This window comes from Nuphar pumila, chromosome 5, assembly GCF_984573655.1.
Source record: "Nuphar pumila chromosome 5, dmNupPumi1.hap1.1, whole genome shotgun sequence".
Lineage (NCBI taxonomy): Eukaryota > Viridiplantae > Streptophyta > Magnoliopsida > Nymphaeales > Nymphaeaceae > Nuphar > Nuphar pumila.
Genome location: NC_143253.1, coordinates 58,741,475 through 58,813,563, shown reverse-complemented (window position 1 = coordinate 58,813,563; position 72,089 = coordinate 58,741,475). Strand labels below are relative to the sequence as shown.

Below are 72,089 nucleotides of genomic sequence, written 5' to 3'. Positions count from 1 at the left end.
GTATGCACATACAGCATTCCCTAAAAGCTGACTCTAGATGCACAAATTTTGAAATAGCTGTAGGACCTTAATCCTAACTCTAAGGTTCAGATCAACTGTATCCAATCCATTTATGCCTATATACTCAAGCCAAGGCTCGATGTACGTGGCATAAAATCAAATTCTTCGGTTCTAGGTTCAAGTTTTCCAACATTCTTGAGCAAATGCCGATATACGTTGGACTATGGCCCTTGGTACATGGCAGGGGGGTTTTCACCCAAATAAGTGGCCCAGTTGTGAGGCTCTGTCCCGAACTATGTTTTTGGAAGAGAGCCCAGCAACGTGAAGACCGGGACAATATAGGTGGGGTGATTTTTGAAAAACATGAGCGCATGCAATCAAACAGAAGGCTCTAAGTCCTAAAGAGATAGAATTTTGAAATAATTGAAGAAGCAAACAATGTTTTCATACAATTCCTAAATTGAGGAGTGTTGTATTAGACCTAAGTCTATGTGAGCATGAATAATTCTCCTCAATATGGTCCTACCAAACCATACTTAGTCTATATGCATTCCATGTCAGTTGGGTTCAAGTCTAGGCTCCTAGGTTCACATGATATCATAAAGCAACGCTGACATTCCATGGAAATCGATTTTGACATTTTGAACTAAGTAGAGCATTAAATTGATCAGGCGAAGACAGGTCCCATCACGGTCGCCAAACCTGTTATCATCGCAAAATTTTTAACTTTTTGCGAGTCAAACTGACCTTTGAAAAGTTTTTGAAAATAACTCGCCTCCGTTTTAAAATGCGAGAAAATTCTGTAGAATGGGACTCGCCTGTCGGTACGAGGTTCAATCGTTCCTGGCGCCTTTACCAGGGGTAATCGAACCAAGGATCAATCTACTTCTCTGCTCTATTCAACTTGTCTAAATCATATTCTAATTTCTAAATGCATATAGAATCAGGCATGTGCTATGAATTTCTGAAAATGCATATTTGAAAACATGATGTTTGCTTTGAATAACTGAAACACTTAGAATAGATATCACATGGAAAATCGTGAATTGGGATTTGAAATGTACTTCTGAGAAAAGTAAAAATCGGTTTCTGAAGAAATCTTGAGATTTTGTGAAAATTGATTCTGAGAAATGTGAAATAACTTACAAAAACTTGATTTCTTTGAATTCAAACTTTGAAATTGAAAATATAACTTAGAAAATCGAATTTGGAACTTGGAAAATACTTGAAATATCATTGGCAAATCCATATTTTGAGAAAATCGATTTTTTTGAATAAGACTTAGAAAAATTTGAAGAAATTGATTTCTCTGATTTGGAATTTGAATTGGAATTGGAATTGGGAAATTCATGAAATGAATGAATATGATTTTGAGGAATTGAGAAAATCTCTTTGTATTTTTGAGAAATGCAGTGCATTTTGAAGTTAGCCTAAAAGTGTAGGCTGAATGTGGCTAATGTGAAGATCATAAATCTAGGTATCATTGGTATTCTGACTGTGGCCATAAATACAAATTCCACCAATTTTATAAACTTCATAAAAGCTAGTGTATGTGCCATTCGTGTAGACCATAGTGAGTTTGAATATGCATGAATCATCATCCATCACACATTAACATTATTTAAAAAAAATAAACTATATGCAATGCTGCCTAAGCTAAGCAGGAAATGTAAATTCTTATTCCAAAGTTTAATTTAGTTTACATCACTATTGAAAATTAAATACATGAAAAATAAAGTCTTCAATGTACCTGCAAAACTAGAAAGCTTGGTTAGTGAATATATGTTGGCTTTTCTAGATTTATCCAGCAATATCAGGAAATTGCTGGATTCTGCTAGATATAAGCCTTTTTGCCATAATTCCCTTAAATCAAAATGATGAAATATGAAATAAAATTGAATAAATAAGGAAGATAAGATATGAAAATTTGAAATTGGGGTCAAAATGACCAAAATACCCCTAATAACAAGACTATGGCTTTGAAATTAGGGTTTTCAGACAGATATTTGATAGAATGCAAGTTTTGAAGTTCAAATGAAAATAAATCAAACTAAATATTCTATGACATGATTAAAAATATGAAAATTAGGGTTAGGGATTTTGAAATTGAGGTCAAATGACCAAATTGCCCCCGATAGCAAGACTATGGCCTTGAAATCAGGGTTTTTAGAAAATATTTTGGTAAAAACTTAGGTTTTATGCACTAAATGAAATCAAATGAGCATCAAATTAAAGCTAAAGCATCCTACTATGATTATGAATATGATTAAACCCTAAAAATATATGCTTATGCACAAAAATCCAAGAATATCACAAATTTTATAATTTTTGCAGTGTTTTGGAATTCTTCGGGTGCCCTGTTTTGCAATTTGCTTAATTCAGCCATCAATCAGATTCCAAAATTCATCAAATTTGGTACCTGCACTTATTATAACCCTAATAGTGGATTGGAATTATAAAAATAATTTTTTGGCAGTAATTTAATCCGAAAATTGCATTAAACCATAAAAATATGCTATTTTTGACCTATCTCACCAACCAGTTTCAGTCCAAGACCCGAACCAGGGGTCAAACTTCCATGAAAATTTATGAAATTTTACAAAGAACAAATAGACAAGAAAACAGAACTTTTCCTTTTTACAGATATGAAAAAAATTTTAAAACCAGGGAGATTCCTATCCGACAATCCGGACTTGAATATATTGATTTTAACTTTGGTCTTAACTGATACTTTCAATTGAAAATTCCGGGATAAATAGCAGTGCTCATTCAAAATATCTGAGATTTTAACAGTGAACATTTTACAGAAAAATAACAATACTCACTTTTTACAGATCATGAATCGGATCTGTAGTTTGGGATTTATAAACAACACAAGTCTGATTAAGGTTTTGGTAAACCCTAATGAGTTTTAAATTAAAAATCAGAGTCTCTGACAAAAGAAAAATACTAAACAGTAATAAAAAAATCTGAAACTTTCACAGTAGCTAGATCTAATCAATATGAATCCATGGCATTTTACAGATCTAGAATTGGATATAAGATTAGAAAAATATCATCACATCAAGTTACCCTCTTGATTTTAACAACGATTTTAAAGTTTTAAAAACCCGATTTGATGTCTGATTTTTCTGACAGGGTTCCCGAAGTCTAAAAGCTCTGATTTTCTTACAGTATATCAATAACATATGCATGCATCACATATAAAAAAATCAGAAATTAACAGCACATATTTCAATCCGAAACAGTATGCTCTTTTCTGTTCTAAACTAAAAAAACACACAGAAATCTAAGAAACTTGAGAAAATATAAATTAACTAATGAAAACAATAAAATAAACCATAAAAAAGTAAATAAAAATTATTTTTATGCTATAGAGCGTAAAACAAACATGAATAAACCATGAAAATAAAATAAAAGCAGGGAATCAATTGCTGGAATTCAATATTACCTTTAAAACATAGATTTAACCCATTAAAAGGGTAAATCATGTATTTTATTGGTTAATAATGCAAAAGATAATGCTAAAATCGATTCTAATGGATTAGAATCCCTGTAAACACCATGAAACAGAGTTAGATCACTTTCTTGAACCTCTCTTGAGGTTCTTGGACTTGAATCCATGGTTTAATCCATGAAGGGGATGGCACCAATGGCTAAAATTGATTTAAAACATGAAAAAGTATTGAATAAAACTAAAAAATATTAAAAATATTACCTTGGTGCTTAAAGCTGCAATGGAGGAAGGTGGAGATGCTGGAGAGGAGAGAGAACCCACGAAAATTTAAGAGAGAAAAGACCCCCTTTAGGTCCCCTATTTATAGTAATTTTTTAGGTTTTTAAAAATCATAATTTTGAAAATTTTGGACTCTCCCAAGGGGGGCGATTTTTGTAGAGGATTACCTATATACCCCTAGCCTAAATTATCCTAAATAATGCCTAATTAACCCCTAGCTAATCCTACAAAATCCCCAAATGTGATGCCACTTGGCATTTTCCACATTTGAGTTTTAAAACACCTTTTAAAAACCTTTAAAAACACTAGTTTTAAAAACTAACTTTCAAAATGAGTTTTCAAAATAAATTTTAACTCTTCTAAACCCCTAACACTAATCAAGACACTGACTAACCCTGACTTACTCGAATATGGTGCCACCCCGAGTGGGCCCTACTTGAGTTTTTCAAAAAGCGATTTTAAAACTTGAAATTGAAGGAGTTTTCAAAAGATTTTCAAAAGTAAACTTAAAATTAGAATTTTTGAAATGGCATAGGGTTCTAACCGAGTCAGAACTCCTCTGGATATGGTGCCAACTGAGTGGGCCCACATCGAGTTTTGAAGAATTTTGAAATAAACACTGAAAATGGCTTTGAAAAGGGGTTAAAATCAGTATTTGAAATTCAAGATCTTTGAAAATAGGGTATCAAGCAAACTGGAACTCCGAGTTAGAGTCCTGAACTCTTAGGACTTTGAGATTTTGGATTTTAAAATCCAAATGAAGGAATTTTTTGAAAAGATTTCATCTAAAATGGTGAAACAAGTCAGAAAATACTGTTAGGGTTAGACTCCTAACTCGATCAGGACTCTGAAATAGAGTCCTGGAATAACTGGACTCTACCAAATGACCTAATTTTTGAAAACAAACGGAGAAGATTTAAAATGGAAATTAAACAGACTTCAAAACAGACTCCTGACTGGACTAGGACTCCGGGACAGAGTCCTGATGGGACTAAAACTCTAGATTTTTTTGGTATTTTCTGAAAAACCAATGAAAGAACTTTTCAAAATAGTGAAAACAATAACGAATATTGAAATAAAAGAGAGTTCTGATTCAACTGAGACTCTAAGGACAGAGTCCTGATTGAACTAGAACTTTTAATTTTTGGGTTTTCTGAGAAAACAAATGAGAGAATTTTGAAAAATAAGTGAAAACATGATGAAATTGAATTTTGGTTCAGAGTCCTGATCTGATTAAGACTCTAAGAAAGAGTCCTGATTCGATCAGAACTCTAAGAATTTTGGTTTTCTGATGAGCAAATGATGAAATTTAGGCAAAGCTTTTGAAAACCAGTGAAAATGAAGTGAGAGCATCAATTTTGGATAGAGTCCTTCTTCGATCAGGACTCTGGGATAGAGTCCTGATTTGATCAGGACTCTGAGATAAAATCTCAGAATTTTGAAATTCTTTGATAAAAGTGTAATGATTTTGGTATATTGAAAGATTTCTAAAAGATTCTCTCAAAATTGAAATCAGGATCAGAGTCCTGATCCAACTAGGACTCTCTGAACAGAGTCCTGTTTTGACTAAAACTCTGAGTTTCTGACTCATTTTGAAAGATTTGATTGAAAATAGATAAAATAGTTGTAAAAGATTAGAGTCCCAATCCAATTGAAACTCCGAAGAAGAGTCCTGATCCGACTGGACTCTTGAAGAAGAGTCCTGATCCAACTAGGACTATGAAATTTTGGCCAAAACAACAGATTTTGAAAGGTTTTCTTCAAAAACAGGTAAAAAGGTAGTGAAAAATAGAGTTTTGATCCGACTAAGACTCTGGAAAAAGAGTCCTGATCCAATTAGGACTCTAAGATTTTTGAGATTTTTGATAAGTGAAGGAATCCAGAAGCGACACCACCTAAATGGGCCTTATCTGAGAATTAAAATCAATTGAAATTGTATTTGAAATGAATCCAGATCATTTTTTGAGAAAATACTTCAAAATATATGGTCCTGGGGGTTGACAAATGACAGAATGCTGATTAAAAACCCAGGTTTTAAAATTATTTTTTGAAAGAAAAGTTTTAAAAACTCAAAGCTGGATTAAATATTTTGAAAACAGGAGTGTTGGATCTCGAAAATGAGATGGGATGACATGCAGTGCTATGCAATGCGATGAAATGATATGCAAAATGTATGCAGTGATATGCAATGATATATGAAATATAAACACTAGATGAGGGTGAAAATTTGGGGTGTTTACACATATTTAATAAAAAGACAAGATTTGATAAAAAGTTTATACGGTGTGTACTTGAGAGTGTAGATGAGGTCACTTTTATGTCTAATTGGGAGGAAATGATTCAAATGTACGACCTTAAAGACTGTGTGTGGTTACAAAATTTATATACAAATAAAGAGAAGTGGGCATTGACTTATGGAAGACAATACTTTTGTGCAGGCATGATAATCACACAAAGAGATGAATCTATGTATGGCACACTGAAGAAAACTTGTATTCATATTTAACAATGTTTCACTTCATGGAATAATATGAATTATTTATAGACGGTCCTAGACAGAATGAGCTTGAACAAGATATGAAATGCTTCAACACACGCCCTGTAACTTTGGGCATAAAAATATTGATGCGACCTACAAATTTGTATACACTATCTGTATTTGAATGGATTAAGAAGCAGGTTATACAGATCATGAATTGCAACATAGAAGGATGTATGCAAACCGAGAATATGCATAAATACCATATTGTATGAGAGGGCGAAGAGCATCTAAAAAGGTAAGAAACACATGTTACGTACAATGTTAACAACAAAATAGTTGAATGTACGTGCAAAATGTATGAATTCAAAGGTATTTTATATCATCATACATTAAAGACACTTAATCAAGAGAAGATACAAGAAATATCTGAGTCATATTTAATGCGAAGATGAACAAGACAAACAAATATTAAACTACTGAATACAGATAATGTCAGTCCATCTGGTGTTGATGAGAAGTGCTACATAGCCTCCCGTTACCAACAACTATGTAGGTCACTTATGCATGTTGCAGATTTGGCATCAAAAAGTGAAGAAGCCTATGTATGCATGAGAAAAGTGTCAAGGGACTTTCTTGAAAACGTACAGTTAATTCACCATCTATCTGTTGCATCTCATGAAGACCAGTCTAAGAAAATGAGAGTGAACAACAAAGGTGAAAATCATGCTTCTCCTAACCTGCATGAGAAGTGTCGAAGTGTAAACATCATATTCAACAAGCCAGAAGTCAACGTTGTAGATTATGATAGAAAAATTCACCTAGCGAAGGGTATAAAAAAGAAACCCGCCTCTGATCGTAGTCACCGGAGGACAAAGGGTGCACTAGAATTGGTTGACAAGAAAAGGCCTAAGAAACAACTACCCCCTAAGCAAAAGCAATCAAGCCCTTCATATGAATAAGTATGTAATACATTATATTGCTTCCCATGTAAATTGCATTACGTGTAACTTATCAATATCTAACTTGTGTAATTTTCAACATGTAGCAATACCCTACAAACGTGTATTACAAAGTTGAAACCTTCAATCTTGCTGACCAGTTTGAGTGGAGCGATGACATCAGTTTTACAAGTCTTTTGGTATGTAATCAATGTTAGAAGGATGTCTACATTTCTTATTAAACTTAAGGTAGTGTCTTATATTATAATGTTTCATGACAAACTTAGTTCAATTCAAAAGTAAGCAATGGAACACAAGAATTGAGTATGAATTCTTTAGCTATATAATTGTATTTGATTGTACTAACATGATGGAACATAACATTGTATTAACATGATGCAACATAATAAACCTGCGTAATTTGTGAATTATGTAATTTGATGTAACTTAATAAATCTCCGTGATGCTTGACTTATGTAATTGAAATCGCATTGTAAAAATTGCACTATAAAAATCATTGTAAATAGTGATCGTTTCAAGATCGATCATTGTAATATGTATCCTTCACATGTATAAATCATTGTTTCATCTAGCCTACAGAGCTAAAATTTTGATACCATTGGTAAATCACTGTTGTTTAGTGCTTATACCATTAGTAAAAAATGTTGTCTCATGTAGCCTTCACATGTACAAATCATTGTAGATAAATAATACTTTTTTTTCTTTCAATGCGATTTTTATTTATAAATGCTAAACATGTGATGAAGATTTGTGCAAGGGGTGCTAACTAATATAGCATTTACCGACTTCCCCAATTTGGTAAATAGCTAGTATTATATCGATATCGTTGACACGTTTGTGATTGTAAACCACCTCAATGAGTTACATTTACTACCTGTGTATGATCGTTGTTAAATCATTGTAGTTTAATTTTTATACCATTAGTAAATCCCCTTTGTAGTTTCCTAGCATGATTTACTAATGGTATAAGAATAACATCTATGTTATATAAATCGTTATACCATGTAGTGTCCTATGGCAATTTATTTGTTATATAAATCGTTATACCATGTAGTGTCCTATCATGATTTATACAATGACGTCTATGTCATCCACAACTGAATAAAAATTGCAATGTACATGAGTATAAATCACGGTAAAAGTTAGTCTTTTAAACATAACTTACATGAGTGCAATTAGAAGTATAATGTATAGAATTTGTATTTGAAATGAGATAGATGTACATATTTTGTATTTGATTAAACAGAAATGTACTCAGCAATATGTATACACAGTCTATTATAAAATTTGTATATAATATAAATTCTATTTCAAATCTCTGTACATCATATTACGCCTGACAGGCTCACGTCACTCGTTGTTCTGTAAATAAACTGTATTATAAGTAAAAATCGTTGTCTCATCTAGCCTTCACATATACAAATAATTATACATATACTGTATTTGAATCCTTGCGCAAAAAAGTTGTTCTGTGAATAAATTGTATTAAAAGTACAAATCATTGTCTCATCTAGCCTTCACATATATAAATCGTTATAAATATAGAACAATTTTTTTCTTCCAACATGTTATATAAATTGTTATACCATATAGTGTCTTATAGCGATTTACACAATGACGTTTACGTCAGAGACAACAATTTATCTTTGGTACAAATAACAGTCTAACTTATTGACGTTTATAGTAAAAGCGATTTATCATGTAGCCCATCGACGCGATTTACAATCACATCAATTTATATAGTGTCCTATGTAAAAGGAAGAAAAACACAGATCTTTCCATTCTGGAAGTATATATCAACATTCCTCTTGATATCAGCATTTATCAGTATTCCTCTTAAAATCGAGGCAATTACTGAATTTTTATTTCAACTGAGAGAGAGTTACATAATTTGTATACATAGTCTTACAAAATTTGTATACATAGTATTACAAGATTTGTATACATAGTTTATAAAATCTGTTATAAATCTTTGTACATCATATTACTCTTGGGGGGCTCGCGTGGTTCATTGCCTTCTAGGTATTCTTGTCGTCTGATTTTTTTTTCTTTTGTAATTAGAAACTTCATTAATTTTTTGCATAGTTCTGTATGGAATCCAGGCATATCATCCTGCAACAAAAAGGTAATGTGAGACCAATATAGAAATTAAGTCCCCAATAATATAGGATAATAAAACATGTTTAAGTGTAAAACATACAACGTTGAAATCAGGTTCTTGTCCATTGTATAATGCTTCAATATACTTTATTATAAATATACCACTCGTTAAATGAGCATCGAGTGTGCAGTGAAACCTCCACTCGTTAATGTCGACACCCAAGACGTCTTTGAGGAATCCCACCTGTGGTTAATGCATAAGTAAGTAAATTCTGGGCTACCATACAAGATACGATACACTTATAGATAGAAACTTACCAAATGTATAATGTCATGTTCTATACCAGTATAAAAGTCCAATGAGTTATAGCACCATAGTTGTTGTTTTCGTAAATTCATCACGTATAAGACTCAATATTTAGATGATCGCCATAATATAGGAAGAAATATCTGTAAATTGATGATAAAATATCTTACAAATCGATATAGAAATTCCTATTGATAGCTTAAAAATCGATATTAAGAATCAACATACAAATCAATATTAAGAATAAAAACAATATCTTAAATTGATATAATATCTTACAAATCGATAGTAGAAATCATGTTAGGACTGTTATGCCTCACAAACCTTGGACAACATGTTTCTTTACTTACCTTTTCACTTGTCCAAAAGTCTTTGCAATGATCATCATTATCCCAACATTGTAATCCATCTTGAAATCTAGTGGCGTATGGCAGTCGACGAATGAAAATATGTTGAATGAAACAGTGATAATAGTAAGGTTAAAACATGAAGCAACAAGAGTAAATCAAAAAAGAAAATAAACATATAAGAGAACCGATATACCATGAAATAAGGGTTGATGACACGCGTTTAGTATTGGTTGTTGCGTTGTTTTGAATATACATGACAAAATCGTATATAGTCTGTTTACAACAAATATGCACATGTTAATATATATAACCATGACATACGTAAATGTATAACTGATAGTGTTTCATTCTGCAAATTCATCTCGCAGCCAGTTGATGTTCTCTTGGAGCACTTTGTTGAGTATTCAAACACCTTTTTTTGTGGATATTCTACTCACATTAGCAGAATATTCAATAAATGATCTATCGCGTTATATTGCAATTCCTTTCTAGAGTACACAAAACAAATCGAATATATGACATAAAAGAGACAAATTTTGAAGATACTCATCATGAGGTTTATAAAATATATGCTTGATTCACCGTCATTGGCCGTGTAGCTATCGTTGTCTCCTTCACCATCGATACTCCCTTTGTGATGAAGCAGGTTATATGTTTGGCCCCCAAACACATCGTTTATAAAAGAAATGTTGGTTTGTCTGTTTCTTACTCACGAAGCAAAGTGAAGCAACACCCTCCTGAACTTGTGCAATATATCATTCATTTATGAAGAAAATGTCATTTCATATCCTACCTTCTCCTTCCTTTGCCTTTTTTTTCATCCTCGTCCTCCTTCTCCTTCTTTTGTCTTTCCTTCTCTTCCTCGTCCTCTTTCTTTTGCCTTTGACTTTTCTTCTCTTCCTCATCCTTCTTCTCTTTCCTTCTCTTCATCATCCTGATTCTTCTTCCTTCATCATCATTTGCCTTTCTTTCTCTTCCTCATTCTCCTTCTTCTTCTTTAATTGCCTTTTCTTCTCTTCCTCCTTCTCCTTATTCTGCCTTTGCCTTTCTCCCTCCTCCTCCTTTTTCTTCATTTGCCTTTTCTTTCTTTGCTTTTCATTCTCCTCCTTCTTTCTTTTCTTTTCCTTCTCTTCGTCATCCTTCTTCTTCATCATCTTTAGTTCTTACTCATCCGTCTTCCTTTGCTCTTCATCTTCAATATCTGATGGATCAGGCTTCGCTTTATAAAATTCAATACTTTGTTCCTATCTTTATCATTCTCAATCTTTATTATATTTTGGTATGTTTCATTATACTCATATATATCAGACTGGTAGATCACTTCTCCAGTAGTGAATACACATATCTACTGCATCAAACGTATAAATTATTGTTGCTTCAAACGTACAAATCGCTACTGATTTAAATGTATAAATCATTCATGCTTCAAACATACAAATCGTTGTAGAAATCACACCCTTCATAAGTACATATCATTGTAACGTTTGAGCTTCATAAGTAAACATCATTGTACGATTTAGCAAACTTAAGTACAAATCATGGTAACTTCATAAATCATAAATACACATCGCTACTGCTTGAAACATATAAATCGTCGTTGCATCAAATGTACAAATCACTACTGCATTAAATGTATAAATCATTATTGCATTCAAACATACAAATCATTATAGAAATTTAGTTTTCATAAGTACATATCATTATAATATTTGGCCTTCATATGAACAAATCGTGCTAACTGTTTTTTGATACCCAAAAGGTGGATAGGTATAAATCGATTTGTTTCAATATGAATGCTATATCTTATAGTTGGTTGTACTATTTAGCATGAATAGTACAACCCATTATAAGATTTAGCATTCATATTTATAAATTGATTTGTGTACATAATGAAACCTTACACGACACTCACTGAAATGACAAGAGTTTTGGTAATCTGACACTGAAGGAAAAACACCTAGAAGGTAGATGCAGTCGATGATGGAAATAATGCTCCCACTACGCAGACGACAACAAAGGGTACTCCGGCGATAGTAGACGACGACAAAGGTTGCTATAGTAGTAGCTGACGATGGCAAAGGGTGCTCCAGCGACAACAGACGATGACAACAAGTGATTCGACGATAGCAGACGACGACAAAGGGTGCGCCATCAAAGGGAACTCTTGTTACAACAGATGGTTCGTCGTCAAAGGGTGATCCGACAACAACATAAGAGTTTACTACTTAGGGCAAAAATAAAACATTTGGATTTTGAAGAGTTAAGATCATCCTCCTTTTTCTGGATGAAAGACATTTTTGTCCTTTTCTTGAATCGTCGTTTCATGGCAGGAATGGTGTGAAAGGGTACTTAAGTCTTTGCAACCACACCAAACTCCGATGCTAAGTGATGCCGACACACACGGGGATATGAGCCCCACATGCTTATATACATGGCACTCATTCGGACCCCCGAACACGCACCGGCGTGTTCGAGGGGGGGGGGGGGACATATAACCCTCTTCGCTAACTCGTGTCACCCGAAACTTGGTGACATTCACAAGTCACCACACCAGATGAGCGTAGCGCTTGTGGGCTGGAAAATAGCAATTTTATGAGAGAGACTTTGCTACCATAGGAAGCAAAATAAAGATTTTACAAGAGAGAGAGAGAGAGTCTGTGGTAGTTAACGAAATGCTTCCTTTTTTTGTTTTTGTTGTACTTATAAATAGCTTCTTATGCATATGGAAGATAAGGAGGAAATCTTGGCTACTAGGATGACAAAATAAGCATCTTTCATGTACATTGAACTAAGCAAAGTCCATCATATATGGAGAACATGGTAGCAACTATTTGGCTTCATCCTCATATGCACGTTAGGCCCTTGCACATTTCAGGTGAAGTCACCATGGGAAGACCACATGCTCTGTTCGTCCCATTTCCTGCACAAGGCCATGTCAAGCCGCTCATGGAGTTCTCTCATCGCCTTGCCGATGATGGCTTCATGGTTACGTTTGTCAACATCGAGTCTATTCATGCTCGCTTAATGGAGGCGTTGCCAGAAAACTTTTCCAGTGAGTACAGTGGGCGGATCCGTTTGGTGACCATACCAGATGGATTTGATCCTGATGACAATCAGAGAGACTTTGTGGAATTCATTCATTCGGTCCACAACATCATGCCGGGGTTTTTACAGGAGCTCATATTGAAGATCAATGAGAAGGAAGATGAGAAGATCACATGCATGATTGCTGATGGTATGATTGCAACTCTGCTGAGTGTTGCAGAGAAGCTAAACATCAAGAGGAGAGTGTTCTGGCCAGCTTCGGTCTGGTTTTTAGCCATCACCATGAAGATCCCCATGTTTGTCGGTTCTGGAGTCATAGATGAGAACGGTAAACATCAACCCAAAGAATTGTTCATGACCAATCATAGTGTATTAAACTTATTATAATCAGGCGTCGTTGATCTCGATTTGGGTGCGTGCTACTTTGCATAAACTCAGTCTGCTCATCTAAAAGAGGTGACTCGTAAATGTGTTGTCACTAAGTTGACTGGACGTCACGAATTCGAAACCCCCCTTGCCCCAAGGCTGGAGCTAGGTGTAGGCAAGGGCACCTGAGTTAATTTTTACACCAACGAACTTGGTGAGTGATGCGATTTTCCCCTTGTAATTATCAAAAAGATAAGAAAAAAAGTTTCAATCCCTTGGTGAGTTATCATAAGTGCCAGCTGGACCAACCAGTTATTGCTGATAGATGGAACCTTGCACTACTATTTCTCTAAATTTCGGCTCAAATTGGATGGTAAATGCAGGTAATCCTGATCTTTTGTGAGCTCTTAAGTTTGTAGTAAACTGGCAGTGACAAGCCATATAGGTCCTTGAATATCAAGCATAACATAGTTAACTCTGAAGTTCTTGCCTGCTTTATTTGAGATGTTTTAAAAATTTTCATATCTCACATTTTAGGAAGTAAAATATTGTCTTTTTTTTTAGAGAGAGAAAAGAAATGATTTCATTCATCGGATGAGAAAATAAAAAATAAGTGGTCACTAGATGAGTGATGAGAAGACACCCAGGGAACAAAAATAAGAAGGCAGACAAGAAAACATAGAAACCATGAAGCCAAAGCCAACCAAATCACGATAGGACACATACATCCGAGAGCAGATCTGTAAACACCCCAAATTTTCACTCACCTCCCCGACATTTTCACCAAGCATCATCATCCAGCCTTTGAAATCGTCAGAGGGCAAAATGGTCATTTTCTGAGCCCGGACCTAGCAAAAGTCCAAATTTCATCTGGAACTCTCAAAATTTCTCTATTTTTAGCTCAGATGTTCAAAATTGTATTCCTGACAGGAGACAGGCATCTCCAAGTCTTGGTTCAGGATTACATTTCATAAGACATGGCATTGCATATCATTGCATGAGCATTTCATATCACTGCACTGCACAGCATGTCATTTCGAGGTCCAGAACTCTTGATTTCAAAATTTTCAATCAAGATTAGAATTTCAACTCCTTTCAAAATTGATTTCAAAACCCTGGGTCTTCAAAATTATCAATTTTTCCTATTTTACCCCCAGGACTCTGAATTTCAAAATATTTCCTCAGGAAAACGATCTGGATAATTTTCAATATAGATTTCTGCCACCTTATCTCAGATTTTTCCCATTTTGTCAACAAATTTCAACTATCATTTTTTTACAAAATCGCCCTACAGGGGCCAACTCTTTTCCAAAAATTCCTGTTTTACCAATTAGTCCAGATTTTATGAAAATTCCAAAAAGAGGTTTTGTTGTCTTGTCTTTATTTCAATAAAGAAGCAATGTGGGACCCACATTCAGGTGGTGTTATACAGGCTTTTCTTTTGAAAATTTTGAATTTTGAAAAACCAAAAAATATAGGAGCCATGTCCCCTGGATTGGCGCCACTTGTCTTTTCTCTCTCCTCCCATTTATCTGCCAAGTGTCAATGTGGGGCTACCTTAAGAAGCTGCCACATGTCATCTCATTTATCTGCCAGGTGTCAGTATCCACCATATCCACCCTGCGCCATGTGTCATTCCAAAGATCACTCTGAGATGCCAAGTGTCATAGGTTGTCGTGTCTAGAAAACGTGGAGCTTGTCTCCTCTGAGGTGGCGCCACTTGAGGTTTGTCTCCTGCAAAGTACACATGGCATCCTCTACTCTTTTCAGAAAAAGCAGGTGACATGTGTCATTTCCTGCTCTCTTCAGAAAAATTGGAATTCAAATATTCAAATCTCTCCAGAGGTGGCGCAAATCCTGAACTTCACCTTTTCCATTTTGTCTGAGATGGCGTCACATGGCTTGGACCTCCTTCTCTTCCCTCTGCCACGTGTCAAACTCTGCTTCATTTAGAAAAAGAAAGATGACACATGTCATGTCTAGCTTCCTTCAGAAAAAGTAGAGGACACGTGTCACTCTTGGCTTTCTTCAGAAAAGCAACCATTCAAAAATTTTCAGACAAGAGCTAGGTGGTGAAAATCCTGAAGTTCTACCTTTTTCTACTTTGTCTATGAGGACGCCACATGTTCCTTGCTTTTCCATCCTGCCATATGGCATTGTAGAAGCCACTCCGAGGAAATGCCACATGTCCATCCTCCATTCCTCCAGAGCCAACCTCTATTTGAAATTCAAATCTCCTTTTGAGGTGGCGCCATTTGAGAAGGCCTCTCCAGACAGCTGACACTTGTCTGCCACATGTCCAAACCTCCCTGCATCAGAAAAAGTAGAAAACCCCCCCTCTGAGGTGGCGTATTTTGCTTCTTCCATTCCTGTTCTCCTGCCACATGGCAGTGTGGAGCAACTTGGAGGTCGCGCCACATGTCAGCCTCTCCCTTCCTGCAGAAAAGTAGAATTTGAATTCCTCTGAGGTGGCACAGCCTGCTTCTTCCACTCCTGTCCTTCTGACATGTGTCAAGAGCTTCCATAGGTGGCGCCACATGGCATGCTTCTACTGTTTCCAGCTTTACACCTCAAACCTCCTTTTGAGGTGGCGCCAATCCAGAGCCCCACTTGGCTTCATTTCTTTTATTTATTTTATATTTTTAATAAAAATAGCCCCTGAGGTGGCGCCATTTGAGAAGCTTCAGAAAAGCCAAATTTTGAATTTCAAACTCCCAGATAGCACCCTCTGAGGTGGCGTAATCTGGGAGCCTCCTGTAGAGAAAATCAAGCAAACCCAATTTTGAAAATTTTCAAATCTTGCTGAGGTGTCTCACCCACAAAATTTCCCATTTTATTTTCTCAAAAAATCAAAATAGCACCCCTGAGATGGCGCCACATGGAGGGCTCAGATTGAGCCTGTTTGAAATTCAAAATTTTCAGAAAATTCTATAAAAACAAGGCTCCACGCCCAGCCTAGGGAGCTTCTTTTGGACTTTGAAATTCAACCTAGACTTTCCTCAGAACCCGATTTTTGAACCTTGGAATTCACGCCCCCTTTGGGCTCAGTGGAGAAGGTGCAGTGGGTCAATCTTGGTGAATCATCCGAAGCCCAGAGCGAAGGACAAACAAAGCCCTTGGTAGTCGTTCCTTTCAAGAGTTTCAAAGCTGCATAACGAATCAAAGTGCACCTCTTTTCCTCTTGATTTCATATCATGATTTGATTCGGGTGTCGTTTGAAGAAAAAGCTCATCCGAAGGATGGATTGAGCTATTCTCATAAAACGACAAATATAAAAATACATAATTATGCTTCCTTGATAATTTTTAGCATTCATGCATTTAGCTAGATTTAATTTGCATTTTATTTCGTTAATTTGGCATGTTTCATGAATTAATTAGGATTAATTTAGTATTTATTTCAATTCTGCTAAGTTTCAGTGGTTCTCTGTTTTTGTCAGCCAGTCTACACGTCATTTTATGCGTGTAATTTTTGTTAAAAAATCCAAAACAATCATGGAATGCGCCTTTAGGTGTCCCTAGAAATGTGCCAAAAATTCGGAGAGATTTGAATTCGTTTACTGTGGTAAACGTTCAAAAAGGTGAGTCGGGTTTTATTACCCGGGATGCATTTTAAAATGTCTTCTCCTACTTTTAAAATTGAGATCTCCCTCATGGGAGATTTGATTTTCGATCCAAAAGATGTTCTGAACTTGCGAGGATGTCTAGTTTTTAACCTGATTTTCTTAGATTTTTCTGATGTCTTTTATGTCTGACAAAAATCCGAGAGTGTGGGACACGTGTCAGAGCCTGATTTGGGTCTCTAAGACTTTCGATCGACTTAGGTCGATGGGTTTTCTTTGGGTTTTACTCCAAATCCAAATCTGTAAAATATGAATGTTATTTCCGAGATGTCCTATGTTTGCACCTGAAAGCCTGTGATTTTTAGAATAGTTGTGATATCTGTTTCGGAATTTTTTTGTCATTCACCTATTTGGTCACATTTGTCTGTTCTGTCGATTTAGGAATGAAAAGTTATATTTTTATCCATGTTTCTGTTGATCCAATGCCAAAGTCATAAACATAAAATTTGTTTCTGTAGGTGTCCTGAGTAGTTCTGTTAAATATCAGAAATTTCCATAGCCGGTTTCTATTTGTTTAGCATTTTATATTAGATTAGGTTGATTTTACCTTTGTCAGAACCAAATCCCTGCTACCGAACTCACCATGGCTCAAATCTCGAGGCTGTAAAAACCAAAAATGTTCCATTTCGGGTCCTTTAGCAGTCTACAAAATATCATAAGTTTTTATGGTGTAAATTTTGCATTATCATATTAAGCATTGCATTTAGTTCGGGTCCGTAGGCGAAATCCACCATTTTTAGGACTTTCTTTAAATTTTAGCATTTAAATCATATCATTTCATGATTTTTAGCATTCTAGGCTGTTTATCAGAGTAGGTAGATGCTTCATTCCGAATTTGGTGTAATTTGAAATTCACATGAGGTTCGGTTTAGCCATGTCATCAAAACAAGGCCCCGCGGGACCCGGATCCAAGCGAAAAACAAGCGAAATTCCTTATTTTGGATAAATTGCAAAATGTCAAATTCCAAGTTTACAGTCCTAAGGTGTTTAGCAGCATGTCATCATGCCTCATACTGCACTTCATCATCATTTGATTCAATTTGAATTTCAAAATCTCAATTTTACCAAGTTTTCCTTCGAAAAACCCTGATTTTAAAGGTGTAACTTTATAATTAGGGGTATTTTGGTCATTTTGACCACCATTTCGAATTTCAAACTATTTTCCACCGAATTTCCTGCATTTACATCATTTCAAATATCAAGGAAGTATGAGAATAGGGTTTATATCCAATTAAATCCAATAATTTCATAATATTATTGGAAAATCTTGGAAAAACCCACATATTTGAGCTAACCTTATTTCAAGTTTGGCAGGGACATTCAAAAGAAGGAGCTAGAGTCTGAAATTGCTTTTATTTCATTTATTTAGTGATGTAATAATGTAAATTTTGGAATAAGAGATTTACTTTTCTGCTTAGACTAGGATGCATATCATATAGTTTGAATTTATGCAATATCCTGCTTATATGATTCATGCATTTTATTTCAAAAGCACTATGGATGTACACGAATGGCACGTGCACCAACTCTTAGGGAGTTGATGAACTCGATGGAATCCATATTTACGGCCCTAGTCGGAATATGGACGAGACCCAGATCCATCATCTTTCGACTAGTCACATTGAGCCTACACTCTTAGGCTATCTTAAAATGCACATCATATTTCCAATTTTGCAAAGTATTGTGCATTAAATCAATTAAACTCTGAACATATTCATGGCCACAGTCAGAATATGTGAAGGATTTATTTGACTTAATACACATTTTCCAACAAATTTCTTAGAAAATCTTTCAAAGTGCATTCATACATTCATATCATTTGCATCATGAAATCATTGATTTTCTCATGATTTTCTTAAGAAAATTTCATTCTCAAGAAATCGATTTCTCAAGAAACTCTGAGAATTTTCCAAAATCGATTTTCCCAAGTCAAGTCTTTTCACATTTTTCCACGAAAAGGGGTTATCTCCTCAAGATTTTCAAAAGAAGTCTCTCACTTTTTCTCAAAGATCACAATCAATTTCCAAGTGTTTCAAGGCTAAGATTCTCAGGATTTCGGTTTCCCAAATTTCAATTTTTCTTCCCCAAAAGTTTTCTTATGAATCTTCAATCATTTTCCAAAGAAAACTTTCAAAACTTGAAGTGTTTCCTGACAAGCATTTTCCCTTCAAATGTTTCCCCTTTTCTCAATAATTCTTTCCATTTTCTCAGGATTTTCATCCATTCATGATTTTCCCACAACTTTATGAACTTTCTCGTGATTTCAAAACCCCTTTCTTCTGAGTTTCCTGAGAAATTGACTTTCCCTGAGAAATATCTTTCAACTCCAAATATTTTCCAAGCATACATCATGTTTTTCCAACTTACATTTTCCAAAATCTCATAGCACATGCCTGAATTGTCCGTGCATTTAGGATAGAACATAATTTCGATGATTTAACTAAGTCAAGCACAATTTTGGTCCTTGGTTCGATTACCCCTGTTAAAGGCGGCAGGAATGGTCGAACCTCGTACCGACAGGTCGAGCCCCATCTCATGGATTTTCCCGCAATTTTCAAAACGGAGGTGAGTATTTCAAAACATTTTCCAAAATCCGGTCAAGTTTGAATCGCGAAAGCATTTTCCTTTTTCTCTTCAGCAAGAAAGGGGAAGACGGGAAAAATTTTGCGACGATAACAGGTTTTGGCGACCGTGATGGGATCTGTCCTTGTCTGATCAAAATTGTGCTTGACTTAGTTTAATTATCAAAATTATGTTCACAAAATGTCAGCTCTTCTACTTTTTATATCATGCGAACCTAGGAGCCTAGATTCTGACCTAGCTGACATTGACTGCGTATAGACTAGGCATGGTTTGGTAGGACCAGATTGAGGAGATATTTTCATGTTCACATAGACTTAGGTCTAAATACAACTCTCCTCAATTTAGGTTCTGAATGCAAACAATGTATGCTTCTTCAAGATTTTCAAAAGTCTATCTCTCTAGGACTTAGAGCCCTCTATTTCTTGCATGTGATCATTTTTTCAAAACCTCCATCACCTATCATTACCCGGTCTTCATGTTGCTGGGCTCTCTTCCAGAACCCTAGTTCGGGACAGAGCCTCACAACTGAGCCAACTATTTGGGTTAACACCCCCCTACCACGTACCGTGGGCCACAGTCCGAAGTATATCGGTAGGCGCTCAAGGATGTTGGAAAACCTTACCTTAAAACCGGAGTTGAAATTATATGCCACGTACCTCGGATTTCGATTCGGATATATCTGCATAACTAGATTGGACAAAGATGATCTGAACCTAGAGTTAGGATTAGGGTCCTACAGCTGTTTTCAAAATGATGCATCTAGAGTCAGCCTTTTAGGGAGTGCTGAATGTGCATAAATGTTTGTGTAGGATGTGATTGTATGTGTATTATTTCCTCAATTCTTTATATTAACCAATGTTTTCCAACTTATTAGGCCTTTTTCAAAATATCCTTATTTTTCACGAGGTCTTTTTCTCAAACCCTGGATAATTTACTCAAATATCCCATTTCTTTCAAAACTCCAGTAGATTTTCCATTCTCCCTTTCTACTGTATCTCGGATTCCCAGGTTTATTCTGATCCTGCCTGCAAACTTTCAAATTTTCAAATTTTGCTCATATCTCCAAGAACCTTGTTTTTTGATATATCTCCCAAATTTTATCCAAAAGTTTTGTTTATCCTTCCAAGATTGCCAGCCTGATCCCATCATTTGTTTTTCTCTCAAGATTGTTGCTTTCAAAATTCTTTTTTTTTCATCATGCTAAACATCCCATGTGGTTCTGCAGAAGGCATTGGCATAGTTGTGTGATCCTGACAAGATCAAAGACCGCGCTACTTCAGCACATTAGTTACAGACAGTGAGTGAGAAATGGATTCCATAAAGTCTGTCAAAGAGGGAGCTCAGACCATCAAGGAGGAGATTGATCCCGCGATATATTGGTTATTCCAAAGAATGATGATTGAGATATTGTCCGAGCAAGCTGAAGCCAATTTCGGAAAAGTTCCGGTTAAAGAAGAGGCATCCGTGACCATCCCTATGAGAATCATTGGAGACCACAACAGTGCAACCAGTGCTAAACCCAGCAACAACAAAAACAAAGGCAGTCGAAGCAACAAGTTAGAAGAGTCTAAAGATCTAAAAGGAAAGTATTCTAGAATCCAGAATAGACCTTTTCAATCCAGCCCTCAGCAAAAGAAAAAAAATCAAGGAAAACCAAAGCGTGGAAACTGGAGCGGCGATCGAGATTTCACTCCTATAGAGGATCCACTCGACAAAGTCCTTGAATACATGTTGGTTAAGGGATTAGTCAGGCTCCCAAACCACAGATCCTCCTACCATCATGGGAAGATTCTTGAACCAGTTTTGCAAATTCCATTGGGCAGTAGGGCATGACACTGATCGATGTTTTGTCTTAAAAAACATTGTGCAAGACTATATTGATAAGAACCTCTTTGTTGAAAGCAGAGAAGAAGAACATCCAGTAGCCCTAACCAAGCAAGTTCAATCCAATTCCCAGAGAGAAGTCAAAGAAGTCAGCATTCAACAGAAATCCAGCAATCCGAAGAAGATAAAGCATGATGGTTGGAGTTATGATTGCGAGTTTACTCCTTTAGGTTAGCCAATCGAAGAAATTCTTGGATATCTGCTCACGAAGAATATGATCAAACTTCCAAGGATTGTGGATCCTCTCGTCACCATGGGGAAATGGAAAGATTGTTTCTGCAAGTTCCATTGGGCAATGGGGCACGATACTGAACGCTGCTTCATTCTCAAAAATATTGTACAAGACTACATCGATAAAGAGCTTTTGGTGCTGGAAGAAAGAGAGGGACGAGTTGCAGTCCTGACCAAGCCTTTCCCAGATCACTCGGAAGAATGACAATGTCAATGCCTTCTCATTTTGTCATATTTATTTTTGTCAGGACGATATAAGTCCTAGTTGTTTTCCTTTTTCAAGCTGTCATCCCTTTTAAGGCATCAATAAAATCATCAACTTTTCTCATTTAATTATGACATTCTTCTTTTGGTTGTTCTGTTTTTTTTAATATTATTCTCTCTTCCCCATTACACTGGGGCATCTTTTTGAAAATTTGTTTTCAAACATTCTGTATGCAGGCAGGATCAAATAAAATCTCTCACCATTCATTTGCACTTCATTTGCATTTCAGGTGCATGTGCATTGCATTTGCATTTGCATTAACTATGCACCCAATTCCAATTCCCATTTAGGGTAAGGGATAAATTCTGAGACTATGAAGGATTTCTCATCCTAATCATCAATCTCTGACTCCAGTTTACAATCTCTGTTGATTTCTCCTTAAAATTCTGCAGATAGAATCCTCTTTTCAAAAATCCAGTTCCTGCACTAATAATTTGCAAAATTTGGATCCCCTAACCGGGTTCTCCTCTGAAGATCTGAATTCTGATCCAACTTTCAAGTTGGTCCATATATTTTCTTTGAAAAACCGAGTTCCGACTCGGATTTTCCTTCAAATTATATTTTCTTTGAAAAACCGAGTTCCGACTCGGATTTTCCTTCAAATTATATTTTCTTTGAAAAACCGAGTTCCGACTCGGATTTTCCTTCAAATTATATTTTCTTTGAAAAACCGAGTTCCGACTCGGATTTTCCTTCAAATTATATTTTCTTTGAAAAACCGAGTTCCGACTCGGATTTTCCTTCAAATTATATTTTCTTTGAAAAACCGAGTTCCGACTCGGATTTTCCTTCAAATTATATTTTCTTTGAAAAACCGAGTTCCGACTCAGGTTTTCCTGTAAATCATCTTTCTTTTGTTGATCCAGGTTCTGACTCGAGATCTCTTTATTCATTCGAGCTCAGATTTGAGCTCTTTATTTTCTTTTGTTGATCCAGGTTCCGACTCGAGATCTCTTTAATTATTCGAGCTCAGACTCGAGCTCTTCATTTTCTTTTGTTGATCCGGGTTCCGACTCGTGATCTCTTTACCTTATTCGAGCTCTAACTTGAGCTCTTCATTTTTCTCTGTTGATCCGAGTTCCGACTCGTGATCTCTCTACATTTTATTCGAGCTCTAACTCGAGCTCTTTATTTTCTTTTGTTGATTCGGGTTCCGACTCGAGATCTCTTTATTTTTTTTAGCTCAGATACGAGCTCTTCCTTTTCTTTTGTTGATCCGGGTTCCGACTCGAGATCTCTCTATTCATTCAAGCTCAGATTCGAGCTCTTTATTTTTTTTTGTTGATCCGGGTTTCGACTCGAGATCTCTTTATTCATTCGAGCTCTGATTCGAGCTCTTCATTTTCTTTTTGTTGATCCAGGTTCTGACTCGTGATCTCTGTATTTTATTCGAGCTCTGACTCAAACTCATCATTCTCCTTTGTTGATCCAAGTCACTTCGATCCTTAGGGTCTGTCAATTACTCAAATTTGATATTTTGCCCTCCAAATTCCAATTTAAATCTTCAAATCAGGCAATTCTTCAACTTTGACCTCCGGGTCACCCAATTTCCAATTCTCAATCTCAATTTCCAATTTCCAATTTTCGACCTTCGGGTCAATCAATTTCCAATTTTCGACCTTCGAGTCAATCAATTTCCAATCTTTGACCTTCGGGTCACTCAATTTCCAAATTTCGACCTTCGGGTCACTCAATTCCAAATTTCGACCTTCGGGTCACTCAATTCCCAATTTTGAACTTCGGGTCACTCAATTCCAAATTTCGACCTTCGGGTCACTCAATTCCAAATTTCGACCTTTAGGTCACTCAATTCCCAATTTTGACCTTTGGGTCACTCAATTCCAAATTTCGACCTTCGGGTCAATTCCCAATTTCGACCTTTAGGTCACTCAATTCTCAATTTCGACCTTCGAGTCACACAATTTCGACCTTTCGGTCAACTAATTCTCAATTTCGACCATTAGGTCATCCAATTTCGACCTTTCGGTCAACCAATTCTCAATTTCGACCATTAGGTCATCCAATTTTGATCTCTCGATCAACCAATTCTCAATTTCGACCTTCGGGTCATTCAATTTCTAGCAACCAATTTTCCAATTTCCAATTTGGACCTTTGGGTCAATCAATCTCAATATCCAATTTCAATCATTTTCTCTTGCGAGAGACCCTTTTTAGGGAGAGTTCGAGGGAGCTCGTTCTTTTCGCATGCTATCCAATTCGTTCACTTAGCCCCTTTTTAGGGAGAGTTTGAAGGGACTCGCGTCTTTGTGAACCGTTTGCAAAACAATTTTCAATTTCACACGAGGAACCCTTTCATAGGGAGAGGCTCGACGGAGACTCGCTTTTCTTGTGACCCCCCAATTTCATACTAGGCCATTTTTCGTCATGAAGGACCCTCTTTGCAGGGAGATTGTGATGGACTCGTTCCTTTCATGACCCAATTTTCAGATCTCACTATCATCGGCCCCCTTTCCATAAGAGAAATCTAATATTAGGGAGCTTTGACGAAAGCTCAATTTCTCTTCGAAAGTCCGTTTTGCAAACACCTCCTCTTCAGGGAAGAGAGGAGTATTCCTCATTTCCCATTCAGGTAAGGGCTAAGCCTGAGTCTCTCTTTTTGGGGAAAAAGTGGAGAATTTTCGTCACGGATGTGTTGAGCCGGACTTCAAATACTCACTTTCACCAAGGATTTCAAGAAAATTTTATCAATTTGTCAGTCAATTAATTGTTGATTTCAGAATCTTTATTTCACAAATCTTTATTTCAGTTTACCTTCAGCATTACTTCCAAAAGAGTGAAGCTTCTGCGAAAAGAGATTCAAAATTCAAATTCTCTTTATTGGCCAACCAAAAGGATGAAGGATAAGTCCTCGATATGGCCAGAAAAGAAGATTCAATGTTATTGAAAAGTCGTAGATGATTGATATTGATCGCAGTTATGGCACACCTTTAAAGATTATTCTTGTAAAGACGAGGCAGTGGAAATATCCTGAGTGCTAGAAAAGAGAGCATTTACCCAAGCCCTGTCTCCTCAGAATCACCTAAGCTGAAATTAAATATCCGCAAAAGGGATCTCTCACCTGTCGTCAAGATGAAGGCGAATTAGGCGAGTAGACCCCAGGGCCAAAGAAGATTCGAAACATCTCTAAGATGACGAAGTTTGTGACGGATCCTTCCAGGGAAAGTCCAAAGCACTGTCAAGATGAAGGCAGATGCGATGAACCTACCGACAATCCCTAAAAGATATTTAATTTCAGCTATCCTTCAAAAATCCCCAGCCAATGAGCCAATATCATCAACATGACCCCTGAGGCAAAGAAGGATCGAAACATCTCCAAGTTGAAGGAGTTTGTGACGTACCCTTCCAAAAGAAAGAAAGAGAGAAAAAGTCAGAACCTCTCCAAAATGAAGGAGAATATAGCCAAAACACCAGAGAGCAAAAAGAGTGCAGAAAGATTATCATGAGAGAAGCTCCCAGGATATCAAACTGCCAAAGTTATCAAGACTCTTCTTTAAATCTGTGAAATTCTATTATCAATATTCTTTCATCAACTGCTTTCACAATATCAAATTCTCTTTCATGCTCATATCAAGGAAATTGATAGCTTTCTTGAAGAAGGTCAATCACAAGTAATTTGGATTTCCAATCTCGATTCTACAAAGTGAACCTTGTTTGGAGGTAATACTTTGGGTAGAAAAGAAAGAATATCTTTGCAACAATGTGCAACATTTTCAAATTTTTTTGAATCAACAGCAGAATTTCCAACATTTTGACAATATTTTCTAGCTATCCTGACGTGAAGTGAGAGCTTGATGTTCATTTTCGACACATCCTGACACCAATTTTAAATCCCTCTTAAGGACTTGATTCCTTCCCTTCTTTGAGAGCATGAACTCTCAAAATTGCACACTTCCCTGTGTCCCCACTGTCCCGCCATAGACAGTCCCATTTCGGTTCGAGGTCGAACCACCAATCATTTTCTCGCAAAAGGCAATTTCAAAAGCTATTTAGTCTCAGCAATGAGACGCCCAAAATCAACCCCTTTTCGAGCTTTAGGGACCCCATTTTCCTTCCTTTTGCAGAACCCCTATCGGATTTATTGTGCAAGATCCGAAGGTTCCATCATGGTCTCTTCCTTCGAGGATTTCATCCATTTTCTGCCCGATCAGGATAAGGGTATAAACCTGAGCCTCCTTTGAAGAGGTATTCCATTTTTCGCCCAATCAGGATAAGGGCACAAACCTGAGCCTCAATCAAAGAGGTATTTCATTTTCCGCCCGATCAGGATAAGGGTACAAACCTGAGCCACACTCAAAGAGGTATTCCATTTTTCGCCCGATCAGGTTAAGGGTACAAACATGAGTCTCATTTCGATGAGATATTCCATTCCCCAATCCGGTCAAGGGTTCAAACCTGAGCTTCGTTCCATAGGAGGTATTTCTGTCCCATCCAGGTTAAGGGCATAAAAACCTGAACTTCGCTCTCATAGAGCAAATCTTTCCTCTTCATTCTTTGCTCCATATCTACCATCTTCCTCGGGCTAATTTCCCCTCATACCCAGTCAGATCCTTCTAACTGGGGCATTTTTTTTTATATAGCCCAAATTTGGTGTGTTTTTCTTTGCCACTAAGCTCGGCCACAAGCCGGCTTAGTAGCAAAGAGGGGCATCTGTAAACACCCCAAATTTTCACTCACCTCCCCGACATTTTCACCAAGCATCATCATCCAGCCTTTGAAATCGCCAGAGGGAAAAATGGTCATTTTCTGAGCCCGAACCTTGCAAAAGTACAAATTTCATCTGGAACTCTCAAAATTTCTCTATTTTTAGCTCAGATGTTCAAAATTTTATTCCTGACAGGAGACAGGCATCTCCAAGTCTTGGTTTAGGATTACATTTCATAAGACATGGCATTGCATATCATTGTATGAGCATTTCATATCACTGCACTACACAGCATGTCATTTCGAGGTCCAGAACTCTTGATTTCAAAATTTTCAATCAAGATTAGAATTTCAACTCCTTTCAAAATTGATTTCAAAACCCTGGGTCTTCAAAATTATCAATTTTTCCTATTTTACCCCCAGGACTCTGAATTTCAAAATATTTCCTCAGGAAAATGATCTGGATAATTTTCAATATGGATTTCAGCCACCTTATCTCAGATCTTTCCCATTTTGTCAACAAATTTCAACTATCATTTTTTACAAAATCGCCCTACAGGGGCCACTCTTTTCCAAAAATTCCTATTTTACCAATTAGTCCAGATTTTATGAAAATTCCAAAAAGAGGTTTTATTGTCTTGTCTTTATTTCAATAAAGAAGCAATGTGGGACCCACATTGAGGTGGTGTCACACAGGATTTTCTTTTGAAAAATTTGAATTTTGAAAAACCCAAAAATATAGGAGCCTTGTCCCCTGGATTGGCACCACTTGTCTTTTCTCTCTCCTCCCATTTATCTGCCAAGTGTCAGTGTGGGGCTACCTTAAGAAGCCGCCACATGTCATCCCATTTATCTGCCAGGTGTCAATATCCACCATATCCACCCTGCTCCATGTGTCATTCCAAAGATCACTCTGAGATGCCAAGTGTCATAGGTTTTCCAGTCCAGAAAAAGTGGAGCTTGTCTCCTCTGAGGTGGTGCCACTTGAGGTTTGTCTCCTGCAGAGTACACATGGCATCCTCTACTCTTTTCAGAAAAAGCAGGTGACATGTGTCATTTCCTGCTCTCTTCGGAAAAACTGGAATTCAAATATTCAAATCTCTCCAGAGGTGGCACAAATCCTGAACTTCACCTTTTCCATTTTGTCTGAGATGGCGTCACATGGTTTGGACCTCCTTCTCTTCCCTCTGCCACGTGTCAAACTCTTCTTCTTTCAGAAAAAAGCAAGATGACACATGTCTTTCCTCTACTTTTCTCAGAAAAGTAGATGACACATGTCATGTCTAGCTTCCTTCAAAAAAAGTAGAGGACACGTGTCACTCTTGGCTTTCTACAGAAAAAGCAACCATTCAAAATTTTCAGACAAGAGCTAGGTGGCGAAAATCCTGGAGTTATACCTTTTTCTACTTTGTCTATGAGGACGCCACATGTTCCTTGCTTTTCCCTCCTGCCACATGGCATTATAGAAGCCACTCTGAGGAAATGCCACATGTCCATCCTCCATTCTTCTAGAGCCAACCTCCATTTGAAATTCAAATCTCCTTCTGAGGTGGCGCCATTTGAGAAGGCCTCTCTAGACAGCTGACACTTGTCTGCCACATGTCCAAACCTCCCTGCATCAGAAAAAGTAGAAAAAACCCCCTCTGAGGTGGCTCATTTTGCTTTTTCCATTCCTGTTCTCCTGCCACATGGCAGTGTGGAGCAACTTGGAGGTCGCGCCACATGTCAGCCTCTCCCTTCTTGCAGAAAAGTAGAATTTGAATTCCTCTGAGGTGGCACAGCCTGCTTCTTCCACTCCTGTCCTTCTGACATGTGTCAAGAGCTTCCATAGGTGGCGCCACATGGCATGCTTCTACTGTTTCCAGCTTTACACCTCAAACCTCCTTTTGAGGTGGCGCCAATCTAGAGCCCCACTTGGCTTCATTTCTTTTATTTATTTTATATTTTTAATAAAAATAGCCCCTGAGGTGGCGCCATTTGAGAAGCTTCAGAAAAGCCAAATTTTGAATTTCAAACTCCCAGATAGCACCCTCTGAGGTGGCGCAATCTGGGAGCCTCCTGTAGAGAAAATCAAGCAAACCCAATTTTGAAAATTTTCAAATCTTGCTGAGGTGTCTCACCCACAAAATTTCCCATTTTATTTTCTCAAAAAATCAAAATAGCACCCCTGAGATGGCGCCACATGGAGGGCTCAGATTGAGCCTGTTTGAAATTCAAAATTTTCAGAAAATTCTATAAAAACAAGGCTCCACGACTAGCCTACGGAGCTTCTTTTGGACTTTGAAATTCGACCTAGACTTTCCTCAGAACCCGATTTTTGAACCTTGGAATTCACGCCCCCTTTGGGCTCAGTGGAGAAGGTGCAGTGGGTCGATCTTGGTGAATCATCCGAAGCCCGGAGCGAAGGACGAACAAAGCCCTTGGTAGCCGTCCCTTTCAAGTGTTTCAAAGCTGCATAACGAAGCAAGGTGCACCTCTTTTCTTCTTGATTTCATATCATCATTTGATTTGGGTGTCGTTTGAAGAAAAAGCTCATCCGAAGGATGGATTGAGCTATTCTCATAAAACGACAAATATAAAAATACATAATTATGCTTCCTTGATGATTTTTAGCATTCATGCATTTAGCTAGATTTAATTTGCATTTTATTTCATTAATTTGGCATGTTTCATGAATTAATTAGGATTAATTTAGCATTTATTTCAATTCTGCTAAGTTTCAGTGGTTCTCTGTTTTTGTCAGTCAGTCCACACGTCATTTTATGCGTGTAATTTTTGTTAAAAAATCCAAAACAATCATGGAAGGCGCCTATAAGTGTCCCTAGAAATGTGCCAAAAATTCGGAGAGATTTGAATTCGTTTACTGTGGTAAACGTTCAAAAAGGTGAGTCGGGTTTTATTACCCGGGATGCATTTTAAAATGTCTTCTCCTACTTTTAAAATTGAGATCTCCCTCATGGGAGATTTGATTTTCGATCCAAAAGATGTTCTGAAGTTGCGAGGATGTCTAGTTTTTAACCTGATTTTCTTAGATTTTTCTGATGTCTTTTATGTCTGACAAAAATCCGAGAGTGTGGGACACGTGTCAGAGCCTGATTTGGGTCTCTAAGACTTTCGATCGACTTAGGTCGATGGGTTTTCTTTGGGTTTTACTCCAAATCCAAATCTGTAAAATATGAATGTTATTTCCGAGATGTCCTATGTTTGCACCTGAAAGCCTGTGATTTTTAGAATAGTTGTGATATCTGTTTCGGAATTTTTTTGTCATTCACCTATTTGGTCACATTTGTCTGTTCTGTCGATTTAGGAATGAAAAGTTATATTTTTATCCATGTTTCTGTTGATCCAATGCCAAAGTCATAAACATAAAATTTGTTTCTGTAGGTGTCCTGAGTAGTTCTGTTAAATATCAGAAATTTCCATAGCCGGTTTCTATTTGTTTAGCATTTTATATTAGATTAGGTTGATTTTACCTTTGTCAGAACCAAATCCCTGCTACCGAACTCACCATGGCTCAAATCTCGAGGCTGTAAAAACCAAAAATGTTCCATTTCGGGTCCTTTAGCAGTCTACAAAATATCATAAGTTTTTATGGTGTAAATTTTGCATTATCATATTAAGCATTGCATTTAGTTCGGGTCCGTAGGCGAAATCCACCATTTTTAGGACTTTCTTTAAATTTTAGCATTTAAATCATATCATTTCGTGATTTTTAGCATTCTAGGCTGTTTATCAGAGTAGGTAGATGCTTCATACCGAATTTGGTGTAATTTGGAATTCACATGAGGTTCGGTTTAGCCATATCATCAAAACAGGGCCCCGCGGGACCCGGATCCAAGCAAAAAACAAGCGAAATTCCTTATTTTGGATAAATTGCAAAATGTCAAAATTCCAAGTTTACAGTCCTAAGGTGTTTAGCAGCATGTCATCATGCCTCATACTGCACTTCATCATCATTTGATTCAATTTGAATTTCAAAATCTCAATTTTACCAAGTTTTCCTTCGAAAAACCCTGATTTTAAAGGTGTAACTTTATAATTAGGGGTATTTTGGTCATTTTGACCACCATTTCGAATTTCAAACTATTTTCCACCGAATTTCCTGCATTTACATCATTTCAAATATCAAGGAAGTATGAGAATAGGGTTTATATCCAATTAAATCCAATAATTTCATAATATTATTGGAAAATCTTGGAAAAACCCACATATTTGAGCTAACCTTATTTCAAGTTTGGCAGGGACATTCAAAAGAAGGAGCTAGAGTCTGAAATTGCTTTTATTTCAATTATTTAGTGATGTAATAATGTAAATTTTGGAATAAGAGATTTACTTTTCTGCTTAGACTAGGATGCATATCATATAGTTTGAATTTATGCAATATCCTGCTTATATGATTCATGCATTTTAATTCAAAAGCACTATGGATGTACACGAATGGCACGTGCACCAACTCTTAGGGAGTTGATGAACTCGATGGAATCCATATTTACGGCCCTAGTCGGAATATGGACGAGACCCAGATCCATCATCTTTCTACTAGTCACATTGAGCGTACACTCTTAGGCTATCTTAAAATGCACATCATATTTCCAATTTTGCAAAGTATTGTGCATTAAATCAATTAAACTCTGAACATATTCATGGCCACAGTCAGAATATGTGTAGGATTTATTTGACTTAATACACATTTTCCAACAAATTTCTTAGAAAATCTTTCAAAGTGCATTCATACATTCATATCATTTGCATCATGAAATCATTGGTTTTCTCATGATTTTCTTAAGAAAATTTCATTCTCAAGAAATCGATTTCTCAAGAAACTCTGAGAATTTTCCAAAATCGGTTTTCCCAAGTCAAGTCTTTCCACATTTTTCCACGAAAAGGGGTTATCTCCTCAAGATTTTCAAAAGAAGTCTCTCACTTTTTCTCAAAGATCACAATCAATTTCCAAGTGTTTGAAGGCTAAGATTCTCAGGATTTCGTTTTCCCAAATTTCAAATTTTCTTCCCCAAAAGTTTTCCTATGAATCTTCAATCATTTTCCAAAGAAAACTTTCAAAACTTGAAGTGTTTCCTGACAAGCATTTTCCCTTCAAATGTTTCCCCTCTTCTCAATAATTCTTTCCATTTTCTCAGGATTTTCATCCATTCAAGATTTTCCCACAACTTTATGAACTTTCTCTTGATTTCAAAACCCCTTTCTTCTGAGTTTCTTGAGAAATTGACTTTCCTTGAGAAATATCTTTCAACTCCAAATATTTTCCAAGCATACATCATGTTTTTCCAACTTACATTTTCCAAAATCTCATAGCACATGCCTGAATTCTCCGTGCATTTAGGATAGAACATAATTTCGATGATTTAACTAAGTCAAGCACAATTTTGGTCCTTGGTTCGATTACCCCTGTTAAAGGCGGCAGGAACGGTCGAACCTCGTACAGACAGGTCGAGCCCCATCTCATGAATTTTCCAGCAATTTTCAAAACGGAGGCGAGTATTTCAAAATATTTTCTAAAATCCGGTCAAATTTGAATCGCGAAAGCATTTTCCTTTTTCTCTTCGGCAAGGAAGGGGAAGACGGGAAAAATTTTGCGACGATAACAAGATCCAGTGCTCAGGGACGGGTACTTTGTTAAGTACTCGGACCACACAAAATGAGGAAAATCACTGCGTGCAATGCCTGCCCATTGCCCATCGCCCACAACAATTTTCTCTGTTTTCACGACATCAATTTTCTGTGTTTTGTGTGGCCTGAGCATGTTGTTACCCGAGTACTGGATCTTCTCTCCATTCCCCTACACAGTCGGGTGATGGAGGCAGCAGAAAAACGCAGATGAGGAGCAACAGACAGAGGCCGAGACCGGGCTCCTCTGCCTGAAGCTGACGCTAGTAAAATCTTGTCAAATTAAACAAACAAAACAATACAAAAAGCAGAATTTGAAATTTTAAAATAAATTTATTAAATGAAACTACAACTTTTTTCCGAGAAATTCCTGATAAAAATGTACCTAATGTGATGTTTCTATTTTCATGATAAAACCATGTCATTTTCAACACATTGAAATATTTCACTTTTTTTAACTTCTGCGAAACAATCACATATTTTCCAAGATATTTTGGAAGTGTGGAGATATTTGTCACTATAGTTCCATAAGCCCATTAGTTTGTATGATTGCCTTCTATTGTGCCAACGTTAAGGTCACTGGAGCAACAGAGGGTGGAGATCTGATCTGGTACCCAGCCCAATGAACGGATGTCACACATCCATCCATTGGGACCAATCTTCCCTGTTAATAGACACTTGGCATCCAGTGATTGTACTCAGTACCTTGAGATGTACTTGGTGTTATTCCAACCTCGTGAAAATTGGATTTCTGGAAAAAGATTTCAAGCCTAGAGGCACGTTCTTAAGATCGCTATCTTTAGAACTTCAATCGCCCCACTCCGGAAATTCTGAAGATGCGAAAAAGGGTTTTGTTACGACTGAGTTCCCAGGATACAACTAGGCTTGAACCTCAAGAGAGTCACTGCTTCGCAAGAACAGATGACCTCTCCCACACATGAACTCTGCAAGCCAAACCGAGAAGAAAGAAAGGAGAAAACTGGAGAGTCAGAGATTCTGATGATCCTCAAAAGACGAAAAAGAAGAATTTATAGACTTTTAGAGTGGCCAAAACGTTTTGCGATAAATGAGATTAATGGCCATAAATCTGACGGTTTGAAAATAGGACAAAAAGGTACCTGAACGGTCACCCACCTTTGACTGTTAATCAAAGGCCTCCAAAACTGTCCAACAGTCACAAAGCGCCTTAATCTCAATATAAATGATATTAAACTTTTCAAACGGCCAGATATCTCAAAATCGAAAAATCAAAACGGATATTTGCGCCTCATATGCACCTCGCACTGCTGCGAGCGTGCGAAGTGCGCCATCAAAATGCCACATTGCGCCTCAAGCGCCCTTGCGCACGCGCGCGCGTCCGCGCGAACGGCGCGTCCATTGCTGCACGATGCGCAACAACGTCCGCAAGCCACCCATGGACACAAGGCTTACCAAAGTAAAGAATGGAGAACAAAGTTTGTATTTAAACCACTAGAAAAACTGATTTCTCTTAGATATGGGACTAAAGTTTTTAAAACACTTTTGGTGGAAAGAAATCATCAATTTTAAAACTTTCCTAACAATCCCCCACTAGTTTTAAAATATAATAGGCTTGCATAGAAACTTATGCATCAGTGAGAGTGTCTGCTAGACTTGAACCCCCACTATTTGAAAGAAAACCTAAATTAACCAAGGTGCTAAGTGGACTTATCTTGAACTTAGCTCCTTATATTGTTAACGGAGTTTTCAATCATACATAGGTTTCCAAAAGTTCAATTGTGTGGATTTCATGTTGGCACATTTAGAGCCTTGTGCTTTCCTGGATTCATGAGTGCTCTAGAGAATTGCCAATTCTTATAAGAAACGGCTCACATTTCTACACTCATATAGGTGAGTTTGTCTAGGTGTACTATAACACACACCTTAGCCTTAAGGCCTACAAACTCATTAAGAGCTATTAGCTCAACCCTCATATTAGTTACAGCTCATGAGCACACATCAGTAATGGGCTTACATAAATATGCTCAGTATCTGTCATTCACCAATTCGTTTCCCATTGAACCTATGCATGTGGGATCTCCAGCGCTCTAGATTGGGTATCCTTAGGTGATGACTTAATTGGCTTAATTCCCATTCCCCTCGATGTTTTATTGATGACATCTCTCGAAAGGCCTTTCGTAAATGGGTCTGCCAAATTTTGACATGACTTCACATATTTCAATGAAATAATATTGTCATCAATCATTTGTCTTATAAAACTGTGTCTTAGACTAATATGTCTAGACTTCCCATTGTATTTCATATTACCGGCTTTACATATAGCTGATTGGCTATCACAAAACATTGAAATAGCAGGTATAGGCTTCTCACCTAGTGGAATATCCACTAGCATATTCTTAAGCCATTCAGCTTCTCTACAAGCAGATGCCAAAGCAATAAACTCAGATTCCATTGTAGAATGAGTTATACAGGTCTGTTTCTTAGACCCCCATGCAACTGCTCCTCCTCCAAGGGTAAAAACCCAACCACTCGTAGACTTGGAATCTTCAAAATCAGTATTCCAACTTGTATCACTATACCCTTCAATAACAGCAGGAAACTCGGTATAGTGAATTCCATAATCTAAAGTATGCTTTAGATATCTAAGAATCTTGTTCACTGCATTCCAGTGTTGATGACCAGGATTATTAGTGTATCTACACACTTTACTCATTGCATAGGCAATGTCAGGCCTTGTGCAGTTCATTGCATACATAAGGCTACCTACAACACTGGCATATTTTAATTGTTGAACACTAGCACCGTCATTAGGAGTCAATTTCATATTTGGATCATATGGGGTGCATGCTGGTGAACTATTAAGATATCCGTACTTTGTAAGAATTTTCTCAATATAATGTGATTGACATAATACAATGCCATTTTTATTTCTTATAATTTTGATTCCTAAAATAACATCTGCCACACCCAAGTCTTTCATACAAAACAAGGAAGATAAAAATCTTTTTGTTTGATTTATGCATTCACTATTGTTACCCAAAATAAGCATATCATCAACATATAAACAAATAATAATAATTGAGCTACTATCTACTTTACTGTAGACACATTTGTCCGCATCATGAATTTTAAAACCATTATGCACCAGAGAACTATCAAATTTTTCATGCCATTGCTTAGGGGCTTGCTTTAATCCATATAAGGATTTCTCAAGTTTGCAAACTTTGCGCTCTTGCCCTAGCACTACAAAACCTTCAGGTTGCTCCATATATATCTCTTCATCTAATTCTCCATTCAAAAAGGCTGTTTTCACGTCCATTTGATGGATTTGAAGCTTATATATGGCAGCAATGGCAATCAGAATTCTAATAGTAGATATTCTGGTTACAGGAGCAAAAGTATCAAAATAATCAATACCTTCTTTTTGTTTAAAGCCTTTTGCAACCAAACGTGCTTTAAATTTATCGATTGTACCATCAGCTTTTAATTTCTTTTTGAAAATCCATTTGCAGCCAATAGTTTTGCAACCAACAGGTAAATCCACTAATTTCCAAACATTATTAGACATAATTGATTCTATTTCATCATTTATAGCTTCTCTCCAAAAGGCAGCATCTTGAGAAGACATAGCCTCTTGAAAAGACACAGGATCATTCTCAATTAGAAATGTATAAAAGTCAGAACCAAAATTAGTTGGTTTTCTAATGCGTTTACTGAGTCTAACTTCAGTTTCTGGTTCATCAACACATTCATTAGAATATTCAATCATGTCATTTACAGGAAGTTCATCTACTATAATTCGACTGCCATCAAGAAGAGAATCAAATGCATTTGTATGTTCTATGAAAGATGAATCTCTAGATTCTACAATAACATCATTAACAATGTCCAGAAATCTATATGCTTTACTATGTTCAGCATACCCAACAAATGCACATTTAAATGCTTTAGGTCCAACCTTCTTCCTTTTATTTTCTGGAATTTTAACATATGCTAAACAACCCCAAACACGAAAATAACTCAGATTAGGTTTCTTACCAAAACACAATTCATAAGGTGATTTATCAGATTTGGAATAAGGAACTCGATTAAGAATATAACAAGCAGAAAGTATAGCCTCTCCCCATAAGTTGGAATGCAAACCCGTATTAAGCAGCATAGCATTCATCATTTCTACAAGTGTTCTGTTTTTCCTTTCTGCTACTCCATTCTGTTCAGGAGTTCTAGGAGCTGACGTTTGATGGATAATGCCATTATCTTCACAGAATTTATCAAATTCTCCACCTAAGTATTCACCTCCTCTATCTGTTCTTAAATGTACAATCTTTGTTTTAAACCTATTTTGTACTTCAGCTAGATAAAGAAGAAATTTGGAAAATGCTTCAGATTTATGTTTCAACAAATAAACATAACAAAATTTTGAGTAATCATCTATAAAGGTAATAAAGTACCTATTGCCACCACGACTCAAAGCATTATCCATCGTACACACATCAGAATGCACTAATTCAAGCAATTTATAATTCTTTTCTACACTAGGAAACGGGAGTCTAGTTAGCTTAGTTTGAATGCATGTCTCACACTTATGTTTATGTTCTATTCTCACATGACACGGAAGAAGACCAAAGTTATTCATATTATGAATGCAACGAGAATTTATATGTCCTAATCGTGAATGCCAAAGAAAATAGGAGTCAACCATATAAACAGAAGTAGTAGCTTCATTTATGCTCATCTTGAACATACCACCAGTGGCAAACCCTTTTCCTACAAAGATTTTTCCTTTGGTCACAGTTACAATCCCAGACTCAATAACAATCTTAAAACCATTTCGTGATAGGAGATCTGCAGAGATTAAATTTTTTCGAACTTCTGGAGCATAGTGGACATTCTCAAGTGTTAGGACGTTCCCGGAGGTGAACTTAATTTCCACACTCCCTTTTCCCAGCACTTTAGTTGAGGAAGAGTTTCCCATAAAGAGATTGCATCCCTCCCCCACTACTTCATACGACTTGAACAAGTTCCTGTCGTTTGCCACATGAACAGTGCTTCTAGTATCCAGGTACCAGTCCTTATTTGCAGCAACCATAAAGGTTTCAGAGATTACAGCAACAAGCCTCTCCTCTGACTCATTTGGCTTAGGACCAGTCCTCTTCCGTTCTCTGCATTCTCTAGCAAAATGGCCAAACTTGCCACAAACATAACAACTAATTTTCTTTTTATCAGTTGGCTTTTTCCCTTTCATAAAATTCTTTTTGATTTTCTGGGTTTTCATGATTTTGCCACCCTTGTTACTAACAAAGTTCACTTTAGGATAACCTTCTTTAGGACTCGAATTCTTTTTGTCACGAAGACGAGTCTCTTCCTCAATTCGGATGTCCTTAAGAAGGCCATCTAAAGTGATTTTCTCATTTTTATGTTTTAGGTGATTCCTATATTCTTTCCAGGAATCGGGCAGTTTCCCAATGATGACAGCAACTTGGAAGTCATCATCAAGATACATACCTTCTCCTTTGATCTTATAGGCCAGTATTTGCATCTCATGAATTTGAGCAAGTATAGGCTTATCATCAACAATAGAAAAATTAACATACTGATCTACAATAAACCTTTTGTTACCAGCATCTTCTGCATTGTACTTGATCTCGAGAGCATTCCACAATTCTCCAGCCGACTCCAATGGTGAATACAGGTCAAAGAGTGAATCGGCTAAAGTGTTCAGGATATGCCCTTTGCATCTGTAGTTGTCAGTATGCCACTTCTCTCGCTCTTTCTTCTGTTCTTCTGTCTCAACTTCTCCAGCAACGACAGTGGGACAGGGCTTTTTGAGGATATAGTCTATATGCAGCTCGGACAGCAAGAAAGATACCTTTGATTGCCACCGCTTGAAGTTTGACCCATCAAATCGATCGAGTTTTTCAAGGTCACGGCTAAGCAGATTGATGGAGTTAAATGTCTAACCAGAGGCCATAATTGAAGTTCTAAAATTGTTATTCCAACCTCGTGAAAATTGGATTTCTGGAAAAAGATTTCAAGCCTAGAGGCACGTTCTTAAGATCGCTATCTTTAAAACTTCAATCGCCCCACTTCGGAAATTCCGAAGATGCGAAAAAGGGTTTTGTTACGACTGAGTTCCCAGGATACAACTAGGCTTGAACCTCAAGAGAGTCACTGCTTCGCAAGAACAGATGACCTCTCCCACACATGAACTCTGCAAGCCAAACCGAGAAGAAAGAAAGGAGAAAACTGGAGAGTCAGAGATTCTGATGATCCTCAAAAGACGAAAAAGAAGAATTTATAGACTTTTAGAGTGGCCAAAACGTTTTGCGATAAATGAGATTAATGGCCATAAATCTGACGGTTTGAAAATAGGACAAAAAGGTACCTGAACGGTCACCCACCTTTGACTGTTAATCAAAGGCCTCCAAAACCGTCCAACAGTCACAAAGCGCCTTAATCTCAATATAAATGATATTAAACTTTTCAAACGGCCAAATATCTCAAAACCGAAAAATCAAAACAGATATTTGCGCCTCATATGCACCTCGCACCGCTGCGAGCATGCGAAGTGCAAAGTGTGCCATCAAAACGCCACATTGCGCCTCAAGCGCCCTTGCGCACGCACGCGCGCGCGCGTGCGCGCGAACATTGCTGCACGATGCGCAGCAACGTCCGCAAGCCACCCATGGACACAAGGCTTACCAAAGTAAAGAATGGAGAACAAAGTTTGTATTTAAACCACTAGAAAAACTGATTTCTCTTAGATATGGGACTAAAGTTTTTAAAACACTTTTGGTGGAAAGAAATCATCAATTTTAAAACTTTCCTAACACTTGGTCCCATCAGGATCTCCGCTCCAGAGATTGGTCTGTTGAATGATCCAAGGTCCCTAAGCATTATTTTGTAAATATGAACCACTATATCATCTGGATATGAGGGCAGTCATGGCTGAATGGGATGACCGGACATTTCTTGAAAAGAAAGAGAAAAAGCCAACAAAGATTTTATTGTGGCTGGGGTTTCAAACTAAATAACTAAACAATATAAAAAAAACGGTATTAGAATATTAAAAATAAATTGAAAGAAGAAACCAATGGTTTTTTTTTTCTGAGAAATTGCTCACAAATTGCAAATGTCATTTTCTTTGTGATGTTTGTGTTCTAATGATAAAATTGTCATTATATTTTCAATATATTGAGATATTTTTCCAATTCTCCACTTTTTATGAAACAGTCACATTTTTTACTGGACGTGCCTGAATGGAAGTACGGGTATTTCTTACATATTTCTATAATTTTCAAGGAAAACAAGGAGAAGAATCTGATGGTCATTTTGTTAATGGTAGGGTTTCCAAAAGATGGTGCACCAATCCAACTCTCCGAGGCAATCCCAGCCCTGGACCCTGCTCACTTATGCTGGATCACCATGAAAGATCTCCAGCTACTCAAGAGCAGCTCTTTTACTACCTTCGGAAGTGTGCTGAAGCAATAAAAAGCACTGATCACATAGACTGCAACTCATTTTCCGAACTCGAATCACCGGCGTTCGCGATCATCGACAATGCTGTTCTAGTTGGTCACCTTGTCTCAGCCAACCACTTCAAGCATCAGCCATCCTCATTTTGGCAAGAAGACTTGAGTTGTCTTGACTGGCTCGATCAACAGTCAGCTGGGTCAGTCATCTATGTCTCATTGGGAAACACCACAATGCTCGGCCAACACCAAATTGATGAGCTGGCACTTGGGCTTGAGCTCACTGAGAGGCCCTTCCTCTGGGTGTCGAGGACCGTGTTCATGAACTGAGCTGATCAAGCAGTCTACCCTGAAGGGTTTATAGACCGTGTGGCTGGAAGTGGGCCTATTGTGGGGTGGGTTCCACAAAGAGAAGTGCTCTCACATCCTTTTGTATCCTGTTTTCTAACTCACTGTGGGTGAAACTCTACCATCGAAGGGCTAAGCAATGGGGTGCCCATGTTGTGTTGGCCTTATATTGCTGAACAGTTTCAAAACAGGACCTACATAGTTGAGGTGTGGAAGGTGGGACTGGGTTTGGTAAAGTGTGAAGATGGAATTGTTAGAAAGGAAGAGATCAAGAGTAAATTGGAAGCATTGTTGAATGAAAGGATAAGGGCGGGAAGAGTGTGATGGAGGGTGGAGATTCTTTTAGGGGATTTCATGATTTTGCCCATGCCATGACAGGTGAACTCTAAATTTGTGTTTTATTTCCCTTTTTTTTTTGTCCTTTCCGTCTAGTTGATTGTATGGTGATAATTATTGGCAGCGTGTGGCTGTTCATGGGGATATTTGATTAAAAGTATTTTTTTATGAGAGGCACATAGAAACTGCCCCCAGGCCTGAGGCTGGATCAGGTGCAATCACAATGCACAAAATGCATGTGCTAATGCACCTGACCACCATCCATTTTTCTGACATCTTGTGAACTGTGGGGCCCAAGAGCAAATGGGTGGTGGTCAGGTGCAGCGATACATGAACTTCCAATGTGATTGTACCTGATCTAAAATTGGAGCCAAAGACCTAATTGAGCTGGACTTGGCCTGTATTATATAAGGTCGCTATCGCTGTCACGGGCCTATTTCCTTCAATGGGCCAGCGCGACGCGACGGTCCTTCCCATCGTCGCAAGCCTACTTGGCAGCTCGCTTGCCGATCGCGGAAGCTTGTAATCAGAGTGCAAGAGAGCAAGAGAGAATAGAGGGAGAGAAATTGCAATCACAACAAGCAATCACAACGAGGGTGAACAAAAAAAAGCTCAACGCATTTACTTCATTCACAATTTTGCCCGCAGGCTATTACAGTTCAAGTATACGGGCTGCCCCTTTGGGGTATTGATTCACCTAAACCGGGCAGCTTACATCAGACTCAACAAAAGCAAAATAGACTCTAATCACAATTGTACACTGTAAGTCGCAAGGGAACATGCTCCCCCCTTCAAATCATGCGCCGTCCTTGGCGCCATCTGTTTCGTGGTAAGCCCTGACTTCAGCTGGGTAGCGGCTGTTCATTCGAAATGCAGGCTCCCACGTTTGTTCCGTTGTTTCCTCCCACTGCACCAAATATTTCTTCGCTTGTCTTAAGTAGTTGACCTTGTGGTGAAGGATCTGACTGAGGTGCTTCTCGGCCCGTTGTGCTGCCGGGGCCCTCTGCATGATGGGAGCGCGTTGTGGCACACTGCGTTCTGGGTCTCCATCATCTAGATGAAACTGCTTGAGGTTGCACACGTGGAACACCGGGTGCACCTTGAAGTTTGGGGGCAACTCCAGCTTGTATGCCAGCTTGCCCACCTTCTTTGTGATGGTGAAGGATCCCTCATACTTTCTGAGTAGTCTGCGGTGTCGCCCGCGAAAGATGCTTGTGCAATCAAGATATAACTTCACCAACACTTGGTCCCCAACTTGGAACCCTGCGAGCCAACGGTATTTGTCCACCCACTTCTTCATTCTCTTTGCCGCTTTGTGTAAGAATGCCTTCGCCAACTCATTTTGCTCGTGCTAGTCGCGAACAAACTGATAGGCGAATGATGGCCTTCCCTTTTCTTGTGTGGTAAGAGTGTGCGGGGTCAGTGGCTGCTGCCTCGTGGCTATCTCAAACGGACTGTGGCCTGAAGACTCGCTCTTCTGCAGATTATAACAAAATTGTACCACATCAAGGAGCTTCACCCAATTTTTCTGATTGGCACTAACAAAGTGCCTAAGGTACTGCTCCAGTATCCCGTTGATACGCTCTATCTGCCCATCTGTATGCGGATGAAAGCTTGTTGAAAACAACAACTCAGAGCCAAGTAGCCAAAATACTTCACGCCAAAACTTGCCCGTGAAGTGAGCATCGCGATCACTCACAATGCTCTTTGGTATGCCCCAGTGCTTCACCACATGCTTTACGAACAACTCTGCAGGGCACTTCTTGGAAGCAGGGATGAAGGTGGCATACTTTGAGAAACGATCCACCACAACCAAAATAGAACTGAGGCCCTCTACCCTCGGCAGACTAACAATAAAGTCCATAGAGATGCTATCCCAAGGACGTTCTGGAATTGGTAGAGGCTCAAGGAGACCGACAACTTTCTGGTTTGTCCCCTTATCTTGCTGGCAGATGAGGCATGTCCGCACATACCCATTAACGTCGTCTTTCATCTACGGCCAATAGTAGCTGTGCTCAAGGAGTGCTAAGGTCCGCTCCTGACCAGGATGGCCGGCCCATAGTGTATCATGGCACTCCTTGAGTAGCTGTCGGCGAAGGCTTCCCCACCGTGGTACAAAGATGCGTCTCTCTTTTGTTACGAGGAGGCCATTCTGTAGCCAAAATCGCTGAGTCTTCCTTGCCTGCGCTAGAGAAACAAGGTGTTGTGTGGTCGGATCCAGCTGCGTACCCTCGCAGATGTGGCTCAGCAATGCACCCTCCAAATTCACTTCAGAAGACTCCGCGCGCGTAGCTGCCAGTTCAGCCCTACGGCTCAAGGCATCCGCCACAACATTGGTCTTTCCAACCTTGTACTCCAAGGCAAAGTCGAACTCAGCCAAAAACATCTGCCATCGAGCTTGTTTAGGCGTCAACTTCTTCTGTGTCTGAAAATAGCTTGTGGCCACATTGTTTGTCTTGACGACGAACTCGGCACCCAAAAGGTAGTGCTGCCAGGTCCTGAGGCAATACACAATGGCGGTCATCTCACGTTCATGCACTATGTAACGCCTCTCTGCATCCTTCAGCTTGCGACTCTCATATGCGATCGGATGACCATCTTGCATAATAACTCCGCCAATGGCAAAGTTTGAGGCATCAGTGTGGACTTCAAAGGGTCTCGAATGATCAGGCAGTCGCAGCACTGACTCCCTCACTAATGTTTTCTTCAAGCCATCAAAGGCATCTTGGCACGCTTCTGTCTAGAGCCATACCGGATTCTTCTTTAACAAATCTGTGAGGGGCGCAACAATGAGGGAATAACCTTCAATGAAACGCCGATAATAGTTTGCCAAACCAAAAAATGATCGCAATTCTGACACTTTGCTTGGCGGAACCCATTCCTGGATGACCCTTATCTTCTGCCCATCCATACGCAGCACACCACGCCCCACAACGTGGCCAAGGAAGCTGATCTCCTCCTGCCCAAAGAGACACTTCTCTCGTTTGACACAGAGGTCATTCTCCTTCAGCACCTAAAACACTGTTCGTAAGTACCTGACATGTTCCTCCATGTTGCTGTTGTAGATCACGATATCATCCAGGTAGACTACCACAAACTTGTCTAAGTAAGGGTAGAAGATCTGGTTCATTAAAATCGTGCACATGGCTGGAGCATTTGTCAACCCGAATGGCATTACTAGAAATTTGTAAGCACCATAGCGGGTGACGCAAGTTGTTTTCGGCTCATCACCTTCGGCAATCCTCACCTGCCAGTAACCCGATCGTAGATCTAGCTTGGAAAAGATACGGGCACTGCCTAGCTGATCGAACAAGTCCGCTATCAATGGCAATGGGTACTTGTTCTTCACCGTGACCTTGTTCAAAGCACGATAATCCACACAACCGTTTAGAGCCATCATGTTTCATCTGGGAAAGGACCAGAGCACCAAATGGGGCTTTTGATGGTCAAACAATGCCTGCGTCCAACATCTCGTCTAGCTGCCTGCGCAGCTCCTTCAGCTCAGCTGGCACCTGTGAACACCCCAAATTTTTCAAAGTTCTGTAAAAATGATCCTTTTGCCCCTAACCCCGTTTTCTGAGAAAATCAAGTCATTTCTTTAGATTCTCTGAATTAAAATTCATATTAATATATTCAAAATCAACTCCGGATCCGAATCTAGCACTTTAAATCCATATTTCCTCAAGATCCGGATCAAAACCCATTTCTGAAGAAATTTTCTCAAAATAGCTCTTAAAATTCTCAGAAAAATTCCCTTTTGTAAATATTTTTGCAAAAACACCAAAAAAATTAGTTTTAACCTTTGTCTTCTCACAAACTTTAGGATTTTATTCTAAAAATACAAAAAATTGAAAAATAAACCAAAAACCAAAAATTTGGAAAAATTTTGAAAAAAACAAAAGATTTTGAGCCTTTTGAAAACAATTTTGCTAAAAAAAAACTCGAGAGCCCCCCCCCCCCCCCCCCACCTCTTTGTAAAATCTCAAAAATCAGAGGGGATCCTCTGAAAAAACTTTTTTTTTTTAGGGTTCGAAAAGCCCTTCGTAAACAAGAAAAGGGCGAAGGTAAGGCGCCTCCCTCCATTCTCTCTCTCTCTCTCCCGATTCTCTCCATCTCAGCCTCCACCGAAACCACCTCTCTTCATTCCCATCCTCCATCGCCCTCCATCACGTACCCTACATCCACCATTGATGCCTAACAAACCCCCTCCTGAAGCTTCTTCTTCCTCCTTAAGAAGGGACTCAGGAGACCCTCTCTTCCATCCGTTTCCACCCTTCCACAGCCTCTCTCTTGCGTACGACCGTGATCACCCCTCCATCACTATACGCATCCTTTTCTTCCCCTTTTATCTTCTTTTTGCCTTCTCTTTTAAGGGGCTCCCATCTTAGAGTATTGGAAGACTCGATCTCCAGTGATAACCACGAAGTCGGACATCGAAGCACCAGCCTTCCTCCTGATTGCTCTGGATCAACCAAGGAAAGGGGATCATCCAACCACCGATAGCCAAGGATCCACAGCGCCCCCATTACAGTCGCCTAAGAGAGACGCCAAACCTTTGCCGGGCCAAGCCATAGTGAAGCAAACTGGTGTCTCCCCTCCTGGTGGACCGAAGGGACTTTCATCTTCAAAAGAAACATCCAATCAATTTTCAACCTCACCTCTTCGGCCTTCGAACTTCTGCAAGGGTCCTTATCATCAACTGAAGGAAATTGATTCTACAAAGCCCCAACAGATTTGTCGATCAGTTCAGCAAAAAGCACCAAAAGATCAGTAGCATTCTTCTTCAATCTGATCCCCGTTGGTCCTCTTTTCTTCCAGCTTTGAGGATCTAGAATAACAAATCAGAGGGAACTATTTCCTGGTTTCTCCCAATGATCAGATCCTCGTGATGTGAGGATCTCACTACTGATAGTCAGTTATTAATAAAATTATTCCTGACAGTTGATAACAATCTGAATATTGATCTTTTATGGATTTTCGAATTGGATAAACATTGGTTCATGGAGTTTTCCAGGTACTATCTAATGAGATCTCCTGCAAGTATCGGTTTGCAAATCAATTCATTGATCTCTATGCATTGATTGATTTCTCATTCCTTGGACATCGGGTCCTTATTGATTGCCTAAGTCTTAACTATTGATGCCCTGGTGTTATATTCGGAATTTTAATTTCTATCATTAATATTGAAAGTCTTAGCTGTTGATCTACTGTTTACTGAACCTCTCATCCTTATTACCAATTTTGTTGATTACATGGGTACAAAGCTATTGCCTGCATGATCCTCCAAAGGTAGAGTTGAGGAGATCAACCCGGAAGGTCTCGATGCTTCATGTTATTTCAGATTCTTCTGAATAGCTAACTTGTGTCTGATTAGATTTTTCTTTCCGCACATGTATGGGCTGATGTTGCTGAATCTGTATTCTATGATTCAAGAATACTTAGTTGTATATTATCCATTCCTATCCGAATTTTTCATGTATGGGAGAAAAATCCACATCACATTACAAGGATTAAGCATGCTTTTAACCTTTCCAACAACCTTTTCTTTTCAAAACAGTTTTCTCTGTTCTTAAGTATATTGGGTTGTCTTTTAATTGCCCAGCACACACCATCCAATAGATTACAGCATACCATCCACTACCTTTAGTAGCCTGTTTATCCCAGTTATACGATGGTCATTGCCTTCTGAACCTCCAGAATAAAATTTTCTAGCTGCTTCATTCTTAAGCAGTGGAGGGCAGATTTCCATCTGATCCCTTTCAGCAATCTCTTGCAATCATCTAGTGTCCTCTTAATTACCGCAATGAACCATTACCGTAACAGTTTTGAGTTCGAGCACGATGTCCCTGCCCAGTTCAGAGTGCTAAGAGTGCTGCGTAACCCACTATGGTTTCGCAGTAGGAAACCTCCACTCAATCACATTATTACATCCTTGTAGATACTACCTGTTACTTGCAATATTTGCAGTTTTAGCCCAGTCGAGCTCGTTTGGTAAGTCTCAACCTGCTGCTTGTATCTTCTGTGTAAATATGATGGCCGAGCCCACTCACTGGACTCATCCATTATGTGTATTCCCTGCAGGTATGTTTATTTAACTCATTCATTGTATTGTTCTCAGCATGTTATAATGTCCCACCTGTACATTTCAATATATCGTTAGATATAATGATGATCTGCATTCTCTCTGTAATAGAACCATGGCTTTTGAATTTCTGGAAACAGAACCATGTACAATTTGACGTTTCGTAAGTTGTTTTCTTGAAATTTATAATCTGGTGAAAGTATATGTAGGTTTTGGATTGGGCATTTTGATTCTTGGTCTCCAGCCATGGCTGTGAGTCCAATTCATATCAGCATTCTTTCATGCTCTCAAGCTCTCTTGCAAGAGTTACAATTTCACAATATCACTTTGCTGAAATGAGGTACTGACTGGGGTCATCCAGTGGTGCTGTTACCCATTCCATGCATCTCTTGTAATAAGCTCAATCTATACATGAGCAAAATCTCGTCTTAACAAGGCATTTACATCAGCGTAGGCAATTCCATCGTTATGCTGGCATGAGGTCCGAACTCCCAGTTGTGAAACATATCATATGTCTCCATGACATGGGGTGCATTTGCAACAGATATCTACTTCCATAATCTTGGTGTATTCATATCATCATAACCCATGATTATTTTCCTTGTGCTTTACAAGTTTACTTTACACTAACTTGACATTTGCAGGAAATATGTGGAAGTTACCATTTAAAGTTGAAAATTTGATTTTACATGTTGAAATAGCTAGATTTGAATGAAAATTTACATTTCCTGCTTTAGGTAGAATGGATGAGCATTGTAAATATCATCGAATTACTTGTTGTTCATACATTTTTTTCCTTTATTTCTCAAATTCTCACAATGGTGAAATACGAATGGCACGTGCACCATTTCATAAAAGGTAAGTTAATTCTAAGTTGATGATTTACACCAACGGCCATAGTCGGGGTGTAAACAAGACTTAGTATTCTTATCTTTTATGAAATAACACTGGGTCCACACTAGATCCACTTTCAAAATTCATCATATTTTCTCAAAATATTTTCTTTCTTTTATCAGAATCTAAACTTAGGATTAACTCAAAACATATACCAATGGCCATAGTCAGGGTATATTGAGAGTTAATTTCATTTTAAATTATATAAAAGCACTAAAATGTATTTTATTCTTCTTTTGAATTTAAATATAGATTATCATATAATACATTCAATGACCATAGTCAAGGATGTATTATACTTTTTAATCTTATTTTAATTCATCCAAAGAATGGAATAACTTTTCAAAATTCCAATTTCAAACTTATTCAAATTCATTCATCATTTAGGGTAGAATTGCATCATATTTTCAAATTTTACTTTTCAAAAATTCCAAGTGATTATCCCTCTTCGTTTCTGAGATCAAATCTTATTCAAATCCAATTCTATTTCATTTCAATATCCAAAAATCCAATTTCAAAGCCCAATTCGACTTTGAAATTCCAAAATCATTTTATTTTCAAACTTCAAATTTCCAATTCAAATCAAAATTCAAAGTTCAATTTAACTTTGAAGTTATCTTCTGATTTCAAAATCAAATTCATCCCCCTTATCTTCAATCAAGGTTTGGGTTTGAATCTCAAGTTTAAATTTGGGTTTCTAAAAAAAACCCAGATCCATCTTTAAAGGTCCTATTTGAACTTTTCAAAACCCAAATCCAAAGTCCAATCCTAGTCTCAACTCGGATCCAGATTTCCAAGTATAAACTCCATTCCACTTCGGATCTCCAATCACATATCCAAATTCCATTTAGGATCCAGATCCTCATTCCATTTTAGATCTCCAATTACAGATCTAAAATCCATTTAGGATCCAGATCCTCATTCTACCTTTGGATCTCAGATTCAGATCCAAATTCCAATTCTTAGGATCCAGAATCCAACTCTAATTTGGATTTCAGACTTCAGATCCAGATCCATTTTAGGATCCAAAACCAAATTCACTTTGGATCTTAGACTTCAGATCCAATTCCTCTTTAGGATCCAGATTCCAATTTCACTTTGGATCTTAGATCCAGAGACCAATTCTACCTTGAATCTCAGATCCAAACTCCAACAGTTAGGATCCAAAATCCAACTCTACTTTGGATCTCAGACTTCAGATCCAACTCCATCTTCCAACTCTATCTTGGATCTCAGATTTTAGATCTAAAAAACCTTCTTGGATTCCAAATCTTGAATCCAATTCCCTTCAAAAATTTCAAATCCAATTCCACTTCATTCCAGATTTCAAAATCAAGTTTCCACTTCAGATCCTAAATTCAAAATTCAACTTTGAACTCTATTCAGAGTCCAGATCTTGGATTCAGATTTCATCTTGAAATTCCAAACTTTTAATCAATTCCATTTCTCAATTTTTCCAATTCTATCTTTTCCTTCTGATTCAATTCCATTTTCATTTCTATTCTGATTCAAACTCCATTTATGACTTTGAAAATTCCTTTTATCTCGAAACTTCAAGATCAATTTCCAAATTCCAGATTTATTTTCCTAAGCTCTGATTATTCTAAAAACTTAGAACTTCAAATCTTAAGTTCTAAGTTAGAAAACATTTCTTCACTTTATCTGATTCACTTGGAAATTCTTCAAAATATTTTCAAAAAGAGCATACATCTTTGCATTTGCACAAGCATGATTCACTGTGCATTTTTTTGACTTAGGATAAATACTTAGATAATTTATTAGCAAAGCAAAAGGCATTAATTCGACCCTTGGTTCGATTACCCCTGGTAAAGGTGCCAGGAACGGTCGAACCTCGTACCGACGAGCGGATCCCGTCTCCCAATTTTCCCGCAAATATTTCAAAAACGGAGGCGAGTTATTTCAAAAATTTTCAAAATTAAGGTCAAGTGAGACCCGCAAAAGAATTCCTCTTCTCTTCTTTCCTTTTCTTTTCTCTTCTCTCTTTCTTTCTGTCTTTTATCTTTCTCCCTTCAAAAAGGAGGAAAATAAGAGGTTGGAAAGGAAAAGAGAAGGAAGAGAGAGAATATTACGAGAGGAAAAATTTTGCGATGATCACAGCACCATACGGTATGGAACCATTGCAGGAGGCTTCGCTCCCGGGGTCAACTCAATCTTATGGTCGACCTCATGTCTTGGCGGAAGACGCTTTGGCAATTCTGGGGGCATCACCCCCCGAAACTCCTCCAATAGTGGGGCTAGGGTCGGCGGCACTGCTGCTTCTACCATCTGTGATCATCGCAAAATTTTTCCTCTCGTAATATTCTCTCTCTTCCTTCTCTTTTCCTTTCTAACCTCTATTTTCCTCCTTTTTGAAGGGAGTAAAATAAAAGAAAGAAAAGAAAGAGAAAAGAAAGAAAGAAGAGGAGAAGAGGAACTATTTTCCGCGGTCTCACTTGACCTTGATTTGAAAAGATTTAAAAGATTACTCGCCTCCATTTTTTAAATATTTGCGGGAAAACTGGGAGACAGAATCCGCTCGTCGGTACGAGGTTCGATCGTTCCTGGCGCCTTTACCAGGGGTAATCGAACCAAAGGGTCGAATTAATGCCTTTTGTTTTACTAAGAATTTGTCTAAGAAATTATCCTAAGTCTAAATGCACAAAGAATCATGCTTGTGCAAATGCAAAGGTGTATGCTCTTTTGAAAAATATTTTGGAGAATTTCCCAAGTGTTTCTGAGATGAATCTGATAAAGTGAAGAAATGATTTTTAACTTAGAACTTAAGATTAAAGTTCTAAGTTTTTTTTTAGAATAATCAAGAGCTTGGGAATAGGAATCTGGATTTGGAAAATGATTTTGAAGTTTTGAGATAAAAGAAGAAGAAAGGAGTTTTCAAAGTCACAAAGGGACTTTGAATCAGAATAGAAAATGAAAATGGAATTGGATCAGAAGGAAAGGTAAAATCGGGAAATAAAATTTAGAAATGGAATTGATTTAAAAGTTGGAACTTTCAAGATGAAATCTGAATCCAAGATCTGGATTCTGAATAAAATTCAAAGTTGAATTTCGAATTTAGGATCTGAAATAGGAACTTGATTTGAAATCTGTGGAATGAAGTGGAGTTGGTTTTAAGAATTGGAATTAAAGTGAAATTTGGATATGGAATTTTGAATGGGATTGGATTCAAGGTTTTGGAATTCAAGATGGTATTTAGATCTGAAATCTGAGATCCAAGATAGGGTTGGATTTTGGACCCTAAGATGGAGTTGGATCTGAAGTCTGAGATCCAAAGTAGAATTGGATTCTGGATCCTAGAATGGATTTTTGGATCTAAATCTGAGATCCAAAGTGGAATAAAGATTTTGGACCCTAATTGGAATTTGGATCTGTAATTGGAAATCCAAAGTGGAATGGAGTTTATACTTGAAAATCCGGATCCAAGTTGAGACTAGGATTTGACTTTGGATTTGGATTATGAAAAGTCCAAATAGGACCTTTAAAGATGATCTGGGTTTTGAAAACCCAGATTGAACTTGAGAAGGTTTGGATTTTGAGATTCAAAGTCAATCTCAACTTTGATTCAAAACTTTGAAGAAAAACTGGATTTTGAATCAAAAGATGAATTAGAAACTTCAAAGTTAAATTAAACTTTGAAGTTGAATTTTGAATTGAGTTGGAAATTTGAAGTTTGAATATAAAGTGATTTTGGAATTTTGAAGTCAAATTGGACTTTGAAATTGAAATTTTGAATCTTAAAATTAGATAGAATTGGATTTGAATAAAATCTGATGAAGAAGAAGAAACACTTGGAATTTTGAAAAAGAAGTTTTGAAAATATGATGCAATTCTATCCTATATGATGAATGAATTTGAATAAGTTTGAAATTGGATTTGAAAATCATATTTCATTCTTCAAGTGAATTTAAATAAGACTAATGATATAATACACTCCTGACTATGGTCATTGAATGTATTATATAATAGTCATATCTAAATTCAGATGAAAAATAAAATACCTTTTGGTGCTTTTATAGAATTTAAAATGAAATTAACCCTCAATATACCCTGACTATGGCCATTGGTATATATTTTAGGTTAATTTTAAGTTAAATTCTGATAAAAGAAGAAAATATTTTTAGAAAAATATGATGAATTTTGAAAATGGATCCAGTGTGGATCCAGTGTTATTTTGTAAAAGATAAAAATGCTAAGTTTTGTCCACATCCTGACTATGGCCATTGATGTGGATCATCAACTTAGTATTAATTACCTCTTACAAAATGGTGTATGTGCCATTCGTGTTTCACCATTGTGAGCATTTTGAGAAATAAAGAAAAATGTATGAAAACAAACAATTCATGATATTCACAATGTTCATTCATTCTACCTAAAGCAGGAAATGTAAATTCTCATTCCAATCTAACTATTACAATGGATAAAATCAAATGCACAACCCCAAGTAATGATATCTTTTCCATATTTCCTGCAAAACAACCAGGTTAGTAATGAAAAGAAAAGGAAAATCATATGTATATATATATGGAAATCAAATGATGAAAATATATGTATGGTAAAGAGGATGGAAAATGGCATATGTATGTAAATACATACGTACATATATATGTAGGTGTGTATACGTATAGGTAAATATATGTATATTAACAATTTGGAAAGTATATAGAGGTATACATGGATATATATGCATATACATATATATACCTATACATATATATACATATATACATATGGATATGGACATATGAATATAGAATATCACATGAAAAGTCACATGTGAAAAGGGGATTCAGAATTTTGCCTTTGTAGTGAATGGTATATCATACACACGCACAATGATTCAGCAAATGTGAAAAATCAGCAGATATACAAGCATTAGATATGAGGCCTGGGCCTGAGCATTGGTATGCTGTGATGGTAAAAATGCTGCAAATGGCAACCATGGATAATGCAGGAGGAAATGAAGCCTAAACTATATGAAACAAGCATGTTGGTGGTGTAACAGGACTGTGTATGGAGTCAAAACAAGTTGGTAGCTGAAGATTGTATGGTGACAGCATGGCTAGGGTGATATGTACAAGGACTAAGGAACATATGTTATCATATAACCAGAGGAACAAACCTGCTGCAGTCATTGAACTTGTAGCATGAACAACATGGGTTGCAGGATAATTGACTGATGGTCTTTGAAACCAGTTCATGAGGGCCCAGGCAAGTTCATAGGCCCTGTCACCAGCGATTTTTACAGCAACATTGACAGGTAATTCTTGATGGTTTTGACAGTGATGGTGAATGTGAATGGACAGTATTGACTGCAATATAGGAGATAAAATGGAGCTGATATATAGATATAAGTGGTGCATCAATGGTAATATACAGGTGGTGATGAGGTAGTGAGCACGATGGTTGTGCTTGAGGTGTGGGAAATGGAGGTAAGTACAGGAATGATGCATAGTGAGTATTGGAGATGTTATGGAGGATCTGATGGGAAGGTTGTGCTGTGAAGAGATGCTGTGAAATGGAACATAATGCAATAAGTATGGTGCAGTGAGCGAGTGTACATACTGTGGTAAGACGATGATGAAACAAGGAACCAACCTTAACAAGTTGCCATGATTAACAATGGTATTAAAAAAAATGGGGTAAATCAAGCATTATCCCCAGTCTAGATAATCTTAACAAACTCAGACTATTTACTTCATTTTTTATTTTTTTATTTTTTTTTTGAACAAAAGCTTCCTTTCCACTTCGACTACGATACAGTATGCTACCTAGACCACAAAAAAAATACTCTGCTCTCTGCAATCAGTAAGAAGGCAGACACCCAAACCATAGGACAAAAAAAAAACATGACAACACAGTGACCTAAAGCTAGTTATAACCCACAGTAACAAGGAAACCTCACATTGTAATCTTTTCCTTTCTCCAAGACCTACCACTAGTGATCAGTCTCATAGAAATGGGCCTAACCTGGTGGGAAGTGGTGGTTGTTGTAGGTAATTGTAGCGGTGAAGGCGGTGTAAATGATGCTACAGGTGAATATAATCACTGTGTAGCAGACAGGGACTGGGCGATGAAATGCTGCACTAAAAAAAGGCTATACTAAAAGGGCTATAACATGTGTAAAAGAAAAGGAAAATTATTGCATTTGTATAAGGATCCCAAAGTGTAAAAAGACCACAACATGTTTGTAGAAAGATTATTTTACATCAGCAAAATGCTACAGTATATGCAAAAGGGAAAAAGAATGTTACTGTATGTTTAAGGGAGTGCAGGACATACCTTGGTGATGATGGATGTCATGATAGGCAGTATTGTTCTGGAAAAGCATATGGAATAGATTGCCTGATAACCAAAGTCCACCATGGTCATCAACTGTCTTAACAACAACAAAGCAGAAAAAGAAGACTGCAGTTCGAGTAGTCATTCCTAAAAATAGAAATGACATTGCCCTTCCAAAAGTGTCAAGCAAAAGACCTCCCAAGGGGTGGTTGTATAGAGCTCCAATTGCATATTGGACAACCAACTTGTGGTGTTGTGAGTGAATGTGACGGTATAAGAACTTGCTCTGGTGCATGAGCTGGTGAATAAAATATTGCCATTTATCCATGACAAACATAGCTATTAGGATCTGAAATAACTGGACAAGATAAGATGGTTGCACTGGGTCATCTGTGAAACCTGCTTTTGATGTCACCGAGAACAGCATATGAGCAACGATTGTCTGGGCCAGCTGTTGAAGAAGGATGCCCTTGATCACTGAGGAAAGTGGCACCGAGTTCTTGTCTTCTTCCTCCTTCCTGATGTGCATCCGATACCGATCCAACGGAGGCAGCATTTGATACATTCCGGCATACAGCCAATAGACCACAATGGGAGCAAATGTCCTCATGGACTCATCGCTCATATACCCCTCCCAAAACACCATCCTGGGACTATTCCAAGAGGCCCAAAGAGAGGGTGGGTGTCTTCAAATGAAGGAGAATTCACAAAGCACCATAGTTCTCTTCTGAGAGAAACCGACGATGTGTGTGTACAGAAGACGCTGGGGATCAGACAGACTCACAAAGTCCATCCTGCAGAAATTGGGTTTTGGGTATTCATCTGTGGCCAAGACCACATATATAGGTTAGTGGGTGCAGTGCTTGATTGAGGCTTCCTCCATCGAAACCCAATCTGACGCTGGAATGGAACTTTGATCGAGTTTTGGCCATGGATTTAGCACCCAATTTATTTATTTATTTTGTAACAGGTTTGGTCTGAGGTTTATGTCTTCAATCCACGAATGGGAGTGTGATGATGCAAAGGAATTAAAAATGGAAAAATGAGAAGTTTAGATCACATGAGGGTGGTAAAAAAAAAAGCTACAGATGTAAAAGAAGAAAACACAAACCAAAGGAAATGGAAAAAAGAAAAAACACAGAGAAAACTATATTAGACCCGATGAATGAATTGCAATCATGCATTGAATCAAGACACATATTGAGATAAAAGTAAGGCCTGAAAATGCGATGGTAGATTTTGACATTGCTGAAGTCAAAACAATGGCAACCCTTAGTGAAAATGCGATGAACAAAATCTTAGGAACAGAAGGAAATGAACTAAAATAAAATACTGGAAAGATGATCAAGTATATTTGAACAATATATCCAGGATTTTAAACAGAAAATTAATGGAAAATAACACACATATGATTTGTTGTAGCCCCAAATGCAGTAAACATTTTAGGAGCGATGTCACTATAGCAACATGTACCATTAAGGCTGCGATAGGCAGATTAATGGTATAGGGTTGCCTCTGATGAACAGAATAAAATATGCAGAAGGTAGAAATTGTGAGAGAAAGAAAAAAAAGTGATAATACGAAGCTCCCATGGAAAATCAAGATAAAAGAAAAGGAAGGAAAACTTTATGAAAATTAAGAACAAATACGATAGGTAACCAGAAATGAAAGGGAGGTGAGTCATTTACCTGGTTCGCTTGGAATCCTGGAGGAGGGGGGAAACTTCTCCTCCGTTCTACCTTGGAAATTTACTTGTCTAATCTTCGATTGAGAGAAGGGAGGCGAGGCTCTGCGATCCGGTTGAAGGGGGGGTCGGCTTCCTACTGTGGTTCTGCTACCGGGATGATTGGCTTCCTTCAGCCAAATGAGTGAAAAACCAGAGAAAGAAGAAGAGAAAGAAGAAGAGGAAAAGGGGAGAAAGAGGAAAGAAGTAGAGGAAAATAAGTGTCGAGATGGAGGGGTGAAGACAATCGTCGAAGGAGGAGAGGCACATGGAGAGGTAGAAGCTGGATGCCCTAGGGTTTCCTCATCGTGCCTTTTTAAAGAAAGAAAAGAAAACTTTGGAAGAGGAAGCAGTTAGAGATGAGCGGAGGAGGAGGGTTTCGGGCGATGGAGGTTGCTCGCTCTCACCAAGGATTTCAAGAACATTTTGCCAATTTGTCATTAAATATTTGTTGATTTCAAAATTTTTATTGTATAAAAACATTACTTCAGAATACCTTCAGTATTACTTTCGAAAGGACAAAGCTTTCGCGAAGAAGGATTCAAAATTCAAATTCTTTCTATTGGCCAACCAAAAGGATGAAGAATAAATCCCCGATATGGCCAGCAAAGGAAATTCAATATTGTTGCAAAGCCATAAGTGATCGGTATTGATCGCAGTCAATGGCACATTTTTAAAGATCATTCTTGGAAAATAAAGTAGTCGAAATATCCTGGGTGGTACAGAAAAATCCATTAAATCCCTATATCTCCTCAATCACCTAAGCTGCAATTAAATATCTGCAAAAGGGATCTCTCAATTGTCGTCAAGATGAAGGCGAATTAGGCGAGTAGACCCCCGGGGCCAAAGAAGATTTGAATCATCTCCAAGATGACGGAGTTTGTGACGGATCCTTCTAGGGAAAGTTCAGAGCACCGTCAAGATGAAGGCGACTGCGATGGGCCTCCCGACAAACCCTAAAGGATATTTAATTTATGCTATCATCAAGAGATTTCCAACCAAAGAGCCAATAACCGTCAATATAATCCCTGAGAGAAAAGAAGGATCAGAACATCTCTGAGATGAAGGAGTTTGTGACGTACCCTTCTAAAAAAAAAAAAAAGAGAGAGAAAAGTCAAGACATCTCCAAAATGAAGGATGATGTAATCTCCAAAAACCCAAGAGAGCTCTAATTCTGCCAAAAAAAAAAAAATTAGTAGGCAGAAAGATCGTTATGAGAAAGAATTCCAGGATATCAGACTGCCAAATCTGCCAAAGAATCCTCTTTAAATTTTGTGAAATTCTATTATCAATATTCTTTCACAAATTGCTTTCACAATATCAAGAATACTCTCTTTTCTGCTCATATCAGGGAAATTGATAGCTTCCTTGAAAGAAAGTCAATTGCAAGCAATTTGAATTCGAATCTTGATTTTACGAAGTTAAGTACAATCGGAGATAATACTTCAGGTAGAAAAGAGGGAATACTTTCAAAACAATGTGCATCATTTTCAATTATTTTGAATCAACAACAATTTTCAACATTTTGACAATATTTTCTAGCTATCCTGGCGTGAAGCGAGAGCTTGAGGTTCATCTTTGGCGCATCCCGACATCAGTTGTTATCCCTTTTAAGGACTTGATAATGGGAGTTTTCAAGATTCCTTCCCTTCTGTTGGTATAATCTGAGCGCATGGGCTCTCAGATTCGCACACTTCCCTGTGTCCCCACTGTCCCACCATAGACAGTCCAATTTCGGCTTGAGGTTAAGCCACCAATTCCAGCAAAAGGTCACCAATTTCAAAAGTTATTTAGTCTCAGCAATGAGGCGCCCAAAATCAAACCCCTTTTCAAGCTTTAGGGACCCCAATTTCATCCTTTTGCAAAACCCCTATCGGATTCATTGTGCGGAAATCCGAAGGTTCCATCATGGTTTCTTCCTTCGAGGATTCCATTCATTTTCCGCCCAATCAGGATAAGGGTACAAACCTGAGCCTTCTTTGATGAGGTATTTCATTTTCCGCCCAATCAGGATAAGGGTACAAACCTGAGCCTCCTTTGATGAGGTATTTCATTTTCTGCCCAATCAGGATAAGGGTACAAACCTGAGCCTCCTTTGATGAGGTATTTCATTTTCCGCCCAATCAGGATAAGGGTACAAACCTGAGCCTCCTTTGATGAGGTATTTCATTTTCCGCCCAATCAGGATAAGGGTACAAACCTGAGCCTCCTTTGATGAGGTATTTCATTTTCTGCCCAATCAGGATAAGGGTACAAACCTGAGCCTCCTTTGATGAGGTATTTCATTTTTTTCCCAATCAGGATAAGGGTACAAACCTGAGCTTCCTTTGATGAAGTATTTCATTTTCTGCCCAATCAGGATAAGGGTACAAACCTGAGCCTCCTTTGATGAGGTATTTCATTTTCCTCCCAATCAGGATAAGGGTACAAACCTGAGCCTCCTTTGATGAGGTATTTCATTCCCCGGTCAGGTTAAGGGTCAAACCTGAGCTTCGTTTCTACACGAGGTATTTCCCGTCCCATCCAGGTTAAGGGCAAAACCTGAATCTCACTTCTTTTGAAGTAAATTTTTTTTTTCTTCTTTATTCTCCATTTCATATCTACCATTTTCATCAGGGCTAATATCTTCATATCCAGTCGGATCCTTCTAACTGGGGCATTTTTATAGCCCAAATTTGGTGTGTTTTTCTTTGCCACTAAGCTCGTCTTCAAGCCGGCTTAGTAGCAAAGAGGGGCATCTGTAAACACCCCAAATTTTCCACATCCATTCTCAAACAACCCCCCTCGTGCAGTGCCAACCTTGTTAGGTCAATGTAGGAGTCAAACCTCGAGTCAGTTTCAAAAAATCACCATTTTACCCATTTTCACAAGGAAAATTACCATTTTACCCCTAGGTCATCCCGGACCCCAATCAGTCGAAGTCAACCAAGCTCATTGGTCAGTTCAAGACAGTTAGAATATCAGTCATCTCAAGCTCATCTGAGCTCACAATGAACAGACCATTTTCATTTCTGACCATTCCTGCCAAAATGGGATCATTTCTTCAGAAATGAGCTCATTTTTCACTCAAATCCAAACAAATTGTCTTTGAGTCAGTCATTCCCAGTCAGTCATGTTCCCCAGAGTCTAACTTGAGCTCACCAGGAGTTCAAGTGCTCCAGTTTCAGTTCAAAACCATTTCCAAGTGTCTAGGAGCCCATTTTAGTCCATTTTAGCTCTTTCAGCTGAAATTGAGCTGAGTTCAGTCAATTGAGCTAGTGTTCAAGCTTTGATTTTAGTTCATATCAGTATTACTGACCTTTGTTCTAGCTCAAACCCAGTTCTGGTTCGTAATTCACTTCACTCTAGTGATCATTCCGTACCATTTCTCTAAAAATGACGACTTTTCTTGAAAATTCAGTCGGAAAGGTCAGTTGAGTCAGTGCCTGGTCAGTTCATTTGAGTTCTGAAACTCTAAAACCCAGCTCAATCTAGCTCATCTCAGTTCAATCCAGCTCGAACCCCAATTTTTAGTGTCACTCTGACCCAGTAGAGTCCCGAAAACCATTTCTTGAGCTATTTTGCAAATTTTATCAATTTTAATGCTTTTTAAACTGGTACAAGTGTCAATCGGGGTGTGACATCCAAAATTCTTTATTCAAGGTTAGCATTTCGCATAACATTTCATGTCATTTCTCATCATTTCATATCATTTCTCAGCATTTCATAACATTTCATCACATTTCATTTCATTTTCGAAGTCCAGAACTCCACCTTATAAATTTCAATCGAGATTGAGTTTTAAAAGTTTTCAGAAATCAATTTCAAACCTCAGGTTTCCAAAATTGACATTTTCACCCCGTGAGTCTAAATTTGGAAATATTTTCTCAAGAAAAATAATCTGGATTTCTTTCAAAATCAAATTTTCAAGTTCTACACTGAATTTGCTTCGCAACGAGCTATTAAACTTCAAAATTCGCGATCGTTTCAAAAACTGCCAAAAATAGCTCATTTTGTTTGGAAATATTTTCTCAAGAAAAACAATCTGGATTTCTTTCAAAATCAAATTTTCAAGTTCTACACTGAATTTGCTTCGCAACGAGCTATTAAACTTCAAAATTCGCGATCGTTTCAAAAACTGCCAAAAATAGCTCGTTTCGTTTGGAAATATTTTCTCAAGAAAAACAATCTGGATTTCTTTCAAAATCAAATTTTCAAATTCTACACTGGATTTGCTTCGCAATGAGGTATTGAACTTCAAAATCCGAGCTCGTTTCAAAAACTGCCAAAAATAGCTCGTTTCGTTTGGAAACTTTTTGAAAAGACTATTTTACCCCTCTAATCATCAAAATGAATTTCAAAATCAAAATTTGGACCCGCTCTGAGATGGCCCATCCATTTGCATTCTCTTGTTTTAATTTATAAGAAAAGAAAAAAAAATTTATCTTTTTTTTTATTTTTTTGTTGTTTGTTTTATTTTATTTTATTTATTTATTTATTTTATTATGTTATTCTTCCTAAGGTGGGACCCACAAGGTGGTCACCCAAACCTCCAGCCCCACTTTCCATTTTTTTCCCCATGTTTTTCTTTCCCTTTTCCTTTTTCCCTCCTTTTCTTTCTTTCCTTTTCTTTTTCTTTTTCTTCCTTTTCTTTTTCTTCTTTCTTCCCTTTCTTTCCTTCTTCCCTTTCTCCCTTCCTTCCTCCCTCTTGCCCAGCCATTCACGTAAAGGCTGTTTCCCTTTCCTTCCCTAATTAAAGCTAAGAACTTAGGGAAAGACATAATCTTCCCTAAGTTAAGAAAACCAAAAAAAAAGAAAAGAAAAAGAGAGTTACGGCTGCCCTATTCCCATCTCACGCCTCTCTCCTAACCTCTCTCTCTCTCTCTCTCTTTCCCTTGGTTTTCCATTACATAGCTCTCCCTCACCTACTTGCATCAGCTGGACCTCCATCACAGCAACTTCTTCCAGCCAAGGCAGCAGCCACCGGAGTGGAGAACCAACCAGCAGCCACTCCTCTCACTCAGCACCTCCCTTGGCTGCTACAGCCACAACAACCTTCAACCCCTTGTAGCAGCTGCAGCCGCCACACAAGAGATCAACTACAGCCCTCCTTGAAGGCGCTGCCATCTCCTCCATCGGTTCCAAGGTCCTTGCTCCAGCCAACAGCCACCATCTTGAAGCTGCTGCCACCTCTTCAACCTTCTTCTCCATTAGCAATCAACACCATCCAAGGTAAAACCCTTGTCTTCAATCTTGGTTTTGTTAAACTCAAAAGATGATCATGATATGATAAGGTCTTTCGTATGATATTTTCATGAATATAATCTGAAAACATTTCAAAAAATTGGACTTAGGTGATTGAATATTTCATTTGTGGATCTATGAAGACGTAAGACAGATTATTCATGTTCATGATATGTGAGTCAAGGGACCCATTCAATGAATGGATCGGGATCCCACTCACCAATATCCAACATCAAAACTGATCATACCCCTGTCATTTATCATTTTATTTCCGTTATCATAGAGTTTTTATGTTGTATTTAAAAAAAAAAAAAAATCACTTTCATAAGCATTTAATGTAGTTTTATTGATATTTAATTTAGGTTTGATTTATGCATTGAGTCCAATTATGATCTTATGTGTAATTTCCTATTAAAAAAATCAAAAAAATGCATATTAGTCTTAGTCATATGTCTTTGGTCTACTGCCGAAAATTTGATTCAATTCGGGTTTCGGAACCTATCTAAACTGATCAAACCCTACATCGGGTTTTCTGTCTTTTTGAACTTCCAGTTTCTTCTTTAGCAGACAAGAACCTCCGGCACCACCCTCATGGGAAATCCAAATCGTCCTCCAAAAATTACAGTAGATTCATGATTGAATCTACTAATGATCTGGAAATTTTGAGGTTTTTCCAGTCAGTTTTGACCTCTGTAAAAAATCGGATTTCTCAGACCCCTGGGAAAATATCGATTTTCTTTCGTCAGGGTATAGACAGATCTTAATGCACCAAGTCCATCCAATATATAACCTTTCTGCAAACACTTTCAACACAAAAGTTGTTCATAACATAATTTCCTGTCATTTCCCAAAATTTGGGAATTTTTAAATCTGTTCCAGTATTTTTCCCGGATTTTCTATTTCTGTCTAACAGATTCCAATGTCCAGAAATCTCAGAGATTTAGGTCTCTGATAACAGTATGACCTTTTCCAAACCGTAACCCGAATCCTAATAGTGTCAAAATATCAAATCTTCCTCTGTTTGTCAGGGACATTTTCCCACAATTTCAGCCATTTTCCCATCTGTCTGCCATTTTTACCATATTTTCTACCGAAACCTGTCGGTTTCCTTCATTTGCTAGAGTCGCCGGATTCCGATCCGACTTGCCGGAGTGGTACAGCTCCGACCATAGGTCAAAACTAGAAAGTGTAAAAGGCAAAAATCCTTGCCTTACTGTCATCTGTCATCCCATAAAATTTGGGAAATTTTTATGGAAGTTTGATATCCTAAATCCCCTTTAGAATCAATATTTTAGGCAAAAATCATGAAATTTAGGGTTTTTATTTGAATTTCCATATTTAAAAATACAAAAAAATTAGATTTTCGAGCTTCATTCTGTTTTTAGGGTTATTTTAGGTGTCCATGCCAAATTTGGTTTAATTCCAAGTTCATTTGCTCTATGTGTTAGTTTATCTTTAAATTGAGAAGCGAAAATCAAGCGAAAATCAGGTTAAATTCGATATTTTATGATATTTTCGCCATTTTAGGGTTTTTATCATGTACATAAGCATGTAGAATCATATTAGGGTTAATTTTAATCTCCTTTGCATTTCATATTTTTCAATTTTGCAAAATTTATTTCAGAAAACCCAGGTTTCAAGGCCATAGTCTTGTTATTGGGGGTATTTTGGTCATTTTGACCTAAATTTCGAAATTTCAATTTCTAATTCTCCCAAAATTTCATGCATATCATCATATTTCATCATATTATGTTTGATTTATTTCATTTGATTTTCAAATTTCCAAAATTTACAAAAAATCTTTCAGAAAACCCTGATTTCAAGGTCTTCAGGGGTATTTTGGTCATTTTGACCCCAATTTCGAATTTTCAAGTTTATTTTCAAAATTTTTTCATTATTTATCATGTTTATATCAAATGGGGTATGATTTGGGGTTTATATCTGAATAATATCCGATAATTTCCCATATTTTCGGATAAATTCAGAAAAACCTACATTTTTGTGCTAACCTTGTTTTCTAGTTTTGCAGGAACATTCAAGAAGAAGACTTAGATTTTATTTTTCTTTTTATTTCAATTCAATGTAACATCAAATGTAATAATTTGGAATAAGAGTTACATTTCTGCTTAGAATAGGGTTGCATTGCATATAGTTTAATTTCTGCAAAATTTTAATATGTGATGTATGATTCATGCACATTATTTCAAATTCACTATGGTTTACACGAATGGAACGTGCACAAGCTCTTATGGAGTTTATAAACTCGGTGGGATTTGTAATTATGGCCATAGTCAGAATACGAAGAAAACCAAGATTTATGATCTTCATATTAGCCACATTCAGCCTACACACTTAGGCTAACTTCAAAATGCACCGCATTTTTCAAAGTCTTAAAAGGATTTCCCAATTTCTCAATTGAAATTCCCTTTTCAAATTCATATTCATTCATTCATATCATTCAAATTGCATTATTCTCAAATTCATTTTCCAATTTAAATTCCAGAAAAATCAATTTTCTCAAGGATTTACCAAGTCTTTCTCAGGATTTGATTTTCTCAAAATCCTAAGTTTTCAAATGACATTTCAAAGCATTTCCCAAGTTCAAATCAAGATTTTCCTATGTTTTCAAATTCTCAAATTTCAAAATCCTAAGTTTTCAGAAATCGATTTTCTCATATTTTCCAGTTTTCCTGAGAATTTATTTTCCATTTCAAAAGTCATTTTCCAATGAATTTCTTAGATTTTCTTAGAATTCTCAAATCCATTTTCTCAGCAAAGCAATTCCAAATTTCAAAATCGATTTTCCAAAGTTCAAGTTTTCCTGAGAAATCACTTTCCAATGCAAATTTCTGATTTTCAATGAACTTCAATGATTTTCCCAGGAATCCCAATTTCAAGTACTTTTTCAATCAATTTTCAAGCACATTTCAATTTTCCAAAGCAAACATCATATTTTCTCAAACTTGCATTTTTCAAAATTCCATAGCACAAGCCTGATTCTTTGTGCATTTTAGGAAAAATAGAGCTTAATTTAGATATTTGAGTCAAGTTAAAGCACATAATTGGTCCTTGGTTCAATTACCCCTGGTAAAGGCGCCAGGAACGGTTGAACCTCGTACCGACAGGCGGATCCCATTCCATGGAATTTTCCCGCAAATTTTCAAAACGGAGGCGAGTAAATTTTCAAAACAATTTTCAAAACTTTGGTCGAGTTTGACTCGCGAAATTCTTTTCTCTCTCGCAAGGGAGGGGAAAAATTTTGCGATGATAACAATCTCCAATCACAGATCCGAATTTCATCAAGGATCCAGATCCTTGTTATACCATTCAGATCCAATTCCATCTTAGAATCCAGAATTCAACCCTACTTTGGGTCTCAGATTCAGATTCAAAATCCAATTTTTAGGATCTAGAATCCAATCCTACATTGGATCTCAGACTTCAGATCCAAATCCACTCTAGGATCCAGAACCCAATTCTATTCTGGATCTCAAACTTCAGATCCAATTCCGTCTTAGGATCCAGGGTCCAACTCTATCTTGGATCTCAGATTTCAGATCTAAATACCTTCTTGGATTCCACATCTTGAATCCAATTCCCTTCAAAATTCCAAAAATCCAAAACTCCAATTCTTAAAGCCAATTCCATTTCATTCAAACCAAGTCCCTATTTCGAATCCTAAAAATCAATTCAAAACTCTATCCAGAACTTGGATTCAGATTCCATCTTGAAAATCCAACTTTTACAAACCTCATTTCTCAATTTCTTTAGATTTCCCATATTCAAAAGTGGAATTCAATTCCATTTCAGATATTCGTCCAAGTTCAAAATTCTAAATTCAAAGTCCATTTATGACTTTGAAAAATTTCCTTCATTCTCTTTTATCTCAAAACTTCAAAATCAATTTCCAAATTCCAGATTTATTTTCCCAAGCTCTTGACTATTCTAAAAACTTAGAACTTCAATCTCAAGTTCTAAGATAGAAATCATTTCTTTACATTATCAGACTCACCTGGAAATTCTTCAAAAATATTTTCAAAAAGAGCATACATCTTTGCATTTGCACAAGCATGATTCATTGTGCATTTAGGCTTAGGATAAAAACTTAGATAAAATCTTTGCAAAGCAAAAGGCATAAAATTCGACCCTTGGTTCGATTACCCTTGGTAAATGCGCCAGGAACGGTCGAACCTCGTACCGACGAGCGGATCCCGTCTCCCGATTTTCCCGCAAATATTTCAAAAACGGAGGCGAGTTATTTCAAAATATTTTCAAAATTAAGGTCAAGTGAGAGCCGCAAAAGATTTCCTCTTCCCTTCTCTTCTTTCTTTTCTCTCCTCTCTTTCTTTTCCGTTCTTTTATCTTTTTTCCCTTCAAAAAGGAGGAAAATAAGAGGTTGGAAAGGAAAAGAGAAGGAAGAGAGAGAATATTACGAGAGGAAAATTTTGCGATGATCACAGGTTTGGCGACCGTGATGGGACCCGTCTTCGTCAGGTCGAATTTAATGCCTTTTCTTCTTTGCTTTGATATTATCTAAGTCTTTATTCTTCAAATGTCAGCTTCATTTCCATGCAAACCTTAGGAAGCCTAGATTTTGTCCTAAGCTGACATCATTGCATATAGGATTTAAGTATGGTTTGGTAGGACCATATTGAGGAGATTATTCATGTTCACATTAGACTTAGGTCTTAAATACAACTCTCCTCAATTTTAGGGATTGAATGCAAAACAATGTATGCAAGTGTATGCTTCCCTTCATTTTAATCTATCTCTTTAGGACTTGCATTAGAGCCTTCTGATTTCTTGCATGTTGCCCATATTTTGAAAACCTCCTTACCCATATTATCCCGGTCTTCACGTTGCTGGGCTGTCTCACTGAACCATAGTTTGGGAGAGAGCCTCACAACTGGACCACTTATTTGGGTTCACGCCCCCCTACCACGTACCTAAGGGCCATAGTCCGAGGTATATCGGTAGGTGCTCAAGAATGTTGGGAAGCCATTACCTTAGAACCGGAGAAATATTTCTATGCCACGTACTTCAAGCTTTGGCTCGGGTATATCGGCGTATCTTGATTGGAATCAGATGATCTGAACCCTAGAGTTAGGATTAAGGTCCTACAAGCCATTTCAAATATTGCATTTAGAGTCAACCTCTAGGGATTGTTGTTTGTGCATCCTTGTTTGTATATCTATGATTGTATGATATTTGATATTCCCTATATTTTCTAAAACCCTGGGTATATATTATTAAAAATTTCCTCCTTATTTTAAAACCCAGGTGTATTTTCTTTTTTTTCTTCTCTTAATTTTTTTCTAAATTCTTTTTTTATCCTGCCTGCAATTCTTCAAAATTTCTCTTTTCTATATTCCATTCCTTACCCTCATTTACAATAAAACATCTTTTTGTCAGGATATGTCCTTTTCAAAATTTATCTTTATTCACATTTTACTTGTCTATCCTTTTCCAGAAAAACAAATGCGGTTGTCGCAAAGTTTGGTGACAACCCAATCCCTCGTAATGGGATGTTTTCATTTTATGATTTCCTCCTTTATTAAAATTTCTTCCTGGATCCTCTCTAAAAAGACCCATTTATGCTCTACAGAGAGTATCAGCGTTATCAGTTGAGACAGGCAAAGCTCAGGAGATTACACTGCTCTAACATCCCAGTTATAAGCAGAAAGAGTAAGGAATGGATTCTAAAAAATTTGTCAAAAGAGGGGTTCAGGACAGCAAAAGTGAGATCGATCCTGCGATATATCAATTATTCAAAAAGATGATGGTGGCGATATTATCTGAACAAGCTGAAGCCAATTGCGGAAAAGCCCCCGAAGAAGGAAAGACACCTGTCGCCTTCCCTCTGACTGAACACAGCCACATTAGTGCAGGAAACTCTAAAACCAGCAGGGGCAGCAGTCAAGGCAACCAAGGCAGCAACTTGAGAGAGTACAAAAGCCAGATTGGGAAATATTGTGAAAACCATAATAGACCTCTTCAATACAGTCCTCAGCAGAAAAGCAAGAAGCAGGAAGAACAAAAGCGCAAGGATTGGAGCAAGGATCGAGATTTCACTCCTTTAGATCAACCGCTCGACACAATCCTCGAATACATGATGACCAACAGATTACTCAGGCTTCCAAAAGCCGCTAGCCCTTCCACAGTCATGGGAAAATATATAGACCAGTTCTACAGATACCATCAAGTAACAGAGCATGACACTGAGCATTGCTTCATCTTCAAGAATATCGTTCAGGATTGCCTCGATAAGAATCTCTTTGTCAAAAACGAAGAAGAAAGGCATCTAGATCTCCTAAACATGCAAGCTCGGTCCAGCTATTAGGCAGGGGTCAGCACTCAGTGGAAGTCAAGCAAGCCTAAGAAAGCAAAGCATGAGGGTTGGGGTTATGACCGACAGCTTACCCCCCTAGGCCAGCCAATCGAAGAAGTTCTCCAATATCTACTCGAGAAAGGCATGATCAAACTCCCAAAGCAGGATGATCCCTCTGTCACCAAGGGGAAATGGAAAGATCGCTTCTGCAAGTTTCATCGAGCAAGGGGGCATGACACGGAGCGCTGCTTCGTCCTCAAAAACATTGTGCAGGACTACATTGATAAAGAGCTTCTGGTACCAGACGAAGGAGAAGAGCAGACTGCAGTTCCGCCCGAACCATTTCCATACTACTCAGAGAATTGAGAATGCCAAGAGTTTTTCGCTTTCATCCCTTTCTGTTAGTCGCTTTGTAGGGGCAAGCCAGCCCAGTCTTTGTGATTTCTTTTAGTTAAAATACTTGTAAATATTCAGTTCTGTTATCAACTTTTGCTTATCAATGAAATGTCGATTTTCTTTATATCTTTGATATTCAATACTTCCTTCTTTTTGCTATATTGGGGCATTAAATTCTTTTTCTTTTTCAAAAGTACGGGACAATCCTGACATCATTCATGAGAGAAATGATATTACCTATGAGGGTCTTTCAAAAAAATCATGAAAATTCTAGTTTAAATATTTTATTACAACCTTTTTCAAAGATCAACCCTCGTGTTGATCATATTTTTCTACAAATTGATTTCAAGACATTGCATTTCAAAGATCAACCCTTATGTTGATCTCATTCCCCAAAAAATTGATTTCATTACATTCAGAGATCAACCCTTGTGTTGATCTCATTTCCCAAAAATTGATTTCATCACATTCAAAAGATCAACCCTTATGTTGATCTCATTTCCTAAAAATTGATTTTCATTACATTCAAACATCAACCCTGGTGTTGATCACATTTGATTTCGAATCATTACATTTCAAAAGATCAATCCCTTATGTTGATCTCATTTTCCAAAAATTTGATTTCATTTCATTCAAAGATCAATCCCTTGTGTTGATCTCATTTTCCAAAAATTTGATTTCATTTCATTCAAAGATCAATCCCTTGTGTTGATCTCATTTTCCAAAAATTTTGTTTTCATTTCATTCAAAGATCAACCCTTATGTTGATCTCATTTTCAAAAAATTTGATTTCATTTTATTCAAAGATCAATCCCTTGTGTTGATCTCATTTTCCAAAAAATTTTGATTTCATTTCATTCAAAGATCAATCCCTTGTGTTGATCTCATTTTCCAAAAATTTGATTTCATCTCATTCAAAGATCAACCCTTGTGTTGATCATATTTTCTAAAAATTAATTTCAAAACATTACATCCAAATATCAACCCTCGTGTTGATCATATTTTCTAAAAATTGGTTTTCAAATCATTGCTTCAAAAAGTTAACCCTCATGATGATTTCTCATAAATGATCCCTTTTTAAAGATTATCTCTCGCGGTTAGTCTTTCTTTCCAAAAAAGATTTTCTCATCTTCTTCTCTCATTTTAAAGATCCCACATGCAGGCAGGATCAAACTCTTTTTCTCAACCTTTATCAACCTTTTGTTTATCCATCTTTATTCATTTTTATTATTATTTCATCCATTTTTTTCTTAATTCTTATTAATCCTTATTTCAAAATTTACCCTTTCAGGTTAAGGGATAAACCTGATGCCTCTTTCCCATGAGGTATTTCTTTTTCTTTCTTTTCTTTCTTCCCCCCCTTTTTTTCAGGTTAAGGGATAAACCTGAAACTTCATCCTACAAGGTCCTTCTTTCTTCAGGATAAGAGATAGTCCTGAATGTCTTTTTCTTTTAAAGCTTCATTAATCTCTGCTAAATCTTTTTCTTCATTCAATTTTATCAGTTTTATTTCTTAAATTAAGTTTTTCTTCCAATTCTTTATCGAAGCTTTTCACAAACTTTTTTGCCCAAATTTTATTCCTTCCCATTCAGGATAAGGGATAATCCTGAAACCCCTCATAGGAGCGACAATGCTACCCGTGAGAATTCTTTTACAAAGATGATTCCCATAAAATCTCCTTGATTCTTCTCTTTCGTCAAATCTCCCATCAATTTCTATCTCTTCTCATTTGTTCTTTTAAATTTTATTTCCTCTCCAATCAAGATAAGGGGGCAATCAGATCATTCGGTCCCCTAAATGGTTATTCTCAATCCCAGGGCCGGTCCTCGCACTGGAAAATTTCAAAAACTCAATCTCTTGTCAAAAACCCGAGTTTTCACTCGGGCTTCTCCCTTTATTCTTTCGTTCGAAGTTCTGAGTTCCGACCAGGACTCCCTTTTGAATCCAATCCTCGCATTGGAAATTCCTTTGAAAATCCGAGTGCCAGCTCGGGTTTTTCTTCTATTATTTTCAGTCGAAGTTCTGAGTTCCGACCAGGACTTCCTTTTGAATCCAATCATTGCATTGGAAATCCTTCATTCCTTTGAAAATCCGAGTTTCAGCTCGGGTTTTTCTTCTATCATTTTCAGTCGAAGTTCTGAGTTCCGACCAGGACTTCCTTTTGAATCCAATCCTCGCATTGGAAATCCTTCATTCCTTTGAAAATCCGAGTTCCAGCTCGGGTCTTTCTTCTATTATTTTCGGTCGAAGTTTCGAGTTCCGACTCGGACTTCCTTTTGAATCCAATCCTCGCATTGGAAATCCTTCATCCCTTTGAAAATCCGAGTTCCAGCTCGGGTTTTCCTTCTATTATTTTCAGTCGAAGTCCTGAGTTCCGACCAGGACTTCCTTTTGAATCCAATCATTGCATTGGAAATCCTTTATTCCTTTGAAAATCCGAGTTTCAGCTCGGGTTTTCCTTCTATTATTTTCAGTCGAAGTTCTGAGTTCCGACCAGGACCTCCTTTTGAATCCAATCCTCGCATTGGAAATCCACCATTTCTTTTCCCCCTTCAGGTTAAGGGATAAACCTGATGCCTCCTGCTAACGAGGTATTTTCTTTCCTTCTTTCCCAATTTTGGATACGTGGATAAAATCCTGAAAACAGACCACATGCAGTCAGGATGTGATGGTCCATTTAATCCAGAGTTTCTCATCAAATTTTATTTTTTTCTAGCTCATCTTCACAACCCAGTCCTCGCGCTGGCTATTTCTCAAATTTTTCAATCATATGTTGAACTCATTTAGAAAATCCGGTCCTCGCATCGGTAACCTTCCAAATTCAGTGTTCTGATCAAATTCTTTCTTTTTTACAAAATTCAAGTTCTGACTTAAATCTGATATATTTCCAAAAGATTCAGCATCTCGCTGGTCATGTATTCCAAAAGATCCAACTTTCGTTGGTCATGTATTTCCAAAAGATCCAGATTTTGCTGGTCGTGTATTTCAAACGTTCCAGCTTTTTGCTGGTCATGTATTTCAAACGTTCCAGCTCCTGCTGGTCATGTATTTCAAACGTTCCAGCTTCTGCTGGTCATGTATTTCAAAGGTTCCAGCTTTTGCTTGTCATGTATTTCCAAAAACAAGAAATTGTGACTCAAGGTCTCATCAAAATCTATATTGAGTGATTATTTCACAAAGAATTCATGAAAACTTTGCCAAATTTGTTAAAAGCATTTGTTGATTCTAAATATTCTTACTACACAAAAAGAATTCTCTCAGATTACCTCCTGTATTTCCTTTCAAAAGGTGAAACTTTTTGCGAAAAAGAGGTAAAATTCAAATCTTTTCCAGTTGATCAACCAAAAGGATGTAAGAAATATTCTCGATATGATCAATAAAAGAAATCTTCAATGATGTTGAAAAGCCAGAAGCGAATTGATATTGATCTTGGCTATGGCACGTGTTTTAAAATGACTTTCTGGCAATCAGGCAGTGGAAATATCTGGAGCTATAAAAGAATCCACTCAACCCATATCTTCTCATTGTCGTTTAAAAAGTTGCAATCAAATATCCGCAAAAGGGATCTCTCAATTGTCGTCAAGTTGAAGGCGAATTAAGCGAGTGGATCCCTGGGGCCAAAGAAGATTTGAAACATCTCCAAGATGACGGAGTTTGTGACGGATCCTTCCAGGGAAAGTTCGGATCACTGTTGAGATGAAGGCAGATGCGATGAACCTACCGACAAACCCTAAAAGATATTTGATTTCTGCTATCATCTAAAGACCTTTTGAGCCAGTGAGATAAATAGAATCCCTGAGATAAAAGAAGGATCGGAGCATCTCCAAGATGAAGGAGTTTGTAACGTGCCCTTCCCTGAAAAAAGAGAAAAAAGTCAGGACATCCAAATGAAGGATGATGAGAAAAACCCGAAAAAGCCCAAATGACTCAAAAAGAGTGCAAAAGGATCATCGTAGGGAAAACACCCAGATATAAAACTGCCAAAGTTGCCAAAAGTCATCTTTTTTAATGCAAAATTCTTTTATCAATATCTTTTCATTACTTGCTTTTATGAAATTAAGAATATTTCTTTTATTCTCATATCAGGGAAATGGATAGCTTCCTTGAAGAAAATCATCAGTGCTAAAATTTTGAATTTGACTCTTAAAACCGAGGAGTTAACCTCATTGGAGGAAATACTCTAGGTAAAAGAGGGAATATCTTTGCACATACGTGCACATTTAGAAGCGTTTGAATCTACTATGATTTTATCTTATTGGCAAAATTTTCTAGCTATTCCAAGAATTAAATAAACATTCAATATTCATTTTTGATGCAACCAAGCGTTGTTTATATTTCCCAAAAAGAGTTGCCTCTGAAGGAAGTATCTTTTCCTGTCTTATCACAGTTTTCTCATTGAAGAATTCCGTATGGACAACCCACTCAGGATAAGGGTCAAACCTGAACCATTTGCGAAAGATTCTTTGATTTTAAAAGCTATTTCAGTCTCAGCAATGAGACGCCCAATTTCTTCCCCTTTTCAAAGCTTTAGGGACTCTATATTTCCTCCTTTCGCAAAAAAAAAAAACCCCTCTCGGATTTGTTCATCCAAATTCCGAAGGTCTCATTATGGTTTTCTCCATTTTTGAGAAACCTGTATGGTAGATTTCCCCCACTCAGGATAAGGGTTAAACCTGAACCATTTTTGCGAAAGATTCTTTGATTTCAAAAGCTATTTCAGTCTCAGCAATGAGACGCCCAATTTCTTCCCCTTTTCAAAGCTTTAGGGACTCTATATTTCCTCCTTTCGCGAA

At 37.5% G+C, this 72,089-nt stretch overlaps 1 protein-coding gene and 1 pseudogene across 1 annotated transcript; one reads left to right on the top strand and one right to left on the bottom strand.

The window, feature by feature from the left end:
• Nucleotides 1–12,751: 12,751 nt before the first annotated feature.
• On the top strand, nucleotides 12,752–39,998 carry LOC149837664 (UDP-glycosyltransferase 83A1-like). Its single transcript, XM_090008088.1, has 2 exons — nucleotides 12,752–13,307; nucleotides 39,499–39,998. Exons 1-2 carry the CDS (start codon nucleotides 12,752–12,754, stop codon nucleotides 39,996–39,998), a joined length of 1,056 nt encoding a protein of 351 aa, XP_089864214.1.
• Nucleotides 39,999–46,900: 6,902 nt separating this feature from the next.
• On the bottom strand, nucleotides 46,901–54,271 carry LOC149837663 (very-long-chain aldehyde decarbonylase GL1-9 pseudogene; annotated as a pseudogene).
• Nucleotides 54,272–72,089: the final 17,818 nt, after the last annotated feature.

Coding starts and splice junctions, on each gene's coding strand:
- LOC149837664 (XM_090008088.1), top strand. CDS start 12,752: ATGGTAGCAACTATTTGGCTTCATCCTCATATGCACGTTAGGCCCTTG. Junction 13,308..39,498: donor TGGAGTCATAGATGAGAACG/GTAAACATCAAC, acceptor ATAATTTTCAAG/GAAAACAAGGAGAAGAATCT.